This window comes from Peromyscus maniculatus, chromosome 1, assembly GCF_049852395.1.
Source record: "Peromyscus maniculatus bairdii isolate BWxNUB_F1_BW_parent chromosome 1, HU_Pman_BW_mat_3.1, whole genome shotgun sequence".
In the NCBI taxonomy this organism is placed as follows: Eukaryota; Metazoa; Chordata; class Mammalia; order Rodentia; family Cricetidae; genus Peromyscus; species Peromyscus maniculatus.
In genome coordinates, this window is record NC_134852.1 from 104,082,867 (window position 1) to 104,154,955 (window position 72,089).

General features: G+C 38.5%; 1 long non-coding RNA gene across 1 annotated transcript; it reads left to right on the top strand.

Annotated features, from left to right (window-relative positions):
• Positions 1–21,670: 21,670 nt before the first annotated feature.
• LOC143272091 (uncharacterized) lies at positions 21,671–43,143 on the top strand. The gene is made up of 2 exons (XR_013049540.1): positions 21,671–21,737; positions 42,905–43,143. It is a non-coding gene; the product is annotated as an uncharacterized LOC143272091 (long non-coding RNA).
• Positions 43,144–72,089: the final 28,946 nt, after the last annotated feature.

A 72,089-nucleotide genomic window follows, 5' to 3' on the forward strand; every position in this document is an offset into this window, starting at 1 on the left:
AAAAAAGAATGAAGTCCCTTGGCATTGCCCTTGGCATTGCCCCTCCTGGACAGGGCAGCTAAACATGCACACACTAAACTATTTTCTTCCTCTATAGGAAAATTCACATGTTGAGAGACCTTTCTTGGCAGTGAGCTATTCTGTCTTAGAGGAGCGGTCATGTAGATACAGTGAAATATTTTTTCTTGCCAATTTCCACTCATCTGTTCTCAAACTGTATTATCTAATGGTGTGTCATCTGGAGCCTTACATCCCTGCAAAGGAATTCTTATATGTTGATAATTGTTTATATTGATTTTTAAAATGGAAGGATTGTGATAGAAAGCTATTATGTTGCTGATATCACTCCCCAGAGTCTAAATGCATTTCAAAAGATACCCTTAGAGAGATCTGGGAAATAGGGAAAGCCACCAGTCAACCTTACTCACCAACTCTGTAGCTTCTAAATGCCACGGTTTCCTGTGTACCCACAGGCATTGCTGTTCTGCCATCTGATTTGCTCTCTCCGCCCAGCTTCATTAAACCTCCAGACCTTCATGGTTAACTAGTTTTGGAATTTAAGGCATGTGCCACCACACCTGGCTCTGTTTCCAGTGTGGCCTTGAACTCACAGAGATCCAGACAGATCCCTGTCTGTCAAGTGATAGTAGTAAGGGTGTGTGCTACCATTGTCTGACTTCTTTGTTTACTTAAAATGGCTTGCTTTTTTCTCTGATCGCTAGGCAAGCTTTATTTATTAAAGCACAAATAAAATATCACCACATTTCAGCACAAATAAAATATCACCACATGGTAGCTCAGAATGTGAGTAGATGTTTGAACAGTGGAATTCTGGATGAATGAAAGCAAAGAGTTGGAAATACAAACCCATGTGGATTATCATTGCATGAACTGTGGGTGATTGGAGAATCATGTGTTTTTGTTAGACACTGCTTGAGGGAAGGAACCAAGATTAACATCTCCATAGACCCAGCTCAATGTATATGTTTAATAATTATTTGTAGAAAGACAGAGCATTAGCTAGTTTTCCTTTATCTCTATGCCACTGTCACCTGTTTTATTGGTATCTTTACTGGAGTTGCCTGAGTGTTGTAGAGTCAGTTGCATTAAGAGCTAAATTTAGGTAGGGGCTTCAGAGACAGCTCAGCTCTTAGGCGCACTTAATGGTTTTGCAGGCAATCCCGGTTCAGGTGGCTCATAAATAACTGTAATCCTAGTTCCAGGGGATCTGATGCCCTTTTCTGGCTTCCTTGGGTTCCTGCATGCATGCACTGCACATAAACTCATTCAGAAAAAAATACATACAAATAAGTAAATTTAATAAATAAATAAATAAATAAATAAATAAATAAATAAATAAATAAATACATCTTTAAAAAGAAGTCAGTTTCATCAGTAGACATTGCTAACACAGAAGGAGGAAATCTCCCAGGGCCTCAACACTACACAAAGAACTACAGGCAACTGACGAATGCTGAGAGCAGGAGAAATTGGTTTCCTTAGGGAGTAGTTCCCAATTAGGCATTCAATATCAAGTGATTAGCACTGAAATCATGCATAGGTATGACAGTATATGGGCTGAACAGCTTGTTTAGGAGTGTGTGTGTGTGTGTGTGTGTGTGTGTGTGTGTGTGTGTGTGCCTGTGTGTGTAACAATCATTAAATAAAAAGAGGCCATGAATTTTAGAGGGAGAAGGAACAAAGAGTGTGTGGTGGTGCATGGAAAGGGTTGGAGGGAAGAAAGGCAAGAGGGAAAATGGTTTAATTATATTTTTATTTCGCAGAATAAAAAATATTAAAAGTCATTTTGATTCAATTCAGTTAATCAGGGTGATTTCACATTCTGTGGAGCTGCACCTTGGAGAATCAGGGAAGCATCCAACAGAAACCATCTTTTCAAATGGGCCTCTTTTCAATATCCACTACTACAATTGGCTCTATAATTAATCATCCAAATTTGTTCTATTTAAAACTTATTTTTAAATCAACTTAACATACAAAGCAATGAATTTTATTATCCTGTTTTCTTTTTAAAATCAGTTTTAAAGTTAACCAAAAAGCAATAGTATCTTCATACAGAAAATGGTATCTTCATAATTCTTTGTTCTGGTTTATTCTGTTCTCCAGCTGCCCTCTCTATCTCCCAGTCTACTTCATGCAGGTTCCCTTCTTTATCCCCCAATAGCCCCATTTCTGCTTTTATGACACATGTATTATATTAACCCACCAAGATCTCTTCTTTTTCTTTCATGGCCCTCTTTTTAGTTACAGCACCCCCCCCCCCAGATACTGCATATTATGTAAAAGATGGAGGTATTTCTGAGGCTAGCTTATTTTACTCAACATAATGACATTCGGTTTTATCTATTTTCCTACAAATGTCATGATTTCATTCTTGTTTATGGTTAAAGAAGACTCATGGCTTATATTTGCTACCTATTCTTTATCCATTCATCTGGTGATGGATATCTAGGCTGGTTCAATTTCTTAGCTTCTGTGAATAGTGCAACTGTAAACATGGATGTAAACCCAAACCTTTCTGTATCTTATAAACATGTGCCATTAGTAAATATATTAGCAAAGAAAATTAAAGATAATTTTTTCCTAATGAACCCAGTTGCAAAAGTCCTTAAATAAATATTCACAGACTGAATTTATGAAAACATTAAGAAGATCATACAGCATGATAAAGTAGGTTTCATCTAGAGATGCAAAGTTGGGTTAGTATGCAAATGCATGAATATAATACACTATGTATAGAAATTTAAGGGCAGAAATCACACACATGGTCATGTAGATGAAGAAAAGGCATTTGACAAAGCTCAGCATGCTTCTATGATAAATGTTCTTGAGAAGTTAGGAATAAATAGGAATACAGCAAAGTGATAATGGTCATATACATGAAATCTATAGCTAACACTAAACTATGGGGAAAACTGAGAGCATTTCTTCTAAAACTGAGAATGAGACAAAGATGTCCACTCTTATTAAATAAAATATTTGAAGTCCTAGCTAAAATAATAAAAAAGAGAAAGAACTAAAAGGGATAAGAATAAGAGATGAAGAGGTCAAATTACCCTTATTTCTAGATGGCATGATTCCGTCTTTAAAGTAATATGTGGAATTTACCAGGAAACTCTTAGATACAATGAACATTTCAGTAAAGTTGGAAGGTACAAAACCAACATACTACAATCAGGAGCTTTCATATATGCTAATAATAAACTCACAGAGAAAGAAAACAGAAAAAATCCCATTCACCATAAATAACAAATAAAACATAAATGCAATCAACCAGACAACAATCCCCCAAACAAAAACAGGCCCCAGAGACCCTAGAAATAGACCTAACAAAGGAAGTGAAAGATTTCACAGTGAAAACTTTGTGACATAAAAGAGAAACAAATGTGATTGGTAGAATTTATATCATTAAAATGGCTCTATTACCAAAATAAATATGTAGAGTCAATACAATTCCCAGAAAAATTCTAATGATGTTATTCAAAGAACTAGAAATACAATCCAAGAATTCACACACACACACACACACACACACACACACACACACACACACACACACACACGTCATTAATAGACAAATCCATTTTAAGGGGAAAGAACACAGGTGGAGGAGGCATCACAATAACTGACCCCAAATCACACTATGGAACTATAGGAACAAAGGCAGTTTCATATGGCTTTAGCAAAGACAGGTAGACCGATAGAACAAAGGAGAGCTCTCTGAAGTAAACTCATAATGCCATGGCCACCTTGTATCGTCAAATGTGTACAAAGCATACAGTAGACCGTCTGCTTCACAAATGGCACTGGCAAAACTGGGTATCTCCCTAAAGAAGAACAAAATTGGAGTTATTTCTTTCATCCTGCACAAAAGCCAACTAAAAGTGGACCAAATACCTTAATTTAAAAAGTGAAATGAGGTGCTACAGAGTCTGGCCAGTGGTTAGAAAGCTGCTCTTTCGGAGATTCCTAGCAACTACATTCGGCAGCTTACAACCACCTGTAACTCCAGCTCCAGGGCATTTTCATCTGGCCTCCCTTGCATGCACACAAAACACACACACACACACACACACACACACACACACACACACACACACACACACCACAAGATGGGGGGCAGGGGCAAAAGGACACGTGATGTGAAAGGAAGAGACACTGTGGGAGAAGGAGGCAGGACTCAGGGAGGTAAAGGAGAAAGGTTGTGGGGGAACTGAAGGCAGAGGAAAACAAACTGTACTTGAAAATGACATAATGTATCTAATACTTTGTATGCTAACTAAACATTAAAACGTGAAAAATAACCACACTGTTATAACTAGCACAAACTGGCACCAATCTCTGGAAAAAGAATCAATTTGACGTTCTGATGAGGATGATGAAAACAGTGAAAGACTGTGTGATCTTGGAACCAGAGCGAAGCTGGCTCTGACTGGAAGACCTGGGGGGAATCCTCAAGAGAGGTCCAGCGTTTGAGCTGGCTCTGAATGATGTTTGAATTTAGATCGAGAGAGAGCAGGCATTGCTGCCCAAAGGGTAGTGTATTATTCAGTTTTGGAGGCAAAATGCTGTTCACCTGGGGGGGGGACACAATTATTTAGTATTTCTGGAATTATGAGATAGGGAAACTGGACCCAGACTTGAAGTTCTCCTGGCTAAGGAGGCTATAAAAATCATATATACTTCTGGAATAATGCACAGAAAACTTGGAAAGGCTTCGGTTGTATAGTTCATTACTTAAACAGCCCAATCTTATCTGTAGCCCACCGTAATTCCTGTCCTCAGTCTGGTGCATGGTGTCAAATATTCTTTTGTTTCTCGTTAGGTTCATTTCAGTCTTCCATGGTTCCCCAGAAATCTCTTCCTTATAGCTCATCTTTTTACATTTTTAAAGGATGTGTTTGAGGTTACTAAAATGCTCTACCTCTTGGTTTTACTCCCTCACCCCAGAGGCAAGCTAAGCTTTTTCTTGGTGATATCACTATCTCATGACTAGTTTTGTATTATTATGGCAAAAGGCCTTTTTTCTTAACAAAAATTTAACAAAATAAGATGATGGGAAATAAGAACATCAAATTATTTTATTAATTTGCTCATTTGCTCATTAAATAAATATTTGTTTTGTATGTGTATGTGTATCTATAGTGTTAAATAAAACATTTTATTCATGTCCTTTGGTGGCTCATATTTGCATTTGGGAGCTAGTCATTATATAGCTAATAATATAGCAATTAATATTTAAACGTAATGGTGGCAATTGCAGTAATAAAAATATCCTAGAGTATTCTAAACCTAGCCTGGAGTGGATCAAAAAAGACTTTTTGTTGATACTTCTAGAGGTGTTTTGCTAATATTTCTTTTTATCACTAGTTTATGATATTTCATTGAATTTTGTTAAAAAAATTTATAGATAAAATTGTGTGTTCAATGTATACAACAGGATGTTCTGAAATATGTATACATATAGAATGATTATATCTAGACAATTAATGTGTGTATTACCTTAAATAGTTACTATTTTTGTGGTAAGAATATTTTGCATCCACTCTCTTAGCATTTTTGAAGAATACAATATAATTACTAACTACTAGCCATAGCTCACATTGTACAACAGCTGTGTAGAACTTATTCCTCCTAATGTAAATTTTATCTTTTGATTAACATCTTTAGAAACCCCCTCACCAGCTACCTGATGGTAGTACCATCATTCTGCTGTAACCATCATTCTGCTGTCTGCTTCCATGAAATCAAGAGTCTGCATATGAGAGTGACCACAAGGCATTTTTATTTTCCTACCAAGCTTATTTTACTCCACACAAACTCTTCCAAGTTTATCTATTATAGCACAAGTGGCAGGGTTTCCCTTTTATGGCTGATTATTATTCAGTTGTGTAATTATACCACATTTCTTTATCCATTCATCTATCAGTGGACACTTATATTGTTTCTAGACCTTGCCTGCCATGAATAAAGCTTCAGTGAACATGGGGGAGTTGTTGTCTCTTTTACAGATTCAATTTCATTTCCTCTGTATTTATATCCAGTAGTGGAATGGATAGATCATTATGATAGCATGATAGCTTATTTTTAGTTTTTTGAACCATAATGGGTGCACAGATTTACCTTGCCACCAGCACTATACAATGTTCTCATTTCTTCATGATCTCACTAGCACGTATGTACTGTACTTTTCTTTTTTTGAGACAGGGTTTCTCTGGGTGTATCATTGGCTGCTCTGGAACCCACTCTGTAGAGCAGACTGGCCTCAGACTCATAGAGATCTGCCCACCTCTGCCTCCTGAGTGCTGGAATTAAAGGTGTGTGCCACCACCACCTGGTCTTGTACTGCACTTTTGATAGTAGCCCATGTAGTAGATATGAGGCATTATGTTGTTTCTCTCTTGATTTGCATTTCCTTCACCAAACAGTATGTGTTTGTAGTTGTGATGAATAAACAGACCTCCATGGTGATTAGGAATCAGCAAAAGAAATGAGGAAGAAAAGAACACAGCAGCTTGTAAAAATACCTGTGGATTATACTAGTGTGAATGGAGAGAAGTACTTTCTATCAATATGGATGGCTAAATCAAAAGACTCTGTGATTGGCAGGATGTGGATTGGCAGGATGAGAGTTGGAGGTACAGAGAATGAGTCACAGATTTCTGATTTCATCCTTTGGGTACATGACAATGACATAGATTGAGATGTTGACCCTGAAAACATGCTAGGTTTGGGTGGAAACCATTTGTAATGGCTAAATTTAAGTGAGAATTTGACTGGATTAAGGATCAAAACCCAAACGTACTTTGGCTATGTCTTTGAGGGTGTTCACACACCAGGCAGCATTTGCTTTTGAGTGACTACATGGGGAAGAGTTACCTCTAATGTGAGTGGGTGCCACCCAATTGCTGGTGACTCAGCGAGAACAAATCTTCCCTCTGGAAACTGGGGAACACCAATCTCCTGTCTTCAGTTTAGAACTTTAGGCTTTTCAGCCCCTGAGCTCCAGGACTTGGGTCTCTGAGGCTTCCTCCATGATGAAATAGCTTCTGTACTTGAACTGGAAGTTGAAGCGCATGCCTTTGGTCTTGTCATGAACCATACTGTCAACATCCCAGGATCTCCTGCCTGAAGATAACTTCTGAGGTTATAGCATGAGACTTTAGGTCTTTTTATATATTTCTTTTCTGGCACACACACACACACACACACACACACACACACACACACACACACACACACACCCCTTTAGCCCTTCAGTCTTTTTTTATTATTACTATGCCAACTTTTCTTCAGAGATAAAGAACAAAAATAACCTTCCTTTCTTGTCAAACTGGTTATTGTTTTGTGTATAGTTAGTAAAGGTTTTAGTTTTTACTTGTTTAAATTTTAAATATTTATAATTTTATCTTTCAATCACATCAAACTGAGTAAATATCCTTCCTGGCATATTAAAATACATCAGGTGTTTCTATCAGTTTTTGTCTTAAAGACGTTCACTTCAGATTCTCATCTTATGAAGTCCATGCTTGCTATGAGCAGCCATCTGGGATTTCTTCCTCTACCACCCTGGAGATCTTCTTGGTCTCTAGGTATGGGAGTCATATATGTAATCATGCATTGATTTCTCTTCTTGTTATTGTATTCTTCAAAACTCATATGTTCTCTAAAGGCTGCATAAAGAAAAATGTATCAGAAGGAAATAATTTGAAGCATTGGATGCCAAATAAGTTTTTTTCTAACTTCACACATAATAGATGAACGTAGATTAGTATTAATTACAGCCTGTGCTAGAGGGCACTTGGTAAGTGTTAAATTTCCAAGGCTGCATAAAGAGATAGAAAGCAGGAAGAGACCAGTCTGACCTCAAGGGAAGAGACTGTTTATTTCAAACAGTGAGGGGCAGACACTCCTACTGGAAAAGCAAAACTTACCAAGAGGTGTAGCTAGAGTTTTCCTGCTTTGCCCACAGTCAGGACAAATCTTTGTCACCCGCCAGTCCCACAGCCGCTCAGACCCAACCAAGTAAACACAGAGACTTATATTGCTTACAAACTGTATGGCCGTGGCAGGCTTCTTGCTAACTGTTCTTTTATCTTAAATTAACCATTTCCATAAATCTATACCTTGCCACGTGGCTGGTGGCTTACCGGCGTCTTCACATGCTGCTGGTCATGGCGGCGGCTGCAGTGTCTCTCCGCGTCAGCCTTTCACTTCCCAGAATTCTCCTCTCTCTTTGTCCCACCTACTTCCTGCCTGGCCACTGGCCAACCAGTGTTTTATTTATTGACCAATCAGAGCAATTTGACATACAGACCGTCCCACAGCAAAGAGGGGATACTTGGAGTTTGTATATGGGCTTTGGAGAATGGGGAAGTTAAATGCAGGTGCATCTTGGAATTGTTTGTTCAGACAGGCTGTTTCATCTTTAGAAACTGCCTTGCCTTGGGTATCAGGATTCAGATGATAATGGGTGACTTGAGTCAGGCAATGGCAGTGAAAGGGATGGGCCTAGAGTTTCAACCCAGGAAGGAGCTTAGGGTTCAGCAAGCCTCAGGGAAACCAACAATTCCTTCTTCAGCATGGTGGTTTGAAATTAAATGGCCCCAAAGGAAGTGATGTTATTAGGAGGTGTGGCCTTGTTGGAGTTGGTGAAGCCTTGTTGGAGGAAGTGTGTCACTGTGGGGGTGGGCTTTGAGGTGTCCTTTGCTCAAGCTATACTCAGTGTAATCCACAGTTGCTTCTGCTGCCTGCAGATCAAGATGTAGAACTCTCAGCTCCTTCTCCAGCACCGTGTCTGCCTGCATGCAGGCATGCTACCCACCATAATAAAGGATTAAATCTCTAAACTGTAAACTAGCCTCAATGAAATGCTTTTCCTTTATAAGAGTTGCCATGGTCATAGTGTCTCTTCACAGCAATAAAATCCTAACTAAGACAGCCAGGGTCTGACAGAGCTTGTTCAAGGTTTATTTTAATGGTAGGTAGGGTGTAGAATACTCCATGGGAAATAACTCTCCCAATAGACTCAAGCTGATGCTTTGTTATAGCTTCCCTGAGAGGTCTTTTTATCTTAGGATTGTTGTAGCTTTGATGAAACACCACGAGTAAGGCAACCTGGGGAAGAAAGTGTTTAATTAGTTTATGCTTCCACATCATAGTTCATTATCAAAGAAAGTCAGGACAGCAATTCAAGCAGGGCAGGACCCTGGAGACAGGAGCTGTTTCTGTGGCTATGGTGGAGTGCTGCTTATTGGCTTGTTCCCCATGGTTTTCTCAGCCTGCTTTCTTATAGAACCAAGGACTATTAGTCCAGGAATAGCACCACCCACAATGGGCTGGACCTCCCCCATCAATCACTAGTTAAGACAATACTTCATAGGCTTGCCTACTGCCTAATCTTATGTAGGCATTTTTTTTAATTGAGGGTCCTGCCTCTCAGATGACTTTAGCTTGTGTCAAGTTGACATAAAACTATCTAGCACACTGTTTTTCCTTGAAAGAAACATGTACATGCCCTTTGGGGTATTTACATATGAAACTTGGGAAGGACCTTTAGTGCTTCTTTATTCTCAGAGCTCTGAGATTTCTTGTTGATTTTTTGGGTATTGGTCTATTTTTAACCATTTTAGTGACACCTTAAAAATATAAAAAACTATGTTTTTGAAATGTTCTATAGTTCTAGAATGTCCTTCATGTGTATTGTTCTCCCATTCCAGAACTCCTAATATTTGTGTTTATGCTAAACCAGAAAGGCTTTTGATTATTCTCTTTCTCTCTTGCCTTTTGACCCTCAACTTTGTGTTCTAATCCTGAACTGAGATGTTAAAATTACTGTCACCGTCTTTCAAAATTTCTAATTGTTATAATGTTTAATCACTCCATTTCATTTTATTTAAAAGCATTTTATTATTTAGTGTGTATGGGTGTTTTCCCTGCATGTATATCTGTGCACCATGTTACATGCAGTGCCTGCAGAAGCCAGAAAAAGGTGTGGTCCCTTGGGCTGGAGTTACAGACAGTTGTGAGCTGCCATGTGGGTGCTGGTGATGGAACCTAGGTCTTCTAAAAAAGAAATCAGTACTTTTACCTGCTGGGCCATTGCTCCAGCCTTCCCTTTACTTTCATTTTTATTATACATGTATATTTTTAGCAAACTTATTTGCCATTTTCATCATCATCATTGTCTTCTTCATTTTTTTATTTTTTATTTTTTGGAGACAGGATTTTTCTATGTAGTCGCAGATGTCCTGGAACTCACAAAGCTCTTCCTTCCTCTGCCTCCCAAGTGTTGGGATTAAAGGCATGCACCACATGTCCACCTCCTTTACTTTTAATATCCATTTTTAATGGATGCAGTGCCTTCTTTTATCTTTTCACATATACTGATTTTTTTATTCTGGTTTTATCTTCAGGTATGGATCATTTCCATATTAAGCTGTTGATTTTTATAGGCCTTAGTGTCTGTCTTTTATTTTTCTGTTTCATATGTTTGATGATTGTTGTTGATCATTAGCATGTAAGAGTGAGCAATTAAAAACAACCCCTAATTACAAACTCTGTGCATTTGGGTAGGGCTTCCTGTGAGCTTTATTAGAAAGATGTCTACTTAAACTTTCATCAAGGGGCCCTTGCCATCACTATCTTTAGGCTTCTCCTTTTGTTGGTGAGATTCTCATTAGAGAATCTTCCCATCTGCTGTACCAGATGCCAGCAGGCTAGGCCATTAAAGACTGCCCTGTGGGTCATTTAGGGAAGGGAACAGAAAGAAATGAGATAACAGAGAGAACTTTGACTATGAAGCACAGTTAATAAAGGTCTCTTCACGCCCCATGGGAGGTCTAAAGTTGAGATGGCCTCCTAAATTGTCAGCCTTGGGATGAAGGATGCTGGGCTTTTATCTTCATGCTAATCAGACATTGTACACACAGTTGGATGTACATGGTCTCTTTATCTAAGTTGTGGGTTTACTGAACTGCAGATTAAAAATATTTTAAAAACTATATCCATACTGACTTTTTATTGTCATCATTCCTTAAATAATACAACTGCTTACATACCATTGTGTTGTGTTAGGTATGATTTGTAATCTAGAGACCATTTAAAGTAGGAGAATACATATAGTAAATTATTTTACATAAGGGACCTGTGCAACCACAGCTAAAACTTAGTGGCTTCACAGGAGGTCATTGAATAAATCTGTCTCCTGTAGGGTGACTGCAGTTGTTTGGACAAGGGTTGTAAAGTGGGGGATTCATCAGTTGAGGCATCTCTTGATAGTTGAAGGCTGCCAACAGACCTCTGACATTTGGGGGCAAGTTCTTTATTCTTGAAGATGGAAGTGCTAGCATGAGACATTGTTTAATGGTGTGTTAAAAGCTGCCCTTCTAGCATTCTGCAGACCCAAAGGGGAAACAGACTGGGTAGTTGCCACACCAACTCCAGTGTCGTCCGTGTGACATGAACAATTATGTCAATAATAGCGGACAGGAGATACGTGTCCCACGGAACTAAGCTCCCTGGAGGTCCCTGGCAGAGTGCCTGTCTTATTCCTCTTTCTCGAAGGAGACGTGCTTCACAGATCGTGAGCTCTCTGGGCTATGGGTTCTGTATAACTGCTTTTCTGATAATGTTCTAATTAATCTATAAAACACAGCCAAAATTAATGAATGCTTGGGTTGTGAACTGTGGAGGAAAGGGGAAGCTGGACATGGACCTTATTTAGATATAGCAGAATGAACTATTCCTTAAAGACCTCAAGCCTCAAGCCGCTAGATGATAGAAAGTATAATAGTTCAGGCACTTCTAGGGAATGAACACTCACCCACTAGGAATCCTTTAGGAATCCCAACTAAAGTGATTTATGGCAGAAAACATTATCTCATAGGAGGCAGATAGTGGGCCTCTCTGTTGAGGAAGTTCAGCATGGAAAACTTAAGGACTACAGCAGAACCCTTTCCCCTTACAGGTGTAAAAGTACAAGTGTCCATATTCCAGCAGGTAAAAAGAGTTTATATTAGAAGAGATATATGGTAAAGAACTGAAGAAAGACTTAGGGAGGATCTGCAGCATCCAAATTGGCTAAATGGGTCATGAGAACCAGAAAAGTAAAAATGAATAATAAACTAGCGAGCGGCTGAGATAAAGATGAAGGACACAGCTGCAAGAAGCCTACACAAGTCTAGGAACTGTACTAAGTTTAAAAAACACAGACTGCTCTTTGGGTCATAAAGTTCTTGTGAGTGAAAGGATATGTCTAGCACCGATTAATAACTGTGTGCTTGATGTTTTTTAAAGATGATGTAATTGAATTATTGCCAAGCTCTTGTTGTTCCCTGTATGACTTGATAGTTTTCTTTTCTGTATATAAACTACTGATTTGCAGAAGTAAAATTGCAGCAGATTCAAACCACTTTTGAGTGTGTTGTCTGTCTGTCAGTGGCTGAATCCTTGCCTTCCTGACTACCCAAGCCCTGATTCTCCTACTGTCGTGGTACTCCCGGTGGGCCAGTCCGTGGCAGGTAGTCACAATATTTTCCATGTGTAGAGAGTTTCAAGATAAAGAAAAAAAAAACTGTTTTGAGGGACCAGTTAGATGGCTCAATGGGTGCAGATATGCATTGCCAGGCTCTACCACCTGAGTTTGATTGCTGAGACTCACATAGTGGAGGACACTGACTCCCTATATGTTGATGTCTAACCTCCACATGTGTATATGCTCATGGACACCAAATACATTTTTAAAATTTTGAAAGAATATTTTGAGAAGCTGGAGGGATGGCTCAATAGTTAAGAGTAGTAGCTGCTCTTGGAGAGGGCTATAGCAAGTCTTTCTCTGTCCTGCCAGTCAGCCTCCAAATCACAACACAGAGACTTATTATTAATTATGAAAGCTCAGCCATCAGCTTAGGCTTGTTTCTAACTAGTTCTTATAACCTAAATTAACCAATTTCTATTAATTTACTTTCTGCCTCATGGCTTTATTGGCTCATCTCTATAGTGCTCATATAGCTTGCTCTGTGTCACATGGCACCTCTGCCCTTCTTCTTCCCAGAGTCCTCCCTGTCCTGAAAATCCTGCCTAGCTATTGGCTGATCAGCTTTTTATTATACCAGAGTGATGCATCTTCACAGTGTACAAAAAGATTAGTCTACATTTTCCTCTTTTTCTCTAAATAAAAAGGAAAGACTTTAACTCTAACAGTAAAACTATATATGATAAGAAAAATTTTCAGGTAAAAATTGCATTTACAATGTCCAGTCCATTTGTATTTGGCATATTTGGAGAAAATACTACACTATTTATTCTATTTTGATGAGTCCAAAGCTCTGTACTGAATTTACCTTCTATCATAACTAAGGAAAACTGCAAACTGCAACTATACCTACCTAGTCTTCAACTCCATCAAAGACCCCAGAAGGATATAATATTACCTGAGTAAACAGGAAGTACAGTACAAGCAACTTCCAAAACTATAGAAATGACAGAAGCATCTGGCTTCCTGGACAGTCACTCAAGGTTCTTCTGCAACATTGGGGCATCCAATCTTCAGTCTACAGGTATATAATATCTGGCAGACTCTTATGTGAAGCAGGAATTTTGAGGGACTATCCCACCTTATCTTGGCAAAGTTTAACAGTCTTTTTCCTTTGTGTCCTGCTTGTCCAGTTTGGACAGCATACTGTCAGCAGTCAAGACAAGAGCAGTTTTTTTTTTTTTTTTGCACAAATGGATAACTTTTGCCATAAAGAAGGTAAATTCCAATTAGAGGTTCTTCAATGCCCATCATCCTTTTTTAAAGTAAATTGGTGCAGCCAGGAGCAGACATGTCTCATTGTCATTCAAAGACCTATGTTATTAAAACATTTTAAATGCCACATTCTGTAAGTCTTTGAAGTGTTTGAAGATCATCTTTCTATCTAAAATATATCTTTGTATGGCCTTGAAAATATATCCAATATGGCTATAAGTTTGATTGTTATAGATGACTACTAATCTGCATTTTTAAATTATATATTACATTTTAAAATGAGATGCATAAACACAATACCCCAAACAAATGTAGAAACATACATTGAGTATAACAAAAATAACTTTAAATTTGTATCAATATACCAAAATCCATACTAATGTAAAATACTTGAAGTTAATAGTTGTCTTTTTATCCTATATTCCTATATGCCCTCTAAACAATGACAAACATCCACAAACCATAGAATAAGCAAAAACCACTCAGCCTGTCTCTTGGAAATGTGGGCATTGTGTTTTCTAGACTGCTTCCTGTTGTTTGGCATTTCTGGAATCTTTGGAGTACACTGAGAAAATTAGGATAATGGTCAAGGTCTGGCTAGAATAGTCTGTGAGGTCTCCCATCTCAGCCAGCAGCCTTGAAGCTTTTCTGGATGCAGAACTCTGAAGAAACTGAAACAGAGGCACTCTGAGAAGCTGGATCACCCAGGCCACCTGTTTTCATTAGTGTCTGGTACCCTTGCTCTGAAAACACATAAACTTCCAAAGGTACCTTGTATATTTACATTATCACAAGTATGAACTGTGTACTTGTGCACAAGTCAGCCAAAGATGATTTTTCTGTTTTCTGTTTGAGCAGGTAAAACATACATCACCTGTCTTGTAGTTTTTCTAGGCTTATTTCTTTATGTCTGTAGCCAGGATTTTCAGGGGGTCCCCCTCAGTCAAACCTGATCCTTTTTAAACTTAAATGAATCCACAGCTTTTTTTGTGTGTGTGGAAAAAAAAAAGCATAACCTCTTTTCCAAAGCAATAGATTTTTGTACTTCAATTTTGAAGTTAAGACATTTTAAAAATATATAGGTTGGTTTAATTGAGTAGTTTCCATTATCCAATGTCTCTAAGCAGCTATTGTTTGCTCATCAACAATCAAAAAATTTAAAATAGTATAATACCATACAGGATCCAGACTCCCTGTGTATTTTCCATCGCTACGTGGCTTATCCTTTTTATATTATTTTATTTTCTCTTTAAAGACTTTATCTTATTATTTATCAACTATTTTTTCTATGACTATCTATACCCATTTTCTCATTTTTTCCCTTAAGCCTATGTATGCTGTTAAACACACTGTAACCTGTTTAGAGGTTTTGTTTTTTTTCCATCTGAACCTGCTTTACTGTGTATCTGTAACCTTTTCTGCCTGCGCCAGCACAACCTAAAACCATCTTGCAGCTTAGCTCATGGCATGCTGCCTGAAGGCAGTGGCCGGGAGATGCATTTCTGTATCACAGATTGCATGAGAGACTGCATGACTAGGAAGCCGAGTCTGCCTCTATTTTTGTGTGTTGGGAACATTTTTTTTAAGCTTTCTCATGTCTTATGTGGAAATACATTGGATGCTATTTGTAGGCAGATTTTTCTGACCCACCAACCAACTCCTAAATCAGAGGTTTATTATTAATCTCTATAGCTTAGGCTCGTTTCTAACTTACTTTTATAACTTAAATTAACCCATTTCTATTAACGTACTTTCTGCCTCCTGGCTTTATTGCCTCATCTCCATAGTGTCTGTAGTCTTTGCATCTCATGGCATCTCTGCCCTTCTTCCCAGAATCCTCTCTGCCCTGAAAATTCTGCCTAGCTATTGGCTGATCAGCTTTTTTTTTTTTTTTTGGTTTTTCGAGACAGGGTTTCTCTGTGTAGCTTTGCGCCTTTCCTGGAACTCACTTGGTAGCCCAGGCTGGCCTCGAACTCACAGAGATCCACCTGCCTCTGCCTCCCGAGTGCTGGGATTAAAGGCGTGCGCCACCACCGCCCGGCATGGCTGATCAGCTTTTTATTAAACCAACCAGAGTAATACATCTTCACAGTTTACAAAAAGATTACTCTACAACAGCGGACTCAAGTTCTATTCCCAGCATTCACCTGGTAGCTCAAAGTCATTTATAATTCTAACTTCAGGGGATCTCATTCCTATTTTGGCCACCCTTGGGTATCAGATATGCAAGGGCACAGAGACATACATATAGGCAAAATACTCATACACATAAAATTAAAAAATTAGTCACAAAAACTTTTTTGAATGGAAATGAATGTCACTTCCAGTGGTGAACTAATATTCATATCAATGCCCAAGAAGCAGGACACTGAGTTTATATGCTCCCTCTCCACATCAATTTTCATGGCTTTAATGGGTAGCTGTATCAGGTGCCTTCTAGAACCTTCTTCATACAGAGGTATGAAACATTAGTTGAGGGAATAACACAAGTGGCAGAGTGTAGCCAAGTGTGTTAGTTGTTATAGTAAGTAACTTCAGTGGCCTTTAAAATATTCACCATGAGTGTACTAGTCATGGTTCTTTGTACAAGAGACCGATAGGCATAGATAGATAAGCTTATTGTGGAAAATGACTCAATGATTATAGAGCTTAAGCTCCATGATATTTTGTCTGCAAACTAGAGAACCAGGGGAGTAAATAGTGTAATTCAGCCTGAAGGAAGGCTTGAGAATCAGAGGGGCCAGTGGTATAATTTCTGGAGTCTGAGGCCTGAGAATGGATGGGTGGGGGTAGAGGGTAGGGGGTGGGGTGGGATTAATAGGTTAATCTTTGAAGTTTGATACTAGAGAACCAGAGAAGCAGAGGGGCTGGTGGTGTAATCTCTGGAGTCCTTCAGAGCTCTGATGACTGAGAAGGAAGATAGATGCATTGCCGTAGGAACTCTTTGCCTTTATTTTCTGTTCTATTTGGCCTCTCAATGAATTAGATGATGCTCTCCCACATTCTTTTTTTTATTATTATTTTATTTCACAATATAATTTAATTCTACCTATCAAGCACAGATTCCCTTGTTCTCCCCCTCCCACCCCCTACCCCTTCCTCCCAGTCCACCCCCCATTCCCATCTCCTCCAGGGCAAAGATTCCCCGAGGATTGAGATCAACCTGGTAGACTCAGTCCAGGCAGGTCCAGTCCCCTCCTCCCAGGCCGAGCCAAGCGTCCCTGCATAAGCCCCAGGTTTCAAACAACCAACTCATGCACTGAGCACAGGACCCGGTCCCACTGCCTGGAAGCCTCCCAAACAGATCAAGCCAGTCAGTCAACTGTCTCACCTATTCAGAGGGCCTGATCCAGTTGGGGGCCCCTCAGCCACTGTGGCCATTTATTCTTTGTTCTATTTGGCCTTTCAATGGATTAGATGATGCTATCCCACATTCTTTACTTGAACTAGTGAACAAATCAAAGTCTTTCCCCAAAATGCCTGCCCCCCATAGACACAGCCAACCATAATATTTCACCAGTTATGTTCTCACTCAGATTGAAATATAAATTAACACATGAAATGGGAAGGTTGTTGTGCTGTATAATTTGTATTTTTGTCTTCTTTACTCATTAAAATAACCTAACACACATGTATTAATTGTCTATATCTTTTCAATGAAGCACCAAGTTTCAGAAATTTAATGAGGGTCTTTAATACCACATAACCATTGCTTAGGTAGAATTTCATGCCATGGCTATTTTGATATAAAAATCAAGTGCATTCCATAGCATTTTTCTTCATCTGTTTGAACTTGACTGAATATTACTATGTACATTCAAGAAATACTACTATACATGCATGTACAAAGGCTTTGACCTATCATATCTAAAACAGTATGCTATAATTATTCACTGTTCACTTCCCTGTGCTGGAAGAGAGGCCAAAAGGATTTTGACTATTTAAAACATTATTTCAAAAGTAAAGAAGAAAGAGGAGATGAAGAAGGAGAAGTAGAAATGTATGATGAAGAAAAACATTAATTTAAGACAGATCTTTGGGAGGAAAACAGTGTCGATTATTTAAACCCACATTTATTTGATTGAGAAAGTACCAGAGAATGCACTGGATGCATGTTAACTGCTTGGTACTTAAGTGCTGAATGCAAATTAATTGCTAAAACCATCTGTTAATCATTTGAATCTGGCAATAAAAGTGATGAGTGAGACATTTATCATCAATTTGAAAGCACATTTTTCTAATGGATCTTTTATTCAAGCCTTACGTTTCTGTTGCGATTTTATTTTTCTAGTCACACAGAGCTTCTGAACTCTACTTGTAATTAGGATGATCCAAATGACAGAGTGGTGGCACTAGAAGTAATGTTGCAATTGGCCTTCATTGATCAACAGAACAGTCACCTTTTAACCTCTTTAAATAATGCAAGCCTTGATTAAATTAGGAGAAAAATGAATTAATATATTTTGATTTAAGAGTTGTTTACAGAATTTGGAATTTTCATAGTCGCATGTGTATATGTGTAGTGTGTGTGTGTGTGTGTGTGTGTGTGTGTGTGTGCTGGGTCACATGGTTTAGTTTTCAATTGTACATCGCTGCAGAGATGCTTCCATGTCTTGACAATGGTGTCATCCCCAGGAAGAACATCAAAAGTAGTAACACCTTTAATGGCCAACTATTACCTCAGGAAGAGAATCACCCTTAAACTAGGCAAAGGAGGTCCCTATGCAGGAGCCTGTACTTTGTAGATCCCACAAGTAACAAACACATCAAAATAAAACTCAATATGGGGTACCTGGATATCCTTCCCACATAGCATACAGTGCTCATCTCTGACACATTACATCTTAAGGACTGAATCTCGTAATCACAACATTCCAGTCCCAGGAAAATGCCTCTGCCCACTCCTTGTCTTATGTTCTTGTGTTTGAAATTCAGGTTTTGTGCTTGTCTCAATTTGTGTCAGAGACAAGTCTCTTGAATATAGGAAAGGTTAGTGCAGTAGAAGGTTTAGGAAAGAGAAAAGGCAAAATAACTATCTTGTCAAGTCTTCCCTCAGAGGTAGCATGGATGCAGCTGTGTTTCACCCCCAAAAGCTGTTGTTTCATAGCATTACCCCTTTCTAAGTCATTCTTCATGCATCACTCAGGGCAGAATGTGTTTTCAGCTAATATGCAATTACCTCTGTCACCTACCTACAATCTAAACTCTTAAAGAGTTCCTCAATAAATAGTTTGTAGAAATTTTGGCAGTAAGAACATTTATCATTTTTCCTAATTGAAAGTAATCTATATTTTTAATTATTAATCCTTTGTGATGACTAAACAGACTTACAAATGCACAAAACTTTATATTTATAGTAGAACAATTGATTAGACATCTATTTAAAAATTATAAAAGTCTAGGAGGCTTATATTTCAATTATGATGTCATACCTCTCTGAACCTCACAGTTTTCATCTCTATAAAATAGAAACAATATACTAAATAGTACTAAAGGACTGGGAGTGAAGCACAGTTGTTAGAGTACTTGTCTGGTATGTTCAGTATCCAGCACTTCACACACACACACACACACACACACACACACACACACACACACACACCACACCCTCTCACTTACTTTGAAGTAAGTGCCCTTACTTTGGAGTAAAATAGACTCTTATCTCTCTAATAATTAGAGTCTAATTGCTTATGGATGTGTTAGCTTCATTTCTGAATAGACTAGGGAGTCCCTGAAATTAGGGGCTCATGTTATTTATGTCTGATACCAGAACCCAACACATTCACTAATCTTTTATTTTGGATTAAAAAGGCTGTCAAACTGAGGAAAACTAAAGCAAAACAGCCTCATTAAAATAATCATCAAAAGCCCTTTATTAGGACAAAACTCACAAAAGTTATTTTCAACAATGTTCTCAATTCACATTTTTTTCCCCTACAAGTATTCTTTCTGTCTTGGCCAATTACATCTCTGGATCTTGGCCAATTACCTTCTTATATCTGGTTCCACTCTGATCTTTTGGAACTCACCTAAGTAACTGCAGCTTGAAGGGTTGTTCAGCCTACTGGCAGGATCTCGTTTTCAGAATGACCTTCTTGAAGAATAATTTCCGACAGTTAAGTTGTCTGGATCGTGCTGCATTGACCAAACAATTACACTGACAGGCACAGACTTTTTGCAGCTTCAAGGTAGGTATTTATTTTAGATGTATTGATTTGTTTTTCTCTTCCCCCACTGCCCGCTGTCAGCATTTGTTTTTGAGCGTGTATATTAATATCCCCTGGTATTTCTCCTAAAGCTAACTTATACTCAGAAAGAAAATAGATTTGATCATGTAAACAAAGCTGTCCAAATTGTTTCAGTATGAATTTGTGTCCTGGCTATCTGCAAGTAGATTTTGCTCTTGATAGTTGACTTACCTCCTCTGCAGATGATATGCATTCACATGTCCTCATACAGGGTCAACAAAGATGAAGACAGCAACTCTAATCTGTCTGCCAACAAAGGGAAGGCTTACTGCTGTAAATAGCAAGATGATAGGTTCAAAGGGTAGCCTTTAAATGTAGATGGCTCATATTGGCCTGAGAAAACCATCAGCATCTCACACTCCTTGTTTTCTTCTTGTTTCAGGTATACAATCATTGGTGGTCCAGAATCAGTCCTTAATAGTGCATCCAAGAAAGGGTGTCTTCAGTGAGTACTTTTCTTTAACATTTACAGGGCAAGACTAAACAAATGGAGGTCCACATACCATGTATCTAAATATTTAAAAGCTATAAATGAAACAATGCCTGCCTCTTGGCTCAGGTTTCTACTCAGGACCCTACCACAGCATGAGCCTGGGTATTTATTATTCATAAGACCTGTAGGTTAAAATTGCTGCATTTTCTTTCAGATGAGCCTTGTCTCTACAATCTGTAGATCTTCTGGTGAAAGCAAGATAAATATGGGCCTGAATTAAGTACCAAAGGCTGGAAGTGGCTGGATCACCTGAAAACCAGGGTGAGGATAGAGCTATTTAGACTGCAGGGATTGAGGTACATATTTCTCCTCAACACTTACTTATCCTGCTCGAGAATCAAGTTCTTAGTACTTTGGAAAGCTACTCTCTATGAGCAGAAGGGCTGGGAAGAACAGTTAGCAAGAGGAGCTGGCTTCCCCTGATGTCCACTTTGGGTGAATGGGTATTGTTCCATGTGAACAGCAGCTCTTTCTTTATTTCCAAGGTAAGAGGCATGGTCATTCTTTGTTCTGCTTGTAATTTGCATTTCTTAGCCCTTAGAAGAGGAAGAGAGTTGGCTTGTATGATCCTCACTATAAATTCTTCTAAAAATATTTATTTACTTTCTTAGTTTTTAATGTGTCTCTCTATGCCTTAATGTGTACAGGAATCCACAGAGGTCAGAAGAGTCAACAAATCCCATGGAATTGGAGTTATAGATGTTGTGAGCACATAGTGAATCATGCCTGGGTTCTTAAGAGTCTTAAATGTCAAACCATTTCTTAAGCCTTCTTCTTAAGTTATTTATTGCTCAATAGGTTACTAAAATGTCTAGAAAATATTTCTAATGAGAATAAAAAGAACAAGGATTTTTTTTTATTATTTTTATAGTTCTTGTACATGGAGCCATCTCATATCCAGGGCATTTGATCAAAAGGTAGTTATGTCCATGCACCTCTGAGTTCTGACCTTGTCCCATCTGTAGTTGTGATTTAGGATTTCTGAATAACTGGGAGTCTGCATCTACAGTTCTTTATTCACTGGTTTGTCTGAGCAAGTGACTCAAAGGCCCCTTTAATTATAAGCAGTCATAAGGGGAATAGTGACATCAGCTGTTACTAGACTCTAGACAGCTTGGAAAAGAACTGGTTGTTGCTACTGGCAACATTGTTGGCATCCCCAGTTGGGAGTTAAGATAATCAACTTGGCAGCAACAGTTCTCTCATTTTCATTGATCTTGATGAGGTATCTATTTAAATATAGTAATGGAGTAATTTTTCTCATTCTTCTTGGACCCTCTCTTTTGATCACATTTATAAGATTTATTGAGAATTTATGATGCAGCAAGGACTGTATAACAAATATATGCATTTAAAATTTATAGCTGACACATGAAGTAGGTGCTCATGGGAATGGATTGATGAAGGCACAGGGGTTGTTGAGATGGCTCAGTCAGTTGTACAAACCTGAAGACCTGAGTTAATCTCTCCACCATCCATGTAAGAAATTGGGCATGGTGAAGTGCACCTGTAATCCTCATTATGGGGAGGTAGAGACAAGTAGATCCTTAGGGCGTAGTGTTCAGCCAGTATAGGTATTTGGTGAGCTCCAGGTTCAGTGAGAGATCCTGTCCCAAAAGTAAGATGGGAAACTAATTGAGAAGGGTACCTAATGTCAATCTCTGGCCTTCACATACATGAACACACACACACACACACACACACACACACACACACACACACACACACACACTGGATAAGTAAAAAACAAAATGACAACAACAAAACAAAAGAAGTGAAAGTAAAAGAAGTTAACTTATAGAAGACACCTAGTTCATAAGTGGAATAATTGTGATTTGTATACTGGATTTTCTCACTCCCAGGTCCTTATTCCTCTGAAAAAGATTTTTTTTTTAGTTTCTTGAGAATTTTAGTACAGTGTGTTTTTATCACAATCACTCATCCTAATTCTTTCCAGATCTACTACATCTTCTCTATTCCTCCAACATTGTGTGCTTTAAAAAATTCTTAAAATCAGTTTGTGCTGCTCAAATATTCTCAAATGTGTGGTCTTCTATTGGACAGTGGTTTCCAGACAGTTATTCTTTTTCCCCTTTTATTGAAAATAGATTATTTACTCATATAATATATCCTGATTATAGTTTCCCCTCGCTCCACTCCTCCCAGTTTCTCACAACCTTCCCTTCCTCTGGATCTGCTCCTTTTCCATCTCTCATTAGAAAAAAACAGACTTCCAAGAGACAACAACCAAACATGACAAAATAAAATATAAGATGAAACAAAGATTATATTAAAGATCATATCAAACAAAGATCATAGCTAAGTTGGACAAGGCAACCCAACAGAAGAAAAAGAGTCCCAAGAGCAGGCACAAGAATCAGAGACCCACTTTGCACAGTCAAGAGTCCCATAAAAATACTGAGTTAATAGCTCTAAGATATTTACAGAGTCTCTGGTGCGGACCTGTGTAGGCCCTGTGCTTGCTGCTTCTGTCTTTGTGAGCTCATATACACCTTGTTTAGTTGATTCAGAGGGCCTTGTTCTCCTGGTGTCCTCACCACCTCTGGCTCTTACAATCTTTCTACTTCCCCTTCCAAGGGATTCCCTGAGCTCTGAAAGGAAGAATTTGATAGGAACCTCTCATTTGGACTCTTTCCACAAAATGTCTGGCTGTGGGTCTCTGTATCTGTTCCCATCTACTACCTCTCTGGTGATGACTGGATAAGGTGCTGATCTGTGAGTATAGCAAAAACACCACTAAGAGTCATTTTACTGATACTTCTTTTTCCAGTCATGTTGGATTTTACCCTAGGTCTTTGGACTACAAGTCTCAGGTTCTTGGATATACAAGCAGTTTCTGAGATGGGTTCCTTCTCCTGGAGTAGGTCTTTAGTCAATCAGACTGGTTCTCTACTCCCAAAAGTTCTGTGCCACCATTGCCTTAACTTATTTTGTAGGCCAGGCACATTGTAGGTCAAAGGTTTTGTGGCTGGATTGGTTTTAATGTTTCCCTTTCTGTAGTCTGCATAGTACCTTTCCACACCAAAGAGCCTAGAATGTAGGGGTGAAGGCTCCATGTAGGTATCAGCTCAACTTCTTGATGTTCAATGAGTTGTGTCAGTATACTTGGCAATGGGGCACCATTCTTTGTCTTAGCAACAGCCTAAGTTATTTGGTTTTTTTTCATGGGGCACCCTTAGTCAACAATTCAATTGAACACAACTCATTCTAGCCACTGGAAGTCTCACCTGGTGATAAGAGATGACCTGTTGAAACTCCATATCCCCAATTACTACGAGTCCTCATTAGGCTCACCTTCAGAGATTCCAGGAAGTTTCCACTGTACTAGGTTTCCACACCTCCCCCCAAAGATTCCCTAATTCCAGCTGTCTCTCCCTCCATCCCTCCCCATCTGATCCCTCCAGCTCCTGTTTCCACCCCACCCCTAGTCCACCTGCAGAATCTATTCTATTTCCCCTTCCCAGAGAGATCCATGTTTTCCCCATAGAGCTGTCCTCTTTACCCAACCTCTTTGGGTCTGTGGATTGTAGCTTGATTATCATTTACTTAACAGCTGATGTCCATTTATGAATGAGTACATACCTTATGTGTCTTTCTAAGTCTGAGTTACCTCACTCAGGATGATTTTTTTTCTAGTTGCACCCATTTGCCTGCAAATTTCATGATGTCATCTTTTTTTGTTAAACAGCTGAGTAATATTCCATTGTGTAAATGTGCCACATTTTCTTTATCCACTCTTCAGTTGAGGGACATCTATTGTTTCCAATTCCTGACTATTATGAATAAAGCCAAAATGAATGTAGTTGAGCAAGTGTCCTTGTTGTAGAATGGAGTGTCCTTTGGATATATGCTTAAGAGCGGCATAGCTGGACCTTGAGGTAGAATGATTCCCAAAATTTTGAGGAACTGTCATATTGATTTCCATAGTGCCTGTACAAGTTTGCACTCCCACTACAAATGGAGGAATGTTCCCCATGCTCAACATTCTCTCCAGTATGAGCTGTCACTTATGTTGTTAATCTAAGCAGTTCTGACAGGTATAAGGTGGAATCTCAAAGTCATTCTGATTTGCATTTCCCTGATGGCTAAGGATGTTGAATGTTTTTTTAAGTATGTCTCAGACATTTGAAATTCCTGTACTGAGAATTCTCTGTTTAGATCTGTACCTCATTTTTAATTGCATTATTTGGTTTGTTGATGTCTAGTTTCTTGAGTTCTTTATATATTTTGGATACTAGCCCTCTGTTAGATGTGGGTGGAGTTGGTAAAACTCTTTTTTTTTTGGTTTTTTTTCGAGACAGGGTTTCTCTGTGTAGCTTTGCGCCTTTCCTGGAGCTCACTTGGTAGCCCAGGCTGGCCTTGAACTCACAGAGATCCGCCTGGCTCTGCCTCCCGAGTGCTGGGATTAAAGGCGTGCGCCACCACGCCCGGTGGTAAAACTCTTTTCCCAATCTGGAGACAGCCATGTTGTCTGAATGGCAGTATCCTTTGTCAAAAAAATACTATATAATAAGTTTTATGACTGGTCTCTTTGTCTGATTGACAGTGTCATTTGCCTTATAAAACCTTTTAATTTTCATGGATTCCCATTTATTAATTGTTGGCCTTAGTGCCTGTGTTATTGGTGTTCTGTTCAGGAAATTGTCTCATGTTAATGCTTTCAAGGCTATTGATCACTTTCTTTTATATCAGGTTCAGTGTGTCTGGTTTATGTTGAGGTCTTTTATCTACCTGGACTTGAGTTTTGTGCAGGATGACAAATATTTGCAATCTTCTACATATAGATATCCAGTTTGACCAGCATCATTTGTTGAAGATGCTGTCTTTTTTTCCCACTGTGTATTTCTGGCTTCTTTATAAAAAATCAGGTGTCCATAGGCATGTGCATTTATGTCTGTGTCTTAAATTAAATTCCATTGATCAATGTGTTTTTGTGTCAATACCATATTATTAAAGCTCTGTAGCACAACTTGAAATTAGGGATGATGATATCTTCAGCAGTTCTTTTTTTGTTCAGGATTGTTTAGCTTTCCTGTGTTTTTTTTTTTTTTGTTTTCCCATATGAAATTGATTGTTCTTTCAAGGTCTATAAAGACTTGTGTTGGAATTTTGATGGGGATTGTACTGAATTTGTAGACTGTTTTTGGTAGGATGGCCATTTTTACTGTGTTAATCCTACTGATCCATGAACATGGGAGATCTTTACATCTTCTGATATTCTCTTCAATTTCTTTTTTCAAATACTTGAAGTTTTTATCATACAAGTATTTCACTTGTTTGGTTAGAGTTATTCCATGATATTTTACATTATTTAAGGTGCTTGTGAAGAGTGTTGTTTCCCTGGTTTCTTCCTCAGTTAATTTGTCATTTGTATATAGGAAGTCTACTGATTTTTTAAAGTTAATCTTGTATCCAGACTCTTTGCTGATTATCAGCTATAGGAGTTCCCTAGTAGAATATTTTGGGTCACTTATATATACTATCATATCATCTGCAAATAACAATACCTTGAGTTCTTTATTACCATTTTGTATCCCCTGGATTTCATTCAGTTGTCTTACTGCTCTGGCTAAAATTTCAAGCACTATATTGAATAGATATGGAGAAAGTAGACAACCTTGCCTTGTTCCTGATTTTAGTAGAATTGCTGTGAGTTTCTCTCCTTTGGATTTATTGTTGTCAATAGACTTGCTGTAAATTGCCTTTATTATGCTTAGGTATGTCCCCTTTATCCCTAATCTCTCCAAGACTTTTTTCCATGAAGGGATATTGAATTTTGTCAAAGGCTTTCCCAGCATCTAATGAGATGATCATGTTTTTTTTCTTTCAGTTTATATGGCAGATGTTTATACTACATTTACTGATTTTTGTATGTTGAACCATCCTTGCACCTCTGGGATGAAGTCTGCTTTATCATGGTAGATGATATTTTTAAAAATTTTTCCCCCATTTTTCTTTATTAAGAAATTTCCTACTTGTTCTACCCACAGAACCTCCCTCCTCCCTCCTCCCATCTCCCAGCCCTCCCTCCCAAGCCACCCCACATCCCCACATCCCCCAAATCAAGGTCTCCCATGGGGAGTCAGCAGAGCCCGGCACACTAAGCCTAGGTAGGTCCAAGCCCCTTCCCACTGTACCAAGGCTATGCAAGGCACCACACCACAGGCACTGGATTCCCAAAAGCCTGCCGATGCACCAGGGATGGATCCCGATTCCCCTGCCTGGGTACTCCCCAAACAGTTTGAGCCAAACAACCATCTTCCATATCCAGAGGGCCTCTAGTGCCTGTGAAGCCCCCACGGTGGATGATATTTTTGATGTGTTCTTGAATTCCGTTTGTAAGTATTTTATTTAGTATTTTTGCATGTACTTTTATGAGGTAAATTGGTCTACAATTCTCTTTCTTGAATCTTTATGTGGTTTGTGTATCAGGATAACTGTGGTTTCTTAAAAAACTTGGAAAAGTTCCTTCTGTTTCTATTTTGTGGAATGAAATGAGGTGTATTGGCTTTAACTCCTCTTTGAAAGTCTGGTAGAATTCTTGGTTAAAACTGTCTGGCCCAGAACATTATTTATTTATTTATTTATTTATTTATTTATTTATTTATTTATTTATTTATTTATTTATTTATTTATTTTATTTCTTGGTTCTGAGACTTAATTACTATTTCTGTTTCTTTAGGGGTTATGGTTCTATTTAAATTGATTATCTCATCTTTCTTAAACTTTGGTAAGTAGTAATTATCGAGAAAATTATCCATTCCTTTTAGATTTTCCAATTTGGTGGAGTACAGGTTTTTAAAATATGTCCTTATGATTCTCTAGATTTCCTCTGTGTCTGTTACATCCCTTTTTTCATTTCTGATTTTGCTAATTTGGATATTCTTTCTCTGTCTTTTAGTATCCTGTTTATTTTTTCTCAAAGAATGAACTCTTTGTTTCATTAATTCTTTATATTCTTTTCTTTGTTTCTATTTTAATTATTTCAACCCTCAGTTTGATTGTTTCCTGCCATCTACTCCTCTTGGGTGAGCTTTTTTTTTTTTTTTTTTTGTTCTAGAGCTTTTAGTTGTGCTGTTAAGTTGCTAGTATGAAAGCTTTCCAATATTTTTATGTAGGCACTTAGTGCTAAGAACTTTCCCCTTAGCATCACTTTCATTGTGTCCCATGAATATGTTTAGGTATGTTGTGCATTCTTTTTCATTGAATTCGAGGAAGTCTTTAATTTCTTTCTTTATCTGCCTTGACCCTGTGGTGATTCAGTCAGGAGTTGTTCAGTTTTCCTGAGTTTGCAGGCTCTCTGTTGTTGAAATTCAGCTCTAATATGTGATCATCTGATAGGATGCAGAGAGGCTTATTTCAGTTTTACTGTATCTGTTGAGACTAGCTTTATGACCGAGTATGTCATCAGTTTTGGATAGTGTTCCATGAGGTGCTGAGAAGAACAGGTGTATTCTTTTGTGGTTGGGTGAAATGTCCTGTAGACAACTGTTAGGTCCATTTGGTTAATAACCTCTGTTAGCTCCACTATTTCCATGTTTAGTTTCTGTCTGGGTATCCTGTCAATTGGTGAGAGTGGGGTACCAAAATGTGTGAGGGTTGATGTGTGATTTAAGCTTTAGTAGTGTTTCCTTTACAAATGTGGGTGCCCTTGCATTTGGGGCATAGATGTCAAGATTTTAAAGATCATCTTGGTGGATTTCCTTTGATGAGTATGTAGTGTCCTTTCTCATCTTTTTTGATTGGTTTTGGTTTGAAGTCTATTTTGTTAGATATTAAAATTGTTATACCAGCTTGCTTTTTTAGGTCCATTTGCTTGGAATATCTTTTCCCAACCCTTTACCCTGAGGTAATGTCTATCCTTGTTGTTGAGATATGTTTCTTGTACTTGGCAGAAGGATGGATCCTATTTTCACATCCATTTGGTTAGTCTGTCATTTTTTCATTGAGGAATGGAGACTGTTGATATTGAGATATATCGGTGACCAATGATTTTTGATTTCTGTTCTTTTATTATTATTTCTGTTGTTGTTGTTATTGGTGGTGGTGGTGTGTGAGTGTTTGTGTGTTTCCCTTCTTTGGTTTTGCTGGTGTGAGATCACTTATTTCTTGTGTTTTCATGGGTATAGTTAACCTCTTTAGATTGGAGTTTTCCTTCTAGTACCTTCCGTAAGGCTGGGTTTGTAGATAGATAGCGTGTAAATTTGACTTCATCATGGAATAGCTTATTTTCTTCATCTATGATGACTGAAAGTTTTACAGTATATAGTAGTCTCTGCTGGGCTCTGTGGTCTCTTAGAGGTTGTGGCACATCTGTCTGGGCTTTTCTAGTTTTTTTAGAGTCTCCATTGAGAAGGCAGAAGTAATTCTAATAGTTCTTTCTCTATATGTTACTTGTTCTTTTTCCCTTGCAGCTTTTAATATTATTTCCATGTTCTGTATGTTTAGAGTTTTGATTATTACATGTTGAGGGGACTTTCTTTTCTGGTCTGGTCTATTAGGTGTTCTATATGCTTCTTGTACCTTGATAGACATTTTCTTCTTTAGATTAGAAAAATAAATTTTCTTCTAAAAATTTATTGAAAATATTTTCTGGGCCTTTGAGCTGGGTTTCTTCCTCTTCTATTCCTCCTTCTCCTCCCCTTCTCCTTCTCCTCCTCCTCCTCCTTCTTCTGTTTTTTTGAGACAGGGTTTCTCTTTGTAGTTTTGGTGCCTGTCCTGGATCTCACTCTGTAGACCAGGTTGGCCTCTAACTCACAGAGATCTGCTTGGCTCTGCCTCCCAAGTACAGGGATTAAAGGCGTGAGCCACTGCTGCCTGGCATATTCCTATTATTCTTAAGTTTGGTCTTTTTACAGTGTCCCTGATTTACTGGATATTTTGTGTCAGGATTTTTTTAGATTTAACATTTTCTTTGACTGATATATACATTTCTTCTATTGTATCTTCATTGCTTGAGATTCTCTCTTCTATCTCTTGTTTTCTGTTGGTGAAGCTTTTCTCTGTAGTTCCTGTTCAAATTCCTAAATTTTTATTTCCAGGATTCTCTCAGTTTGCACTTGCTTTATTGATTCTATTTCCAATTTTAGGTCTTGAACAGTTTTGTTCTTTAACTGTTTGTGTGTTGTTCAATTTCATTAAGGAATTAATTATTTCCTCTTTGAGGTCTCTGTCATCTATATAGTTGGTTTTAAGGTCTTTCTCTTGTGCTTCAGCTTTGCTGGGATATTCAGGGCCTGCTGTAGTAGGGTAGCTGGGTTCTAGTGGTAATATATTGCCCTAGCTCTTATTGATTATGTTTTTACACTGGCATGTAGGCACCTGAGTTTGGGATAATTAGAGGTCTTGGTGCTGATTTCTGAATTTGTATTTGTTGGGTGAGTGTTTTGTTCTTTGGTTTCTGTTTCCTCTCTGGATTTTTGGAGAACATGGTGATTGTGTGTTGCCTGTTTCCCTGTTCTGCTCACCTGGTGTGTTCATAGGGAATGCCTGCTGGTGTTGGATGCTGGGATACTGGGATGAGTTGGGGGAGGCAATGTTGGAGGAGAAGATCTTTATGATATCTTGGGGATGGGGTTGGAGAAGAAAGGGAGCCCACAGCAGGTGCTCTGCTACAGAGCTGGGATGGGACTGGGGAACTAGATCTGGGGAGGAAGGTGTGGGTTCCCTGTCAGTGGACTTGTTTCCTGACTGGAGGGAGTGGCCCCTTGGATTAGCAATGGGGTCTGTTGGGACTGGAGGCTGGGAGGATGGGTAGAAAGGGAAAGAAGGTGTGTGGGATCTATAGGGGATAGGAGCAGGGGGCTGGGAAGGCTGCCAAGGGTGTTTTGCTGCAGAGCTGAGATGAGACTGGGAGTTGGATCTGGGGGAACAGAGAGAGAAGAGAAGGTCTGTGTGCTGTGAATATCACTCTATATAAATAAAACACTGATGGCCAGTGACCAGGCAGGAAGTATAGGCGGGACAAGGAGAGAGGAGAATTGGGGAAACAGGAAGAAGGAGGAGAGACACTGCAGCCACAGTGAGGACAAGCAGCATGTAAAGACACTGGTAAGCCACCAGCCACGTGGCAAGGTATAGATTTATAGAAATGGGTTAATTTAAGATATAAGAACAGTTATCAAGAAGCCTGCCACGGCCATACAGTTTATAAGTATTATAAGCGTCTGAGTGATTATTTTATACGTGGATTGTGGGACTGTGGGGCTTGGTGGAATTGGAGAGAAGCCCTCCAGCAACAAATGGCACCCAACGGCTTGAGTTTCCACCTTAAACCTGATAATATTTAATAACCAATTCAAAACAGAGCCAAAACCAGGTTCCTGCTTCATGTCTCATACAGACAGCTAGACGCTGCAGAACACAGGTTTGAACTACTGGCGGGTTCCTGGCGTTTGCGTTTGACCGGCAGTATGGTGGTAATGAGGTATCTTTACTAGTATTAAAAAAAAAAGTTTCTGGGCTACACGCTGCTTTGATAAAAGCTTAGACCCACTATTTCTGAGACTTGATGACTCACAGAACTAGTGGAAAACGCCATGATGGTAAGCTGAAATGGGCGGAGCCAGCAGCCACAGCGCCATTTCAGTCTTAGAATACTACAGTTTAAAGCAATAGATTCACAATACGTAGGCTTAAAAGAGACAAAAAAGATAAATTAATATAAAAAAGCCACGTAAAGATGAATATTACACAGACAATCTGGATTATGTTGTCTTTGGGATTTTTTTTATTTTTTTTTATTTTACAACACCATTCAGTTCAACATAATAGTCACAGATTCCCCTGTTCTCCCCCTCTCGTCCCCCTCCCCCTCCCCCCAGCCCCCCTCCCCCCAATTCCCACCTCCTCCAGATCAAGGTCTCCACCGAGGACCGGGATTGACCTGGTAGACTCAGTCCAGGCAGGTCCATTCCCCCACTCCCAGACCGAGCCAAGTGTCCCTGCATAAGTCCCAGGATTCAAACAGCCAACTCATGCAACGAGCCCAGGACCCAGCACCAACGCACATGCACAGCTGCCTCCCAAACAGATCAAGCCAAATGACTGTCTCACCCATTCAGGGGGCCTGATCCAGTTGGGGGCCCCTCAGCCTTTGGTTCATAGATCCTGTGCTTCCATTCATTTGGTTATTTGTCCCTGTGCTTTATCCAACCTTGGCTTCAACAATTCTCGCTCATATAAACCCTCTTCTTTCTCACTAATTAGACTCCCAGTGCTCCACCAGGGGCCCAGCCGTGGATGTCTGCATCCAGATTCCTCAGTCCTTGGATGGGGTTTATGGCACAACTATCAGGGTGTCTGGCCATCCCATCACCAGAGTAGGTCAGTTCCTGCCGTCTCTCGACCATTGCCAGCAGTCTTTTGCGGGGGTATCTTTGTGGATCTCCGTGGGCCTCCCTAGCTCTCTGCTTCCTCCCCTTCTCATGTGGTCTTCATTTACCATGGTCTCCTACTCCTTGTTCTCCCTCTCTTTTCTTGATCCAGCTAGGATCTCCCACTCTCTTTCCCTCGACCGTCGCCCTTCATTGTTCCCACTCATGACCAGGCTGTTCATGTAGATCTCGTCCATTTCTCCGTGTCTTTTTTTGGGGTCCCATTTTCCAGGTAGCCTCACTGGTGATGTGAGTAGCAGTGCAGTCATCCTTGTTCCACATCTAGCATCTTCCTATGAGTGAATACATACCATATTTGTCTTTCTGAGTCTGGGTTACCTCACTCAGGATGATTTTTTTCTAGATCCATCCATTTGCCTGCAAAACGTATGATGTCATTGTTTTTCTCTGCTGAGTAGTATTCCATTGTGTATATGTGCCACAATTTATTTATCCATTCTTCAGTTGAAGGGCATCTAGGTTGTTTCCAGGTTTTGGCTATTACAAACAATGCTGATATGAACATAGCTGAGCAAGTGCTCTTGTGGTATGATTGAGCATTTCTTGGGTATATGCCCAGGAGTGGTATAGCTGGATCTTGGGGGAGATTGATTCCCAATTTTCTAAGAAAGCACCATATTGATTTCCAAAGTGGTTGTACAAGCTTGCATTCCCACCAGCAGTGGAGGAGAGTTCCCCTAGTTCCACATCCTCTCCAGCATAAAGTGTCTTCAGTGTTTTTGATCTTAGCCACTCTGACAGGCGTAAGGTGGTATCTCAGAGTTGTTTTGATTTGCATTTCCCTGATGATTAGGGATGTTGAGCAATTCCTTAAATGTCTTTCAGCCATTTGGGTTTCCTCTGTTGAGAATTCTCTGTTTAATTCTAAAGCCCATTTCTCAATTGGACTGTTGGTCGTTTTGATGTCTAATTTGTTGAGTTCATATATTCTGGATATCAGTCCTCTGTCACATGTGGGGTTGGTGAAGATCTTTTCCTATTCTGTAGGCTGTCGCTTTGCCTTGTTGACCATATCCTTTGCTCTACAAAAGCTTCTCAGTTTCAAGAGGTCCCATTGATTGATTGTTTGTCTCAGTGTCTGCGCTACTGGTGTTATATTTAGGAAGTGATCTCCTATGCCAATGCGTTCAAGACTATTTCCTACTTTCTCTTCTAGCAGGTTCAGAGTAGCTGGATTTATGTTGAGGTCTTTGATCCACTTGGACTTAAGTTTTGTGCACGGTGACAGATATGGATCTATTTGCAGCCTTCTACACGTTGATATCCAGTTATGCCAGCACCATTTGTTGAAGATGCTTTCTTTTTTCCATTGTACACTTTTGGCTTCTTTGTCAAAAATTATATGTCCATAGGTATGTGGGTTAATGTCAGGGTCTTCAATTTGATTCCATTGGTCCACATGTCGGTTTTTATGCCACTACCAAGCTGTTTTTATTACTGTAGCTCTATAGTAGAGCTTGAAGTCAGGGATTGTGATGCCTCCAGAAGTTGTTTTATTGTACAGGTTTCTTTTAGCTATCCTGGGTTTTTTGTTTTTCCATATGAAGTTGAGTATTATTCTTTCCAGGTCTGTGAAGAATTGTGTTGGTATTTTGATGGGGATTGCATTGAATCTGTAAATTGCTTTTGGTAAGATTGCCATTTTTACTATGTTAACCCTGCCTATCCATGAGCATGGGAGATCTTTCCATTTTCTGACATCTTCTTCAATTTCTTTTTTCAGGGACTTAAAGTTCTTGTCATATAGGTCCTTTACTTGCTTGGTTAGTGTTACCCCAAGGTATTTTATATCATTTTTGGCTATTGTAAAGGGTGATGTCTTTGGGATTTTTAACTGCAAAAAAACATTTGATCAAAAAAGATGTTGAATTAAACCAATATGTATATTTTAAAGGTACCTTGACTTCAAAATTTGGATTTAAGGATATGTTGCTTTGGAAAAGAGGTTCTGCTTTTGTTTCCACAGAAAGCCAGAGGCTGTGGATTTGTTTCAGATTAAGATACATCAGGTTTTGCCAGCCAAGACCCCCTGAAAGGTCTCCGATGACACCATGGCCCAGATGATCTAACATCCAGAGCGGTTTCAAGGCAACTGGTTCACACAATACAGCCTCACGGACTACCCGATAGGCCTAAAATTTTCTTTGCATCCCCATAAGATACAGCGCCCCCCCCCCTCCAGCAGGAAGTAGTAAGAGATGCTACGCCCAAATTCCCAAATATACCAAGCTGGCTTTAGAGGTGGAATTGGCTCACTCCCCCTCTAAACCCAGACATATTGCTTTAAAAAAATGGTTAAGAGATTCTTGTGTCCCAAATCAGAAGAGCCCTCTGGTGTGGGACAGAGAAAAACCAATATTTTTATTTAAAACAGGTTGATTATAAATGTGATCTCTTTCTAAAAAAGAAAAGGGGATATGATATAGATATATAGGAGGATATAGAGATGATAAGATAAAAGGGTAGATTAATGAACCTACTTTTAAAGAACAACTTGTTTAAAATGTTTTGCATTGGTATAGATTTTAGTTTATGTTTAAAATGTTTTACATTGGTATAAATTTTAGTTTATTGATACAAACTTGAAGTTAATTTTGTTTTACTGTACATATATATTTCTATTCTTGTTTGAGGTATTATGTTTATGTAACTCAATAAAAATTGTAATGGATAATTAAAAAATAGATTAATAATTAGTCATCTATGATAATCATATTTGTAGCCATGTTAGTTAAGTCTTCTAGGCATACATAGATATATTTCAGATAGATAGGTAATCTTCAAACACTTCATAGACCTAGAGAATATGGCATTTAAATAACTTAGAATTCTGTTGACTTGAGACACAATTGCTCCTGGCTGTACCAATTTGATCCCGAGAGAATGTTGGGCTTCTAAGACATTTCCATTTGGAAGTTTGTCTTCTTGGCACAAAATGGCCTACTGGGCAAAGAACTGCCCTTGCCTTGATGGCTGACAGTACAAATGCAATGCTGTCCTTCCTGGATAAGCGGGACACAAGGAAAGCGACCACTGTACTCTGCCAAGACAGGGTAAGATGGTCTTTCAGAATTCCTGCCTCTAAAAATGGTCTGTCAGATACTCTAGGCCTGTAACCAGTTTGAATGCACCAACAATGCTGAAAAATATTAGGTGACTGTCCAGGCTGCCAGTTGTCTTGGTCTACTCTTGCAAGATTCCCCAAAGTTGCTTGCATCCATCTACCATTTCTCAGGTACCATTATGTTCCTTCTCAGGTCTTTGATGTGGTTAAAGACTAGATAGTTGTAATTTCCTCAGTTATGATAAAAGATAAGTTAGATATAAAACCTTAAACTCACAATATAAGATAGATAGGACATCTTCTTTAATATTGTAACTGTAATTCTTGCTCGATAATTGTTTTGTTATATGTAATTTTACCATGTTAAAGTAAGTGGCAAGTGGCTTTTTCATGAATTTGTGCCCCGCAAATTGGATGCCAGATGTTCGAATCTTAGATGGTCTTTTAGTAAAAAACCCAGAGCCAGATATCAGGGTGAAAGCTGAAAGATCGGAGAAGCAGAGCAGTCAGCCACTAGTTCTTACCTCTACGAAATTCTCAGTCTAAAGAGAGTGAGTTCCTGTTTCCTCACACCTTATATACCTTTCTCTGACCAGGCATCATTTCCTGGGATTAAAGGCATGTGTGCTCCCCAGTACTGGGATTAAAGTTGTGTGCCACCACTGCCTGGCTCTGTTTCCAGTGTGGCCTTGAACTCACAGACATCCAGACAGATCTCTGTCTCCTGAGTGATAGGATTAAGGGTGTGTGCCACCATTTTCTGACCTCTATGTCTAATCTAGTGGCTGGCTCTGTCCTCTGATCCTCAGGTAAGTTTATTAGGGTACACAATATATCACCACACAGAAAGGTTTTTCTGTATTATCCAGATAGGTCCAATGTAATTTATCACAAGAGTCCTTCTAAGAAGAAAAGGATTGGCAGAAGAGAAGATGAGGTACTAGGAACAAGATAATATCTGCAGGAATTCTTATGTAGGGTAAGCTTGGTAAATCGCTCTGCACCTTTTAGTTCAAATACTTGTTTATCTTATCAGAGTCCTCAAGTGTATTAGTGTTGATTTCATAGTAGGTCTGTAGTTACTCAAACATAGAAACAATAACTTTAACTACTTGTATGTTTAAAAAAGCCCCATTTATCAGAGCTTATTATGTGGCCCCTATACTTGCCTTGATGAGAATATCCTTTGCTTCTCAGAAAGATTTACTCGTTTTTATCTTATGTATATGAATGTGTGGCACATAAGTTTGTGCACCTCATGTGTGCATGGTGCCTGAAGAGATTAGAGGATGGGATGGAACCATCTGGAAATGGAGTTTCAGATAGGTGTGAGCCACCCTGGGAGTGCTAGGATTCAAACCAGTATCCTCCACAAGAACATCAAATATTCTTAACTGCTGAGCCATCTCTGTAGCGCCTACTTAGAAAAACAAAACAAACAAATGGAAAACCAAACCAAAGCAAAACAAAAAAAGGAATCCCAAGAAAGTCGCTTGCAGTAGGAATAAATCAGTACTGACAGGATAAGTTACTTCTGACAAACTTTGGGAGCAGAAGGTGATGGATCATTTTCTGAGTGGAATGTCAGTTATGTTAAGCCTGAAGATAAACAAATATGCCAAACTCAGTATGTTCATATGTCTATACTTATGAATATACAGCACTGTCATGTAGACATTTTCAGAGGTTATCTTGATCTTCTTCTGTATTATTTTTTATTGTTGTTGTGGCTCACAAACAGATGTTATTCCTAGAATCAGAGTAACTTGAAAATAAGTTTTTTTTAAATTAATGTATATTTAAAAACTAAAGTTCAGTTTCTAGATACCTCAACATTTAGATTTCTAGATTTTAAAAAATAACCTAAACTTCATTACTTATAAAAATCTATTTAGACAAGGAAGCTCAGAAGGCTCTGGGAAGTCTTGATAATAAATTTAAATAAATCACAATATTATATAAGTAAGTCTCTTAATGCATGAACTCTAAAGAGATGGCAGCAAAATGGAAATTATATATTTGTTGTTAATAACTGAGGTTGGAAAGACATTTTGATTTACAATGCAGGAGGACTGCAATTTCACTTTCCACTGGGTAGGCAGAAAATGGGCTCTGCTTCATTACATTGTGAGATTAGTGTTTGTGCTGAGTCCCCATCCGAGTGAACGGAGTGAGTCACTGAAGGATGAAGTATTGAATTTCTTTCCAGGAAGCTTTCAGTTCATATGGCGTCTACTGCTGCTTCCTGGTTCTTGCCTCACTGGTTTATTTCTTCTCCTCCTTAGAGGTTGAGTTGTGAGCAGGTATGATGGGCATTTCAGATTTTCTCATCTGACTAAGCCAAACTTCTTCATTCAGAGGCAAAAGAGAATTCTGCTTGTTTGGTTTGTCCATCTCAAGCCAATTTCCATGGCTAGCAAATCTAAAGTTTCTAAAGACTTTACATCTAAAGTTTCTTAAGAAGAAATAGGTATAGATACAACTTATGTACCACTGAAAATTCCCTTCTCATGCATGGTTGTTACTTAGTCAATACTTGCTACATAACAAATTACTTACAGAATTAGCTTTATTTTAAAAAACACCTGGGGGGGCCATAGTGACATCCAAGCCCAGGCTGCTACCTAGGACCTTGTCTGGGTCTATGGTCCTATCATGTGTGTCCAAGGGCCATGCTGCCACCAGGGTCATGTTGATCTGAGTGGGCTGAGCTGTCACCCAGGGCCATGGTGTCATCTGGGTCAGAGCTGCTGCCCAGGGCCATGTCTGGATTCATGGCCCTACAGCAGCCAGGGTCTAATTTGATGTCCACGGCTCCTGTTACCACCAAGGACTCTGCAGATGCCCAGGGTCTGATCAGTCACCTGAGATCATGTTCATGTCTGAGGGCCATGATGCTTCCAGGGCCATATGATCTTGGTGACCTGTGCTGCCACCTGGGCCATGGTGATATCTGGGTCTGAGCTCTGCTGAAGACTATGTCTGGGTCCTTGGTCCTGTTGCAGCCAGGGTGTGTGTGTGGATGTACATGGCCTGTGTGACCACAAGGGGTCATAGGTACCATGCATGTTGAAGGCTGAGGGCCCTGCTGAACCGGACCTGCTCTTCACTGGCCCTGGGTTAGCTGGCCCTGCCCCTTGCTGGATACTGCAGCAGGAGAGCTAGTATCTCCACTCCCCCTACTCGGGAAAGATGGCCAGATGGCCCCACACCTCACCATGGGTGTGCATCTCACCTGGGCAGCACACTAGGACTGACCCTGTTGGAGAGGACAAATATAAGCCAGCCCTGAGGGCATGAGAACAGCAGAGCTGACCCTGCCCCCCCCATCCCCCTACAGCAATCAGGAGAGAGGGCCCTATACCCTATCTGGGCTAAACAATAGAGTGGCCTTGCTGGTGTGAGTGTGGGTGAGCAGAACTAAGAATTTCAGAGAGGGGAGAGCTGGCCCCGCTCCTTGCTGCTGGCTGCATTGAGTGAACTAGCCAAAGCTGGAGAGCTTGCCCAGGAAGTGAGATGAGGGAAAGCTAGCGCAGACCAACCCAGCTACTACTCATGTCCAGAACCAGGGCTGTGAGGTGGCCCATCCCAACATACATACCATCTATGAACTTTTGGAACAGGTGAAGTGGACAAGCCTACAGATCCCAAACTGCAAGATCTTCATGACACATGACAGCAACAGGACATCCAAGAGGAGTCCCAGTGAAATCCCATTATTAATAGTGTAGCAGAAGCCAGAGACCTCCAACCAGACCAATGACTCAAAGCAATGAATACTTACAAGTAACAATGAATGCTCTAAAGATAAAACTGTGTTGCTCACAGGACCACACTATACCTTTCATGATGGGATTCTTCTCCTTTTTTTTGTTTTTGTTTTATTTGTTTGTGAAATCCACAAAGAATCAAACATGTTAAACAACAACAATAACTATGTGTTGAAGCCATGATCATTAGGCCAGCAGTTTGGCCTGGGATTAATCAGATGAGAGCAGGCTTTGTTGCCCTTGGTTCTCTCAGGCAAATGCAGTCAGCAGGTTTGGCTGGAGGCTGGGTCTTCTAAGCTGAAGTTGTTGGGTAAGATTGTCTTAGCTCCACGTGGTCTATTTTCATCAGAGACTCTTATTTTACTATATATGGCAAGGATCTCTCTGGCTGAGAGATATATAATGTTGTAATCATGGTCTACTGTTACCCAAAGCAAACCTTTAGCCCAGAAAGATTAAGGGTGAACAAATATATTCTACCACTTGATGAAAGAATCCACAAATAATTGTAGCAATGTTTATAGTCTATTATAAATGCTTTTTGTAGTTTTATATAATTTAATATTTTTTTTCTCTTTGAAGTCTAGAACACTATTTTGTTCTTTAAGAGGACATTCTACTGAGAAGCTTTTGTAGAGCAAAGGACACGGTCAACAAGAGAAAGTGACAGCCTACAGAGTGGGAAAAGATCTTCACCAACCCCACATCTGACAGAGGGCTGATATCCAGAATATATAAAGAACTCAAGAAATTAGACATCAAAATGCCCAACAGTCCGATTAAGAAATGGGCAATAGAGCTAAATAGAGAATTCTCAACAAAGGAAGCTCAAATGGTTGAAAGACATTTAAGGAATTGCTCAACATCCCTAATCATCAGGGAAATGCAAATCAAAATGACTCTGAGATATCACCTTACACCTGTCAGAATGGATAAGATCAAAAACACTGAAGACAGCTTATGCTGGAGAGGATGTGGAGCAAGGGGAACTCTCCTCCACTGTTGGTGGGAATGCAAGCTTGTACAGCCACATTGGAAATCAATATGGTGCTTTCTTAGAAAACTGGGAATCAATCTCCCCAAGACCCAGCTATACCACTCGGGCATATTCCCAAGGAATGCTCAATTATACCACAAGGACACATGCTCAACTATGTTCATAGCAGCATTATTTGTAATAGCCAGAACCAGGAAACAACCTAGATGCCCTTCAACTAAAGAATGGATAAATAAAATGTGGTACATATACACAATGGAGTACTACTCAGCAGAGAAAAACAATGACATCATGAGGTTTGCAGGCAAATGGATGGATCTAGAAAAAATTATCCTGAGTGAGGTAACCCAGACTCAGAAAGACAAACATGGTATGTACTCACTTATAGTTAGATACTAGATGTAAAACAAAGGATAACTAGACTGCTATTCACAACTCCAGGGAGGCTACCTAGAAAAGAGGACCCTAAGAAGGACACAGGGATCGCCCAATGACAGAGAAATGGATGATATCTAAATGAGCAAACTGAATATAAGGGGGGTTAATTAAGGGCAAGGGTCGAGGGAAAGAGAGCTTAGGGGAGTGGGAGATCCCAGCTGGATCAAGAACAGAGAGGGAGAACAAGGAAAAAGAGACCATGATAAATGAAGACCCTAAGGGAATAGGAAGAAGAAAAGTGCTAGAGAGGTCCACAGAAATCTACAAAGATATCTCCACAATAGACTACTGGCAATGGTCGAGAGAAAGCCCAAACTGACCTACTCTGGTGATTGGATGGCCAAACACTCTAACTGTCATGCTAGAACTCTCATCCAATGACTGATGGAAGCCGATGCAGAGATCCACAGCCAGGCCCCACGTGGAGCTCCGGGAGTCCTATCGGCAAGAAAGAGGAGGGATTGTATGAGCGAGAATTGTTGAGACCATGATTGGAAAAAGCACAGGGACAAATAGCCAAACTAGTGGAAACACATGAACTATGAACCAATAGGTGAGGAGCCCCCAACTGGATAAGGCCCTCTGGATAAGTGAGACAGTTGATTAGCTTGAACTGTTTGGGAGACCCCTACGCAGTGGGACCGGGACCTGTCCTTAGTGCATGAGCTGGCTGTTTGGAACCTGGGGCTTATGCAGGGACACTTTGCTCAGCCTGGGAGGAGGGGACTGGACCTGCCTGGACTGAATCACCAGGCTGAGCTGAATCCCCAAGGGAGCCCTTGCCCTGGAGGAGATGGGAATAGGGGGTGGGAGGAAAGAGGACCGGGAATCTGTGACTGATATGTAAAATTAAATTAAATTATAAAATAAAAAGAGGTCATTTTATGGAATTATTGTGGATGAACCTCTTGTTCATCCCTGGGTCTTGTACACCTAGATGCCTTGGCAACAACTCCCCATCATCTTTCATCCTCTCCCACACTAGGAAGAGAACTTACACCACTCAGACTTCAGGAAAGCCACTATAAACCTATGATGATAAACTAAGTTACAATTGTATCCCCAGACTCAAAGCACTTTGTCCTTGTGTCTTTCAGCCTCACAACAGCTCGGTGATCTGACAGGAAAGACACTATTTTCTTCTTTCTCTTGATATAGTAACTGAAGCTCAGAGTACTCAGGTGGTGCTGGGAGTCTCCTAATTACCTAAGATGTAGACCCACACGGGATTTAACTCAGGCAATCTGACTGTAAATCCACCTCCTAATCTACTGTGCACACTGTGTCTCGCTGGCAGGCTTTTTTAAGGCTGACACTGCACCTGATTGTGTGTCTCATGTTAGAATTTTGGCTTCAGGTCCTAAGAGATGGTAGTAGTCTTGCCACAGAATATTAAGCAAGAGTCAGTAAAATGTGCGGATATCCAAAGGCTGGCCCAGTTCTCAGCTGTCACCTTCATCCTTCCCTAACTTTAAGTTTCTGTTGTCCTCACAGACTATGAAAAATTTGAATGGGTGAATAGGGTGAGTTGGGATGCTGTTGATATCTTCTATTGAGGGCTCGGGAACAGTCTCACTGACGGAAGTCCAGAGATGACATTTGGTTACGTGTTGGACTCATTCTGTTATGTTTAGAGTTCTGAGTGACACTGGTGAGATGAGCTCTTGGGTCAGATAGGTCTTGGACTTCTGATTTTCCTTTTATTATTCAGTATATTTATTTGTACTATGGGGTTGGTTGTCTCAATTTAACGTTAAATAAAATAAGATAATACATTTGAAGTGCTTCATACAGAATAAAAGCTAAATGATTTTGGATGCCCCTCAACTGAGGGATGCTTTCATATGTGATAAAAACTTCTTTATTATTTCCCAATTCTAGCCTCAACTGTATTAAAACAATGAAAATATACATTCCTCCCTTTTCACTTAAAAGACTTTCTGTTTTAATAAATTCAGCTTGATTCAGTATATTAAATTAATGCAACTGCTATATTAGACATTGTGTTAGGCATTAGGGACTTGGAAAAAATATAAAAAACATCACTGAAATTAATCTTCCCCCAAAGGTTGTAACATGCAAGTAATGAGGATGCAGTAAATGGGTTATACTATACGATAGCTGTAACATAAATTATACTAGTAAATTATCATGTGCTGTTTAGAGTGGACTTTGGGACCAAGATGGACCCCCCCCCCCATCTCATACTTAAGTATAGCTAGCTAAAATGTCCTCTGAGATGACTTGTCCTGGGACAGGCTGTCCCCCTGGTCAGGTGACAAAGAGAAGAACAAATGGTCTACTGCTGGGAGAGGAGAATTAGCCTCTCCCAGGGATGTGCTGCCTTATTTGTTCAATGCAAAGTGGTCAGCCTTGAAATCATACACACAACCAACAGAAATAGACTCAGCAGGTTGTCTTTACACACACACACACACACACACACACACACACACACACACACACACACTTCTGAATGTAACAATAATCAAAGAAAAAGGAACTATCAACTTGAGAGTGCGGGTCACAGAAGGGGTTCCAGGGAGGTTGGCAATGGTTGGAGGGGGAAAAAGGAGGGATGGAAGTGATGTAATTCCATTTCAATTAAACACACACACACACACACACACACACACACACACACACACACACACACACAGTGTGTACATCTATTTCTGACAGAGGTCACTCTTGTTTATTCCACAGGTTTAAAATGCCTGTGATAGAAATGGGAAGCTGGAAGCCTCATCTATGGGGAAGATGCCAGGCCTGGACCTGTCAATTGGGAACCCCAGCCTGACTGCTTCAGTGGGGCTTCCCAGGTCACTTCTGCTGGATTGTTTAATTACCTGATTTTATGTTCTGCTGTATATCTGCTGATTGCTATTTGTTCTTTTACTTCTGCTTGTAACACAAATAATAAAGTCTCTCTTTCAAAACTGAAAGTATGACTATTGTGGACCATTTTTCTGAACAGAACAATAAATCACGGTCCAAGTGAAAATGGAGGGCTGGATGAGGTAGTTGGCTTAAATAAACTGTGGTGCTCAGAATGAAGGCCAAAATTGAAGGACTGAAAACTAGGAATTTGTGTAAGACTTCTTAAGAAGCCTTAGAGGGTTCTAATTTTAGAGAACCTCTCCATTATCACATCTATGTTGAGTTGACAAATTTGTATCTCCAGACCTATGTCTTTCCCTTTTTCTATTCTAAAATGGCATATCAAAGTGTTTTCTCAAACACATTTTAAATTCAGCTTGTACAAAATTTAATTTATCTTCTCCCTCCTTATACTTTTTATATAGTTCCTCATTCAAGGTGATGATGTCTCTCTTTAAGACAGACATCTTCCACATCCTTCAAGTACCAAGGTGTGTGCTCTTCCAAATACCTTCAAATCACCTTTGACTCATCTCTTTCTCACATTCCATGTTCAATACAACAGGAAATCCTGTTGATTCTACCTTCAAAGTTAATCCAGAGTCCAATCATTACCAGCTTTGTACTCCACCAGCAACTTGCACTGGACTCACTCCAACAGTCTCCTAACTAGATCTCTGCTTCTATCTTTGTCTCATTCTCCTTCAATCTGTTGTCAGGACAGTAGCCAGATAAACTGGTTTGTGTTTACTTTTCTGTTCAATCATGGGACATGTGTTCCTTTTACCCGGAGTAAAACTTAAAATCCTTAAAACAACCTCACAAATTCCACGTGATCTTACACCACCTCTCCGGTTGCATCTCTGCTCCTCTGCCCTCTTCTCTGTTTGGACGCATTGGCTTCTTTACCCCTTCACAAGCCTGCAAAGAACACCCCTGCCTGGGATCAACTGCACCGACTATTCTTTCTGTATAGGATGACTTAGAATAATCTCACTCTGTGTATGGGATAGGTATGTGCCTGGACAGCTCTACTCCCATTCCCAGAGAGGTATGCTCTGAATACCTGCTGTGAGGTCATAGTCCCAGTCCATTTTCTTCCCATTATTATATTCTGCTTTGCTACCTAATTTAACTTTTAATTTTAAAGATTTTGCTCTCTCTCTCTCTCTCTCTCTCTCTCTCTCTCTCTCTCTCTCTCTCTCTCTCTCTCTGTGCATGTGTGCTCGTGCACGTGATGAACATGTCACACATCTGGAACAGTATGTGGCATAGGATAGGCCATCAAAATACTTATTGAACAAAAAAATGAATTATAAAAATGTTTTGTCCCTCACTCTCCTGTCCAAGTTTTTTTTCTCTGCTTGTTGTAAATTAAATACCCCACTTTGGTTAGCAATTCAGTGCATTTTTTTAGGTGATGTTAGTGTAGAAGAACATGATTGCTCATACTATAAGTACAATACATAAAATTAAAGCTAAATCATTTGGGAAAAGGCACATAGTTCTATAAATATTAGTACTCCCCCCCCTCCCGCTGCCAGAATTCTGCATGGGGAAAATAGAAATGTTTGGGGAAAATGGTTATCATTGGCACATACTCTGCAGGAGTCACCATTCCACTCTGTTAGAATAGACTTTGTTGGCCGCATCACTGTGAGATGAAAACCTCTGCCTTTTGCTTTTTAAGTCACTTTCTGCAAAGTCTTAACCTGACCCGCCGAGTCCACTTACTTTAATGAAACATGAAGCTGCCTAAAATGAAATCTCTCATCTCCATATTCTGTTCCTCTGATTAATTTAGTGTTGGCATTTAAGCATGATTGCATTCCCTTGGGAATCAGTGATGTTTTAGGCAATTTCATTTGTTTAATTCACATTTTGTTGGAAGACTTAAGAAGGCAACTGCTTTTTAAACCAAAATCCTCAAATGTCCATGTGTCCTGATTAGAGCTGATCTTTCTATTTTCATTATGCTTTCATGAGTTGAACTTATTAAAATATGAAAATAGAGGAGAGAAACTCCACATGTCAAATACAATGCACCACTGCTTTCCACTCTCCACACAGAGCTATTTTTCCCATCATGCTTCCATGCTTTTTAAATTAAATGTCAAATTTTGCACATGTACATCAAGAGACTTCATCATGGAGTGCAAAATTTTGCTTTATTTGATCTGGATTGAATTTATCTTAGTGCCTACTACTGATAAGACCATTATATGGTTAATATTGGATTTTAATACTGAATAGATCAAGGTGTTTTAAACTAATAGCCCATTATTAGTTCACCCCATCCATAATGAAAACAATAAGGATTTAAATAGTATTCTATATCTCACAGATTTTTAAAATCTTTTCTTTTGTTGTTATAAACCACAATAGACAGAGAACCCAAATAACTTATTTCTAGAGCTGGGGAAATATTAGAGATTCTAATTATTTATATTTTCCCCTTTCTATTCCATTCTGTGAAGTTGGTTATAAGAGGCCATAAAATGAAGAGTAAGAAGAGTCTTCCAGAAGCAGGGCTCTGAATATGTATCTTCCCAATTTTCATTAAGTTAACTAATCCAACAATCTTTTAATGAGGGCTTTGACCTATTCCAGGACTGAAAGTTGGACCAACACCAAAGAGTCAGACACAGGTTTATGTTTTAGAAATTAAATAAACCTCCAAGACTTATAGGTTGAGTGAATGGTTCCCAGCTGCTGATTGGCTCATGAGAACTCTGATGCCATGAGTGGATTAGTCTGTTGGTACACACATGATTTAATAACTGTACTCATTTGCAGTACAAACTTGCAGAGGCTGGTTTAGTTTGGGAAAGTTGGTCACAGGGGTATGTCACTGGGGCTATATCTTGCCTTGGGCCACTCTTTGTCTCTCTCTGCTTCCCAGATGCATCTCTGTTTCATTAAGACCCTTCTTCCTCTGATACATTGCCTCAATGGAGGGCCAGAAACACAGAACCAGGGACCACAGACTGAAATCTTTGAGACTGCGAGTCAAACAATTTCTTTTTTCCCCTTCAAGTTGTTCAGATATTTTGTTACAGGGAATTAAAACTCACTAACACAGTTAATTCCTGGCTTTTAGAAATTGTTTATAATTTTCCTGTCTAAGAAATCTATCTACTCTTTTCTAAAAGTTCAGACTTAAAGAGGATATTCTTCTGTATAGTGCCATCCTTCCATTTACATAATACTTTGAGCATTCTAAATATCAATAACTAAACAATTATCATTTTTATTTTCTGTTATAAGTCTAATGTTGCATCTCACTAACATTTCTGTGAGTAGGTCCACTCCAGATATTTGCTCAAGCAGCAATACAAATGACTTCAATAAATTTCCAGTCATAAGTGTTACCTACCACAGGTCATCTTTCCATTTAGGGCACAGAGTACTTTTCCCTGTTGGTATGTAATATAACATCCCTCTTTTAAAGGAAATATATATGAGGAGTCAAATATCGAATGACATTGGTCCAAGAACCTGGATTCATCTTAGATTAAGTGGTATGGGTATGTTTCACTGTGGAAGAGTTTACAGTAAGTTTTACAGTCATAGAAAATGATTATAAATTCATGTATTTATCAGCAACAGTAGAGGAAGCATCAGTTAAATAGGATATAAGAAAATGGGGTAATCTTCTCCATGCATTTTTGATACTATAGTACTCTTAGTTTGGTGGTAAGCAGGGGTTCTCACTGGAACTTGTCCCTGCTGATTAGATTAGGTTAGGCTTGCCTGCCATTGAGTCACGAGGATCAGCCATCCATCTTGGACAGTCATCCTCATTGGGGTTCTTTGCCTTAGTCTTTTTTCCTACCTTGATGCTTTCATGAGTTAAACTTGTTAAAACATGGAAATAAAAAACAAATCAACATGTTATCTTAATGCTCTGGTTTATTATCTTCATATGGATTCTGCAATGACCTCAGACCTCTTCAAATTTTGTTTTATTGTTCCTATGCTTGAAGCTCCAAAGTCTTTTAAGTTTTGCCTCATTTCATTCTCTACTATTCAAGTGGAGATTCTACTGTCACTCCAAAGAATTCAACCATTTTTTTTTCTTTTCAACCAAGAAATTTGCCATTTTGTGGTGAATGCAGAGATTCTTGGCTATCCAAGGTGCTGAGAATAAGAACTAGGGAATAAGCCGGGCGTTGGTGGCGCACGCCTTTAATCCCAGCACTCGGGAGGCAGAGCCAGGTGGATCTCTGTGAGTTCGAGGCCAGCCTGGGCTACCAAGTGAGCTCCAGGAAAGGCGCAAAGCTACACAGAGAAACCCTGTCTTGAAAAACCAAAAAAAAAAAAAAAAAAAAAAAAAAAAAAAAAAAAAAAAAGAACTAGGGAATATTATGGAGGAGGAAATGAAAGAGTGTAAGAGCTGGAAGTTAAGTAGAAGGTCGGTGAGATGCCATCCTCTATGTCCAAAACAGTCACTGCAATTATGAATGCATATTAGCTGCAGTTGTTTGTCCTTGGCTTGTCAACAGCCAGCTCTGGGTGGGAGAGAGGCTTATGGACCCCGTCTTCCTGTTGAGATATTGGACCTAAATAGACTGTGGTGATAAAGTATCTTCAATTATACAACCATTGGTGAGTCCACTAGATTCTATCACTGACACATGGTCACTCAAATGTCTCTAAACTATATGAGTAACAGAACAAAAAGACAACATGAGAAAGGGATTTGTAGAGAGGAGAGGAGAGCTTGCTACAAATGGAAGGGAGATAAAAGATCATGGAGGAATAAGAATAATAAGTGTATTTTTATATATGCATGAAATTATTATTGTTCATATTTTATTTTATTTTATTTTATTTTATTTTATTTTATTTTATTTTATTTTATTTTATTTTATTTTATTTTATTTTGTGTAGTTGGGTGTTTTACCTGCATGTATGTCTGTACACCAAGTACATGCCTGGAGCCTGCAGCAGCAAGAAGAGGGTGTTGAATTCCAGGGAGCTGGAGTTACAGGAAGGCAACGTGTGGGTGCTGGGAATCAAATCCATGTCCTCTGAAAAAGCAGCCAATGCTCTTAACAGCTGAGTGATCTCTCCGGTTATCATGCAGAAAATTATTAAGGAACAAATTTAATTGATTAAATAAAAGATTTACCATTCTGGCACAATACTGAAAGTTTCTCATTAAAATGCTACAATCTTTTTTGCTTGGCAAGGGCTGGGAGTGTGTTATGGAATCTTCTTTGAGTGAATTCTGAATAAGTTAATATACAAAATAGAAAAGTAAGCAAGCAAGACCCCAGAAGGTTGTTAGTCATACAGTTTTGTATTGGTGTGAGTACCTGACAGAGTAACTTTAAGACAAGAAGGATTTATTTTTGGCTCATGGGTTCAGACGTTTCAGTTCATCATGATGGGAGGAACATCTGGTATGATGGCACATAGGAAGCAGAGAAACAGAAAGGGGTTGCTGATCAGGCACAACTTCGCAAGATACTTCCCCAGCAGCCCACTTTCCCCAACTAGGTTCCACCTCCTAAGGTTTTTCAGAACTTTCCAAAATACTGCCAAAGCTGAGTACCAAGCACCCATCATTAAGCCCGTGGGAGACAGTTCATACTGAAACTGTCACCCTGAGTATTGGCAAATGTAGCCTTTTTTTTTTTTTGCAGAAAAATGTATTTTCTATTATCAAGCTCTTGAATTCAGTAGAAGCAGGCAGCTCTGAGGGTAGAGGTAGAATGTTCTCTGTAGGCAGACCTACTCCAAACAGGGAAACAAACAAACAAACAAACAAACAAACAAACAAACAAACAAGTAGCTGCGGATGCTTGCATTCTTATGCCCCAATTTTCCAAGAGGAAGCATGAACAAGCAGCAGAGACTCAGAGACCAGGAGTGTTACCTAACTGAGCTTACACTACATGGAAGGGAATATCAGAAATGGTATGGTTGATTATTACAGGAAGCACTCTCCCATTTGCTCATGCCTTCTATATCTGTAACCTTTATTTGTGTCCTGTCACACAGTTTTTCTGTGGCTTCTTGGCTTGGACAGTGGAGAAGTAGTAAATATCCAGGCAGTGACTTGAAAAGTGTCTTCACTTTGGACTTCCTTCCCTCCCTGCCCAAGGCAATTTGTGCTTCCAAGAAAAATGAGCAAGTAGCATGGAGGAGGGTGAATCTTACTTGAAGAGTGGGCCAAGTCATTCCCTCTGCTTTGGATGAGACCCATATTTGACCAGAGATCACAACAGGAAATCTAGACAAACAACCCCACTGCTGAGTCTAGCCCATTTTACAAACTTGTAGACTTGTAATAGAAATGCCCTTGGTTTTAAGATACTTAGCCATGATTGTGTGTTAGGCAGCAGTGGATAACTGATAAGTGGGAAAGATACCTTCACACACAATAGGAAGTGTTTGGCTTATGTAGGAGTAATGGGAATATGTTGGAAATTCCTTAACAAGTAGACTGACTAAACCTTGTATGTTACAGCCACAGCATCTTCCAATGAACAAAAAAAGGTGAGACAGAAAAAACATCAACTGTGGTTTTGACTGCTATAATAGATGACAGTGAAGTTTCTGGTAGTATATCATCTGTTAAATGTACACAGTTCAAGATCCTATCTTCCACAAGAATTCTTTTCCATACCGTCTATGTTGTGACTTTCTGTCATGTTCTGTGCTGGTGAATTGAGAACTTCATTTTCTTGGGCAGTTACAATCTCTGATAGTTATTTACACTGGGACAGATGTGTTTCTACCTTTGGATTTATAGTTGTCAGTTCCAGAATCTTCATTTTGGATGAATTCTTTTCCTCAATTTGATTTCTGACAATAGAAGAAACAGCACCCAAAATGTAAATTCTATAAAAGGAAACCACCAAGTATGATTATAGAGAAACTGCTCTCCCTGTGGGAGAATTATGTAGCCATTACTGAAACATGGCATAATATGGCTGCCTGAAATAGAAATACATACATACATACATATATATATGTATATGTATATATACATCAATATCAACCCAGATTTCTAATAAACACATATATCACAAACAATTCTGTGCTAAAGACCTTGATAAGGTATGCTTTGTGTTTTTGGGGGGAGGAATATTCAGAGATCTAATTTAGTTAATTCAACAAACCATTATTAGGTATCTATTCTATGTCAAGTACTGTAGATTTAGCTGTTGTGGACTTGATTATTGCCTTTAGGAAAGCTGCTATCTGGAGCAGGAAAAGGATGCCATCAGCATAATGGAGAATATATATTCTTGGGACTACAGAGAACAAAAATTGTCAGTGCAGATTGAAAGTTGATCTCAGCAAAAATTTGCCAAAGATCATCTGGAAACCAAAGCACATGATCCATAAGTGGAAGAAGGAATTAGCCAATTGAGGTTGAGTAGGAAGACTGATTTGGATAGAGGAGATGAATTGTGTAAGAAGCAATTGGAGTTGGTGGAGTCAAGCATTTACCTGCTGAGCTACTGAACAAACACGATTAAACACAGGTTTTAAGAGTACAGCAGGATGAATATTGAGCAATGAACCTGGTGAATGAATGTGGTCCAGATGATAAATGAAACTTACGAGGCATCTCGAACAGTTTAGAGTTAGCATGGCATTATGGGAAGTCATCTAGTCATTAAGCATTTCTAACAGGACCATGAATTTATCAGCTGATGAGATTTGATTTTTTTAGGATGTCATTAGAATATAGAAATGGATTAAACACTGGTCAGAAGGCCATTGCTGGAATCCAGAAAGTGAGAGAACTTCAAAACTGAAGTCACTGAGGATAAAGGGAAGACATTAAAAAAGATGGGGAATAAATGAGCTTAGCTTACATAATAAATATAAGAAATGAAAGACACATTAAAGCTAATTTTGAGGTGAATTTTAATAAAAATAACTGAGAGCTACAAAGGAGACAGACAGTCTCTGTGTTTATGGAAAAAGACCAGTTTTTGTTAAACCTGGAGAAATGCTACAGGGAAAGGCTGACAGGGTTTATGACAAAGTCTCAGGGACAAGGTCCTGTGGAGATGAGGCCATGTGCACGACTGCCCTCTGTTTGATGGCTCCTGAAACTACCTGTGTGCCCTCCATTTGGAGCCTGCTTTGGGGACATAAAGCAAGGTAGAGGGAAGAAAGTCTGGAATGGAATCCAGCACAGGGACCTTTGGGATTCAGGGGGTCAGCAGCATGCCAGATGACTCCTGGGAGACTTGTACAGGACACAGGGTAGAGAGCGGTCTCATTTGTTGATGTAGAGAAGCTCAGATCAAACCAGCCTGTCATATCATGGAGAAGAAAAGCTTGTAGAAAGCGAGTTTAGTTTTGGAGATGTGTTTGAGATGTTGAGGGTTGGTTATTCATTCATTTAGTAAACTTATCATGGGCCATCTCCACAGAGATGGATGTCTGTCTATTTTAAGGGCAAAGCATTTTTGTCTCATTTTTGCATTTTAGATAATACTTGTGATCCGGAAGATCTCTTAAGCCAATGGAAAAATCCAAGCAGTTTATTGTGTTTATATAATGCTAGAGCCAGTCACATGTGTTTCCACAATGATGATTAACGTAAAGTACAGTTTATTGCTTAAAAAACATCCATTTAACATATCAGATTGAGTTGAAATAGCATGATGAAGCAAAACAAAAGCTAAGTTTGGAGCCAGACATAATGTAATTAGAGTATAAAGTCTGTAATTTACTTGCTGTATATCTTTGGGCAAGTAACAGAGAATAGTATTTCTCTGAATCTTAGTTTACTGTTTTTCTCATGAATTTAGTGCTTTATATGTCAAAAGCTTCTGACATAGAACTGAGGATGGAGTACATTTGCAGTTAAGTTAAAGAAACATTAAAAAGAATTTTCCTCCCTGTGGTACTGCCAATTGGACCTTCAAAAAAGTGTTTTTGTTAGAATGGCTTTAGTACTAGAAATCAGTGCTAAAATTATTTACAAAAGAATTTTGGTGGAAGAATCTTTTTTGAGTATCTGATTGTGACATGGTTACATAGATTTTATGTGGCTTTGTTAACAGTTTCCCATTAAAAACAAAAGACAAATAGATTATGATTTTTGTTAGTCAGTTTTTCCATATGAAATAGTTATAGCTTGGCCAAATGTGTTCCCAACATCAAGAGGAATGTGTCCTTTTGTAATGACATTCCTAGTATCACATACACATTTTTTATTGAAAAACTTTTTTATGCAATATATTTTGATCATGTTTTCCCCTCCCCCAATTCCTCCCATGTCCTCTCCACCTTCCTGCTCACCCAACCTTATGCTCTCTTTCTCTCAAAAAAAGAAACTAACCCACAAAAATGAAAAACAAAACCAAAGTGCAATAAGATAAAAAAAAAAAAGTCAAAACAAAGCAGAAATGAAGCAAAAGGTCTATCCCATTGAATTTGTTTTGTATTGGCCCGCTGCTCCTGGCCTGCGGCCTGCACTGAATGCGGTTGATATACCCAGTGAGACCCCCCCATTAGAGAGAACCTGTTTTCCCTTTGCAGATAGTTTTTTGGTTAGGGATGAAACTCTGTCTTAGTGTCACTATTGCTCACATTCACTTTTCTAATGGATTACTTATTGTTTGTATTAGTAAAACTGGGAGGGTATGGGTGAATACCACATCTCCTTCCTATCACTGTATTATCCAAGAACACAAGGCTGAGCCATGAAGGTTGTGGTGATTATGATTCTGGAGTGAGGTTTTGTACCTGGGAGAGGCATAAGGCTCCGAAGTTCTGGGGGCTGCCTCATGGGTGTCGGGAACTGTTTCTACCAATGAGCATTTTAAAATAAGATGTATGAGTTCCATCTAAATAAGATTATTTAGGAGAATTAAAATAAACAAGCAGGGCTAGTGAAAAGGCTCAGCAGGTAAAAATACATGTCAGGTAAGCCTAAAAATCCCAAGTTAAGTTCCTGGAATCCACATGGAAGAAGAGACCTGACTCATGAAAGTAGCTTTTTGTAGTGGTTTGAATGAGAATGGCCCCCATAGAGTCATGATTGATGGCTCAGTCACCAGGGAGTGGAAGTGTTTGAGAAGGATTAGGAGGTGTGGCTTTATTGGAGGAAGTGTTTTGATGGGTGTGGGGTTTAGGGTGTCCAGAGTCCACACCAGGCTCAGTGTCTCTCAGCCTGCCATCTGTGGATCAGGATGAAAAACTCTCAGCTACTCCTCTAGCACCTTGGCTGTCAGCTTCCTACCGTGATGATCATGGACTAACCCTCTTTGGTCTCTTTGGTCATGGTGTCTTTTCACAGCAAGAGAATGGTAACTAACCTTGACATGTGTATCATGCCATACATGTGCCTGCACACACACACACACACACACACACACACACACACACACACACACACAAAAGTTAAAAGTAATATTAAAATAAAAGTCCTAGTTGTTGTGTTTCAAAATAAAAAAAAAGAGAAAAAGTTAAAGGAAAACCTCTACTATAAGGTAAATGGAAGTTTCTTCTAAAAGAGTCTTGGTTGGAATGGGGACTCTGAGTAGGAACCTCTGGGTGACTGGATCTTGCTGAGGTTGTGGGTGAGAAGGTACAAACAAGGCAGAGCTCCCCTTTTCTTTTGTCTGGGGGGATTTGCTCTCACTGTTTAACAATATCAATGCATCCCTGAATCTCCTCTGTTCCTTCTTGTCTACTACAGTGTTTTCTTCCCACCACCCCACCTCAGAGATATGCTCCATCTCTTCACCTGCATTTCACACTAGCTCTTAGCAACAACATGACCAATGCATGCCATCAAATTCCCTTTCAAAACTGACACCAACTTATGTCTGTAATCTTACTTTCATTGTATGAATGGCATAGGACTCTTTCTGAGCTGGATTTTCCATGTTCCACTTCACCAGTCAGCCAATGGTTGGTTGGTGTGGGATAAAAATACCCATGGTCCATGTACTATAGCAAGGAGGGCTGGCACTGGGGCAAGGGAAGATGCTTATGTAGCAGGAATTGTGAGGGATACATGTGATGATAGGTATGTTTTGTGCTAGTAGAGACAAATAGCAAAATATAATCAACTCATAGCAATTCCTAAACTTATCGTGATCCATTCCTCTATTGTTGTTCACTAAGAGGAAATGAAAAGACTAAGGCACACAACTCTTGAGAAATTGCACTGAAGCAATGGCAGTCCCCAATTTTCTCCTAGGTGCACTTCCTCAGAGGTGAAGGAATAGAAGGGTTCATAAACTAAGTGGAAAGGCTTGGACGAGGCAGTTTGTCAAATCAATTTGAAATATGTAGTGAGAAGCAAGGAAAAGAAAATCTGGAATAAATATATAAAGAATATGTCTCACAGAAATTTGAGCAAAATGTTTCATGATGCCTAAAGACAGAAAACACCTGGATCCCAAAACACATAGTCTTTTATAGATACACACAAGCTAGCTCACACAGCATATTATAGCTCATTAATTTATCTGATGGGCAGTTGGAGATTTTATTTATGTTCCTTGAGCAGAGGACATCCTGGGGTATGATGGAGCCATACTGGGTAGCTGAAGTTTGGATAACTTTCTGTCAGCCCAGAGGCAACATAGTTTGTTATTTTTATACTGTTTTCATTTGTTAATGATAATGTTGTTTATTCTGTGATGTGCTTATTTCTGAACATGGTTGATGAGTTGCTTACTAGTGATATTTATCTTCTGGATTCTCTCTTTGTTTTATAAACTGCTTCCCAAATCCTAGAATGTGCTTAAGATTTTTAATGGTTCTCATCAGTTCTCTTTATTATACTTATCTTCTGGAAAGGAACTAAATAGTATCAAATAGTAAATGTATCACAGCCCCTATGGTACATGTACTACATATGTGTCACCCTCATCAGTCCTTAGATGTAGCTGTAACTACCAAGCAGGAAGCAAACACTAAGTGTAGTGATACAATTTGTACAAAAATCATGATGCAATAAGTGCTAATACTGGAATTTACATGAAGTCTTTTCTCTTTCATGTTGACAATACATACAAAGCTGCAAGGGAGTCTGTGTTTAATCTCTCCTCATACATTTATTCTCTTTCCAGAAATATTTTGATCCCTTACCATACTAATAGTTATTATTAAGTTACAAAATATTAAATTATAGTTTATTTCTTGAAGAAAATCTTAGGAATGTCTATTTAAACTTAAAATTTCAGTTTTCACAGACACTAGTATTTTCTAAAACTTTGCCATGACACACATCTAAGATGCTCTGTGATGTGATATCTTACCCTCCAAAAAGATATAATTGCATTATAGTGCAGAGAAAATGCAAAGAAAAATTCTGAAGGCTTTGAAAGAAACTACACCTTGCTTTAGCAAGTGGGACTGTGCAATCAGAGCCACGAGTTTCACAAAAACTACCCTCCTTTCACATAATTTGCGTTGGGGAATGTGGCAGTAGAAAAGTGACATTACTTAGAAAAAGCAAAATTTCAGATACTGAATTAGAAAAATCTGAAAATCAAAACAGTAGCAAATACATTAAAAATAAACGTATTGACTATAGGGAATCTTGACATGTGGCTCTGCCACTAAAATGGCCTTTTATTAAGCTGAGGACATCTGCTTATAGATTTGTCTTCATAGAACACTGCATGTTGCTTAGACAGGGACAGTGGCTCAATTATCTCAGCATCTTCAATGTCTGACCCAGTGTTTCATACTGAAAGTATCTCAATAAATTAAATGATTTCTTTTAAAAATTGCTAGCTGGTTCTACTGCATTATTTTCTTCTTCCTCGATTGGCTCCTCACTTCTCCCTTCCCTCCCTCTGTTCCCCACCCCTTCTGCAAAGTTACCGTTTGTTAGATAATCTTGATACTCTGCCAGGGGTGCCTTTCAATCGCTCATCTCATCCTCCCCTCTTCTCTTGCTCACTCTTATTTAGATGGCGCTATCACCACTGAACAAGTATAGAGGAGAGAATGCTTTCTAAATGTTATTAGGTTCAAAGGTATTATGACCCACCTCTTCAACGAATGAAAGGGAGCTTTTCTTAATAAGGCAGAAATGAGGCAGAACATCTAAGCTGTTAGCTCAGAAATGATGTTAAAGAAAGTTACTCATGTAGCTTGTCAACCTCTTGGTTTTTACTGTTCAGTCCTTCCTAGTCTGCTAGGACATAAAAACGTGTCATTTAAAAGATATTAGGTACATTTTTTCAGTAGAACATGGTTAACGAGTCTTAGATATTGTAAAAAGTTGTGGAGCCTACAACTCTGGTGCTCCCAGTATTGCAAATTATCCTTATGGAGCTGGGAGGTAGCATGGATTATAATGTGTGGGTTAGCAAAGTATAAAATTGCTCTGTTTTATATGTTTTGGATAATAAACTCACAAAATTAATTTGGAAATGAAAATGTTAGCAGGACAGGCATGGTCTCATGCTTTAATATATATTAGTATGCAGCCCAAGAATACATAAGGTAAATGGCATGTCCAAATTCCCACAGTGAACCTGAAGATTTATTCTTACTTCTATGCTATTCATCCATACACCCATTCATTCAACACAGGCAATAAGTATGAACAAGTCCTAACTATCCCTAAAATATCTTATATATCTCAAATGTCACGATCTTCCCATTCCCAAACACTCTGTTACTGTGTGACAATGAAGATTCCACACAAAGGCTCTTGAAGGCTTGGTTGCCTGCTGATGGTGGTGTTGAGAGGTAACTGGTTAATAAGGATGCTAATTTCACCAATGGGTAAGTTCATGAGTGGGTTTGTAACTGAAGGGACCATTAAGAGGTAAGGTCTAGTTGGAGGCAGGAGGTAATATGTGATGTGCATTTGAAGGATGCCTCTTGTCCTGGTCCTCTTCTGGTTGTTCTACATTCTGGCCTCTCTGAGTTGAGCTGCTCTGTAGTACTCAGGCTTCCACTGTTGTGTTGTCTTGCTTTGCCTTGGCTTAAAAGCAACGTATAGTGAAACCTTGGAAACCTTGAGCAAATCAGCCATTCCTTTGTGAAGTTATTTTTCTTCAGATATTTGCTAGAGTAATAGAAAACAATTGCACTCTGTGCCTCTGTGTAGGCCAACTCCTTTCATATTCTCCCACCTTTCTCTGCTACCTCTCTCCTTGCTTCCCTCTGTGGTGATATTTTATTTGTGCTTTAATAATAAAGTTTGCTTGGAGATCAGAGGAAATAGCAAGCCATTTTAAGTAAACAAAGAAGTCAGGCAGCGGTAACAAATGCCCTTAATCCTATCACTTATCAGGCAGGATCTTTGTGTGTTCAAGGCCACACTGGAAACAGAGCCAGGTATGGTGGCACATGCCTTAATTCCAACACTAGTTAACCATGGAGGTCTGGAGGTCTATGCAGACAGAAAGAAAATGACAGAGCTGTGTAGGAAGAGGAAGTGATGTAGCTGGACAGAGAGCGAATCAGATGGCAGAACAGCAAGGCATATAGATGTGGGTTGACAGGAAGTAACTCACATTTGGAAGCTGCAGAGTTGGTGAGGTAAGGTTGGCTGGTGGCTTTCCCTATTTCCCTGACCTCTCTAAAACTTTCACCCCTATATTTGGCTCTGTGTTTTTTATTTAATAAGACCATTTAGAAATTCATTTACACCCCTCTTCTTGGTGCCTTGGAGCATTTATTAAGAAACTTCCTGGCACAAGGCTAGACATTGCAGACTAAAATTTCTACTCAAGAGAGTCATTGTACAAATGCAGATCGACATGTCAAGCTCTAAATTACAGTGTCCAATAAAAGACCTGTCTTACATTTGTGTTCAGCTTTTACATGTAGCCCACGATAACATCTCACTGAATTTTTAGAGAAAAAAAATAAAATTAGAGCTAGTTTTAAACAATCTTTCATTTTTAGAGTCCCTTGTGAATAATGTAAGTGTAATACATGTTTCCAGGATTAAAATCGAGTGGATCACAATTCCATACAAATCTTGTGAGATCCAGATTTTGCCTTGCTATTTTTGGTTTCTTTCTGACTTTTCTTTATGAGTTTTGTTTTTTAGCTTGCCTACTTATTATGTGAAAAATACATTGTGTTGAACAAAGTGCATATTATCCATTTTTTTTTACATATGAGCTAGCTGACGCATAGAGAAATCATGAGTATAAAACTAAAGAAGGGTGGATTTGGTGTTATGGTGCATGCTCTTATTTATGGTTCTTCACCTTAGTTATAGTGTGGGAGATATAAAATTATAGGTTGAGTGTAAAGTAACCTGGACTACTTTCTATGAATTTGAGCAAATTAAGCCCATTGAGTTTTAGCTTTTTGGAAAACTGAAATAGTAATACTTACTTAAATTATTGCCTTGAGGATTAAATAAATATAAATATCCATCATACACCTAAAGAAATTCTGCTCTCTTTCTATGCTATCTCTTTAGAGTCCAAGTGTGAGACCTATTAAGTTCCTATAAAAAAGATCTTATATTTTGTTCCATAGTGTGAGTTCTTGTTTGTTACTCTTCACAGTTGTATATTCTGTGATATATGTGTGTGTGTCTGTGTATATATATATATATATATATATATATATATATATATATATATGTGTGTGTGTGTGTGTGTGTGTATACAAACATAGACACACAGACACACACATGTGAATGTCACCATGGAACCTATTGCATTCAATATCTACTACACTGTGCTAAGAGAGAGAGAAAGGGACAGAGAGAGACAGAGAGACAGAGACAGAGACAGAGAGGTAAATGTCATCATGAAACCCACTGCATTCAGTATCTACCACAGAATAACAAACAAGAACTCACACTTTGGAGATATATGTATACACACACACACACACACACACACACACACACACACACATGCTCTTTGATTTCATTCATCCTATTATACAGTTATTCCTACCCTCTTCCTCTTCTATCCTTTTCCACATTGCTAATGAACTCATTTTCCTTTATGTCTGTATTAGTTTGAATTCCTATTGCTGTGATGAAACACTATGACCAAAAAGCAATTTGGGGAGGAAAGGGTTTATTTGGCTTACACTTCCATATTGCTGTTTATCATTGAAGGAAGCCAGGACAAGAACACAAACAGGGCAGGAACCCAGAGGCAAGAGCCACAGAGGCCACAGAAAGGTTCGACTTACTGGCTTGCTCAGCTTGCTTTCTCATAGAACCTAGGACCACCAGCCCAGGGACGGCCCCACCTACAATGAGCAGGGACCTCCTCCATAATCACTAATTAAGAAAACATCCTACAGCCAGATCTTACGGAGTCATTTTCTCAACTGAGTTTTCTTCCTTTCAGATAACTCCAGATTTTGTCAAATTGACATAAAACTATCCAGCACGATGTCCTTTTCTCTTTCTTTTCAACTCTACCTATAGAGAGAAAACATAGGATTCTTGTCTTTCTGAGTCTGACTTGTTTTCCTTAACATGGTGACGTCCAGTTCCATGTATGCTCTGCAAATAATACCATTTGTCCTCCTTTATGGCTGCTTAAACTCACTATATGTGTTTAACACATTCCTTTATCCATTAATCTGTGGGTGAGATGTAGATTCATCTGATAACCTGTCTATTGTGACTAGTTCAGACATAGAATAATCAGAAGACCTAGAGAATCTAGTCCTATTTTTCTTCTATGTCACAGTTACGTTCAAGTGGTTCATTCTACTATTGTTTTCTCTCACATTAGGATTTCAATTATGACCACATGTGTATCAATGTATGAGTAGATAGAAATGCTCTTTCATCCTGTGGATCACCTGATCTCTGTTGATACAGAAGCAGTAGCCAGGAAGGGATATCCCCCCAATCCAGTGTTTAGGATGGTGTGTTGTGCTGCTGCTGAAATTGTGTGAGTTGGAGTGGGCCATATGTCTGGGTATCTAATATTCTGCAGATGGAGAAAATGGCTGTTTTCCTCAGTAGCATAGACAAAAGTGTATACTTCCAATTTGCCATTGAAGTTATTTTAGTAATTTGTACTTCTCTGAGCATGGTGTCCTGAACAAAAGAGATAATGATCTTCATTTTGTCAGATATACAGAGTCATTTCTGTAGCAAAATGCTCAAACCCCATAGAATGGGATATCACTTATGGTTTGCAGGATTTGACTTCTGCATATCTTATGTCTTTTATTTCCAGTCACTCACTAGTATGCAGTCTGAAACTGAGCCCCATAAAACAATCATATTCTTCTCAGCCCATTTCATTCTCTCCTCCCAAACCTATTGTCATTCTGGATTGGGATTCATTTATTTGGCTGTTTTGTGGCCAATCAAACTTTTCTGAAATCTCATCTTACTCAATCAAACTTCGTTAGAAATCTTTCCTTTGAATTTCCAGGAAGAGTTGAAGACATTTCTCCCCATGTTCTCACACAGTTCAGTTTGCTTATCAAATGGAGAATTTCTCCATTCATTCAGCATGTGTTTATTGAGAGTTTTTAAGGACTAATGAGCAAGACAGCTATTCTTTGCCCTCCTAGAGCATGCACATCCAACAGATGTTTAATATCATTTTGTCTTCCTCTTTACCACTCTCTTAGCACCAACTTGGACAGGGAATATAACTTTCTTTTCTGTTTCTCCTCAAGCCCCTCACTAAAATGTGCTCTTGGTGATATATCAAGTTTTCTATAGATCTTTTCTATTCTTTCTGGTTTCTATCCCAGGGAGTTTGTGGCCTATAGAAACACTGAACTGTTACTTCATTATATTTTAAAAGCCTTACATGTTTAAAGATATATTGATTTGTTGACTCACTTTCTTTGCTAGTGATGGCTAATATTTCTGAGTCTCTTTGAATGTGAGTGTTCATTTATTTGAGTTTCAAGGATCTCAATGTGCTTACCTTGATCTTTATGCTTTTATTACTGTCATTGCTATTATTAGTCAGCATATTTCAGGTATATTTATTTTTAGATCATTGTTCTAAAAAATCCATGTGATATTTCACATTCAGCTTTGTTCAATTAATGTTTGATTTGCATTTTGAATAGTGTTCAAAACCAAAAATTTTAATGATTACACTAAATTGAGATCACAGTTTACTTCATCAGCTCCAAAAGACTGATTAATTAAATTGCTTATTTGCATTTTTGTCATCAGTACAAGCAATTCTATGATTAACATCTTGGGTTTGACTTTTTCCATATTTTGAATTCCTACAGATATGCTTAGTAACTGTCAATAAAATTCTTCATAGACTCATGATTTCCAACATTTCCTAAAGGTAAGAAACAATACATATTGTTATCAATTACAGTAAGTTCTGTTATACGGAACATGAAGAATCATAGATACATAAAACTAAAGATATATAGATCATGTCATATGCTGCCTTACCACTGATATAAATAAATTGCCATATTGCTATAAAAAATCTTATTAAAATTTTATATATTTGGCTGTTAGGTGGTTTTCCTCTTCTGTAACTTGCTTCCTTCATATTCCATGTTTTTTTTTTTTTATGTTCAAAACAGGGTTTCTTTGTGTAACAGCCCTGACTGTGCTAGAACTCGCTTTGTAGACCAGGCTGGCTTTGAACTGATAGAGATCTGCTTGCCTCTGCCTCTGGAGTGCTGGAATTAAAGACATGCACTATCATGCCCAACCCATTCCATGTTTTATTTTTTAAATCATTGTGGTCTTAGTGTATTCTTTATAAGGCCTTCAGTAGAACAGTATTATTTTATGAATAATATTTCTTACTTTCTGCTTCTTATTTCTATTTCTCCTTTTTTCTGGCATTGGGAATTGAACCTAGAGCCCATACATGCTAGACAAGTGGTATATGGCTGAGGTTTGTCCACAACCCAGGAGTTAATAATTTTATTTCTGAAAATGGCTTGTCTATTTTTCCTTATGATTTAAGATGCTCACTTTAAGGATCCCCAATATTTCATTCAAATTTCATAGAAAATAAAGAAAAATTAAACAAAAATTACAGTAAGCTGTAATGACAAGCAGTGCAACTGAAACCATAAAAAATGGTATATGATATGACAAAAGCTTGCATTCACCTTATGTGAACAAAGCATGGTTTAAATATTTAATAAGTGTCATTATGCCCCTAGACACACATAGAAAGCTGCTCAGATTACTCTCTGAGCTAAAGTCAACTCTCTTTCAGTTTCTCATTATTAGAATCCTTCCCTACAAAAGCATCTCTGTATTTCTGGCTTAATTCATGTTACCATGCATCTTCCTCAAATGGTAATATTACTTTACAATGTGGAATTTGTTGAATACAGTCTAGCAAAGCATCATATTCCTACATGGTGCCACATCAATAATGCTATTATATTCCTGTATCAGATCTGTGTATTTATTTTTCCGTATTAAATGTAAGGTATACAAGTTTAAGGACATACTATTTATTAATCTCCTGAATGTTTGTTTTAGGCCAGAAAAACTAGCAAGCTTCAGTCATGAGTCCATTGTGGGAATAATGAAGATGCTTCATTTCACATTAAAAAAAATACTGTAATATTAAAAAAGATAAAAAATTCAGTGCATAATTCAAGAGAAATTTATACAAAGATAATATTAACAGCATCTATCTTTCATAAACCTGGTAACTATTACTTTTTAAGGGTAGGGGTTTTAGGGCTTAAAGGTTACAGCCTGTCATTGAAAGAAGCCAGGGCATGAACACAAGGCAGGAACTAGGAGACAGGAATTGAAGCAGAGACCATGGAGGAATATCGTTTGCTGGTTTGCTCTTTCTGGCTTGTTCACCTAACCTTCTTGTACAACCCAGGACAGGGGTGGTACTACCCACTGTCGACTAGGACCTCCTGCATCAATACTATATCATAAGATGTTTGTTTTTCTGGACCTTGCTTAGAATGATTATTTCAGGATCCATCTGTTTATGTATGAATTGCGTAATTTCATTTTTCTTTAGAGTTAAATAAGAGTTAAATGTTCTTTTGTGTATATATACATGATTATTTACTTTATAGCTTCTCTTCATAACAGTTAAGGAAGCACAGTTATGTTGTTTACCAGATTACAAAGACTGCAAGCTTCTGGTGTATGTATTTGTGTGCTTTAATGATCAGGAAATTCTGCTTTATTCTCTTTGCTAACAGTAACATGAAGTTGATCATGATTAAAGCGCATTGAGAGACAGATGTGCTTTTATCCTTTTGTAGGTGCTGATCACAGAAGCAGATTAATTGCCTGTTTGGAAATTTCCATTCAGAACTACATTATATAATGCAGAAGTAGTCACTTTTCTGTCGCTGTGATAAAACACCATGACGAAGGACCACTTGTGGAAGAAAGAGTTTGTTTTGAGATTACAGTTCCAGAGGGATGGAAAATAGTCAGTAGGATGGGGAGGCATGGCAGCTGGTGGCATGTGTGGTGTCAGGAGCAGGAAGTAGAGAGGTCACACCTCTACTGTAGACACAAAACAGACGGTGCACATTGAGAGAAGGCTGTGAACTCTTAAATCTGCCCCCAGTGATACACTTCCACTAGCAAGGCTGGGCCACCTCCTCAAACAGCATCACCAGCTGGGAACCAAGTGTCCAAATATCTGAGCCTACAGCGAGCACTTCTCTCTGAAGTCACCCCTGCCCAGTCACCATCTCCTTTCCCTCCTCCTCCCTGTCTTCTCTCTTCATCCTTCTGTTTCTCCTCCTTTTTTTTTCTTCTTTGTAAAGGAACTTACAAAAAGTACTTTGAGGAGAAACCAGTTGTAGGTAAGTATGACTGAAAAATATTTCAACATAATAGTTAGATAATCTTGATGCTGAGAGAATGAACCCATGAAATAATAGTTTGAAAATACCCAGAGATACAGAAAAAGTCTTACAGAAAAAGATCCATGTGCTATTTATTTATTTATTTATTTATTTATTTGATCCACGTGCTTTTAAAATTTATCACTTCATTGGTGCTTGGGAAGCTGACTTGCTATGGCTTTCACTCCTGGACAGGTAAAGATAGTATTTAATATATTTTCTAACCAACACTCTACATTCCAATAAACTAAAAATATGAGGCTATAACCTCTCATTTTCTTTGAAGCTTCAATTAGTTATTAACAAAAACTTCAATGGACATATCAGCTCAAACTTCTTTCTGGTATTCTACATGCTTATGATCTCAGAGTCACTTAAAAAACTTTGGGTCACACTTTGTATAGTCATATAGGGGGAATGTTGTAAGGTCATATAGGGGACATTGTATAGTAATGTAGGGGCACATTGCATAATAATATAGGGGGCACTTACAGTAATATAGTGGACACTGTATAGTAGTATAGGGGGCAACATATAGTAAGTAATATATGGGTAATGTTGTATAGAAGTATGGGGGACACTGTATAGTAATGTAGGGGGACATTGTATAGTAATATAGGGGGACATTGTATAGTAATATAGGGGAACACTGTATAGTAATATGGGGGGAACACTGTATAGTAATATGGGGGACATTGTATAGTAATATAGGGGGACATTGTATAGTAATATAGGGGGACATTGTATAGTAATATAGGGGGACATTGTATAGTAATATAGGGGGACATTGTATAGTAATATGGGGGACATTGTATAGTAATATAGGGGGACATTGTATAGTAATATGGGGGAACACTGTATAGTAATATGGGGGACATTGTATAGTAATATAGGGGGACATTGTATAGTAATATAGGGGGACATGAGAGAATCCACTAGTAGATACAATGAACTTTTATGGGCCAACCAAAATATAGATGTCAGAGGTGAGGACCATAGTTTGATCTTCAGAACCATCATAAAAGTCAGTGTGGCAGCATATGTCTGTAACCCCACCACTCTGATAGTGAGAGGGGAGTTGGAGACAAGATAATCCATAGAACTAGCCTGGAATTATTGGTGAAAAAAAAACCAACCAAAGTCCCTGTCTTAACCAAGGCAAAAGGTGAGGACTGACATCTGAGGTTGTCCCCTGACTTACACTTTTGTGCACCATCATGTGGGTACCCATGCTTACACATAAGAAAACATTCATGGGTAAAGCACAAAGATATAGATGATTTGCTCATTGTTCATGGAGTGCAATATTTTATTTTAGGCACTTGCTACAAGCCTGGATATACGTAATTACCAATAGTGAGTATAGTGATCTGTATTAGAACAAACAATCTATAGAAGAGCCTGCTTTTCTGACTTGGACAAAAGCACATTTCTCAGACCTCTCTGTCCTTTCCTTATGATCTTCTTTTAGCAAGGTGGCAGGGACAAGCTTGAAGAGACCATCACACAGCCCATACACAACCCTTTCCTCCAACCTGAGTGTGACCACCTTCTCAAGAAAACTCTTAACACTCTGCTCATTCTCTCATTGTAACCACACCTTTCAGTTCAATGTTCTTTCAGAATTCAATGTCATTGTGAACCGCACTTCCCTTTACTTTCTCAGTCTACATGTGCTATGGCTGATTTGGGTGCCTGTTAGCTGTGATCTCATAATGCTGTGCCCTTTGTTGTAACATGACATTTACCAGACCAGCTTGTGTGTAAGCCCTCTGAAAAAAGTAGACTTTTATATTTCTATCTCTAACATCTGGTATATGTGAAGCACTCAAAAGATGCTTAGTTAACAAATTAACAATCAAGAAAATCAATATATATTAAAGACATACTTTCTTTTCTGTTAATTGGTATATATACACATATATAAATACATACATACACACACATATACCAATTGTGTGTATATATATATATATATATATACACACACACACACACACTTATATATATATATATTCCAATACCCACTTCTTTTAGCCTTAAGTATTACTTTCCATATTTTACATATTGGGAAATTGAGACTCAAGGGAGTTAAAGAATTTGTACTAAGCCATTCACAGCTCAGAGAAAGGGGGGAGGGGAGATTCAAACTCAGGTTTGCTTGTGCTTTCTCTATTGCCCTAGCCAGCCTGTCAGCAATTACCAACTCCAATATATGTAATATATTTCCATTTCCCAAAGCTCACATCAGTTGAGAAAAACATTCTGAAATACATTCTGAAATAATAGCATTTTACCATAATAACAGATCTGTTTGCATAGCCCCACAAACTCTGCCCTCAGACGGCAAATGCTAGCTGTGTTACGTTAATGCTTGCAGAGTGATTATTACATACTGTGTCTTCCTCTAAGTGCTTAAAACATTTTAACCTTCACATCTCATACGCCATCTGCAAAAGTTACTGTTGTTACCTCATGTTAGAGTTCAGAGAGATCATGCAACTTGTTCAAGGTCACACAGATAGTAATGATGTAGAACTGAGATGTGAACTTAGGAAATATTGAACTTGGGAAATATTGTTTTGACCATCATGCTTTGTTATCTACAAAAGTGCTAATAGAAGTCTTTTTCTTAAAAAAAAAAAAAACAAACCCAAAACCAGAAACATTTCTCTGGTATTCTTGTTCTTGTGTTGAAGTATTTGTGTGCTGAAATGTAAGTCATTCAGTCAGGGACCAGTGCTGCAGGCATCTCTGTGGAATCTTATATGACTGGTATTTTATGTTAATGCAAATCAACGTGTCACTTTGGGACATTAAGCTTGAGTCAGGAAGTAAAAATTGATTGTGTGGCTTCGTTGTGTATCAATCATTCCTTTATTTACAACAAATTGTAGATTTAAGACTATTTAGTACATATTTATAAAATATTGGTAAGGTAAATTAATTAATAAGGTAACTAAATTATCAGCTGGATCTCATTTGCATTTTAGTTAGCATGGAAAGTCAAGAGTAGTTCAAGATTAGGTTCTTTGCAATCTGTTATTTTACCATTCCTATGCAGTTTCAATGTAATCCTGAATAAATATGTCTTTAATCTTGGATTGAGGCTATAGCAATGGCCAAGGGCATCAGCTCTACTAAGTACGTTTTATTATTAAGTGTATGGGTATATCTAGCAGTCTCAATGGAAATTAGAAGGTAGAGTGTTAGAATCTAAAGGAAATGTATTTATACCCAGACAGAATTTAACTGAAATATTAATAATATTACATGGTACTGAAATACACAAATGTCAGAAGTCCCTGTATAACATCAGTTGAACCAAGATTGATACTTTGTCTCTACTACATCCTAGCTTTTCTGTTTCCCTTCTCATTCGGAAAACAGATGTGATTGTTATTGGGAGGATGAGATATTAAAATCTTTCCACTATAGGAATTGCTATGAGCAGATTATTTGCGAATTCTTCAGTTTTTAAATTTTATTTTGTAACATGAAGATATTAGTATTTATATGTTGGATAATTTGGGGATAATGAGAAGATATAGGTGACTGGCCCAATTATTATTAATTCCATAAAGGAGCTTCTCAATACCTAGTTTTCTCTTTTTCTCTCCCAACCATTACTGACATATCTTAAAGGTCACTCATTATCAGTGAAGTTTCATGAAATAATTCAGCTGCTTATATTGGGACCAATGTATTTCAATGAATAAGATTACAGTAATTCAGAGATTGAAATGAGTGGATAGTCCAATTTTGGAATTAATGCCGAATAGTTATGATTATTCCTGATTAATTTAAAGACCTTATGGTTGCCTTGATATCACCTTATCTGGAATCTGATGTTTATGGAAGTCTACTTGAAAATTAAAGATTTTCCTTCAAATCCACTCCTCTTCCTCTATACATGCCAATGTTACCATCATAGAAGAATTGTGTATGTTCACCACAGAGCCTTATGGAGATTCTGTCCCCAAGTACTGCAGCCTCCAACTGCTCCTCATTTCTTCTTCAATTCTCTAGTGACTTTGAAGTCATATGCCTGCATCCTAGTTGCAAGGAGTCCAGAGACACTAATTTCCTACTTCTACATTGGAGGCAGAGATACTAACATAAAAAAATCCAAACTACTGAAAGTGATCTGTAGGCAGAGTTTTTTATTCGGGCTGCCTGCTCCCCAGTAAATGACATGGAGACTTATTAACCCACATTTCTTATCTTTATTCTACCACGTTGCTTGGTACCTTTCTTTAACATGGCATGTTAATCTTCCTTCTCTTGGCACCTCTTTGTGATTCTGCCCTCCTTCTTCCCAGTGTTCTCTCAGTCTGGCTCTCCTGCTTAACCTCTTCCTGCCTAGATATTGGCAAATTAGCTCTTTATTAAACCAATGAGAGTAGCACTTATTCACAGTATACAAAATGATTACTTCACAGCAGTGATCAAAAGCTTTGAGTGTCTAAAATGTCAAATGTTCAGTCCTCTATAATGACAGAAGCTATTCTGTGACTTGGAGTAATGTCTAAATCTTTGCACTTCTAAATAATGCTCTGCTATAGCCATACCACCCTGAACATGCCCAATTTAATCTGAATAGCTTTTATAAATTAGCATTTAAATATTTTGGGGGGGTATATTCATACAAAGGCAACTGTTGAGGTAATTCTTAGCCCTGGTAGAATATTTCTGTAGAGGTTTAGGTAACACTTCTCCAAGTGTAGTTTTAGATATTTTCTTTATTATCCTTGAGCATTATCAGTTCAAATGTTTTCTAAAGTATGCCAATTTCATAATTAACTTGCATTTCCCTGATGACTAGGAATAATGGTGTACTGGTAATTTTAACTTTTTATTTCATGTGAATTATTTTTCCACACTTCACATTAACAGTGTTAATGGAGTTTTAGATTTCTTCATAATAGTTTGTGTGAACTTTTACATGTCAATTTTTTAAAAGTATGTTTTATAATATTTAAGTAAAACATTTTTCTGACTTTACTGTTTATCTCTTGTTTTGGCTTATATTATCTTATGATGATAAAAGTGTAAAATTTGTGTTTTATGTTATTTATTGGCAATTAACATTGTAGTTTCTTCACTTTTATGTGTTAATGGCCTTTGCAAGACAATTAGGATACATTTCCAGCTAATTATTTTAAAGTGTTAATGATTTCTTATATTACATTTGGCTTTGTAATTCACCAAGAATTAAGGCTGTGAATGACAATAGATATACATCCAGCTTAACTATTAATAGAGCTCTACTTGTCAGGGAACTGTGGGATGAATGGCTTTTGATGTCTTGCCTCCTGCCACCTCACTTACAATGTCGATAGTAGGGCTACTTTCAAGTTCTCTTTCTCTGTTGATTACCTTTACTAATCTATACTGAAAACTTTTTCTTGTTTTTGTGACAGGGCTTCTCTGTGTAATCAGGACTTCCCTGACTGTCTTGGAACTCACTCACTCTATAGACCAGATTGGATTGAACCCAGAGTTCTGACTGCCTTTGCTTCCCAAGTGTTGGGATTATAGGTGTGTGCCATCACTGCATGGCCTATACTGAAAAGTTTGAAGCTTCCTCCTAGCTATTGGTTTTTGTTTTTGCTTTTTTCAAGACAGGGTCTCTCTGTTTAGTTTTGTGCCTTCCCTGGAACTCACTTTGTAGACCAGGCTGGCCTCGAACTCACAGATATCTGCCTGCCTCTGCCTCCCAAGTGCTGGGTGTGTGCTACCACTGCCCAGCCAGCTATTGTTTTTTATCAGATAAACTTTATCAAATTAGTGAACTTGCTAATGTATCTTAGCAGGAGTGCCTGCCTTTCCTCACTTATTCTTCTCCTGTTATTTTTAACCAGATAGCTTGGTTGGAGCAGCAAGGCTAAATATAGACCTCTTTTTCCTTCCATTTACTTTGATCCATTGTCTATACATACCTATCACTTTTGATTGATTTCATGCTAGGGGAGTCTTAACCCATCCAAGTCAGTGTCATATCATAGCAGAAAAGGGAACTGTAGGATATATTCCAATATACTTTCAAAGGGTATGCCAATCGTGGAAATGGTCTGAAAGTGTCTGTCTTATAATATCTACCCTCCTTCATTCTACATTTAAAGAAGTAATTCTCCATCTAGGCTAACATCCTCTACTTACTTGCTAGATACCACCATGTTTCCTTATTTGAATTTTAGTAAACTCCATTCTCAACTAAAAATATCTGTATTATAGTTAATGTAAAAAAGTGAGATTTATTGATACTGTATGAAAAATTATATAAAAATCCATTTTAAAAATAACATCTTGCTAGAGAAAGAAAGTACACTTTTTATTACCTTTTGAGTTGGGATTGGAAAATCAGACTTTCATGAGAGGAAGAAAGTATTTGGTTTTGATGAATTTACTATAGTTTCATTCCTTTAGGACAGAGCAGCCTCAGATCTGCACCACTATTGTGTCCGGTTGGTTACATCTTTATCTCAGTCATAACTCTAGTCAGAATTGGCCTAGGGTCTGACCTTATTTCTCTTCTTAACTGATGGGTTGAGTCATCAGATGTAACAGTGGCTGTGCAGCATTGTGTTAGACTCAGAGGAAACTGTATCTCATGTCATGATATTCATAAACAATAAGAACCTATGTGCTGCAAACCCATGATCACCAAACTTCAATCCCAGAAAAAAAAAAAAAAACATGTCCTAGGGTCCTTTCTCGTCTACCTTTGGAGAGACAGGTGGCTGTCACTTTACACTTGGAAATGATCTGTTCTACCTGGTCAATATGTTCATCAAACTTCAACATGAACTATCTGGAGTGGCACAGAAACAGCCAAGTGAAAACTAAGGGAAAGTGAAAGCTACTCAATTGTTTAATTCTATTCCAGTGGTAGAATTATGATCTGTGTACTATAGCTTGAACATCAGAAGAGTATTATTTATGATCATATCTTTACTTACTCTTCACCTATGAGAATCACTCAGCAGAGGGTACAAGTAAAAAATAAATCTGTGATTATTTTGAATGATTTTCAGAGTGGCCTATAATACCTTTGTTTTGAAGTCCTTGAGAATGAACTTCAATGAGACACTAACTGTGTGATGTGTAGTGGTCATGAGTACAATAAAGTCTCTATTGGTTGCTCTCTATATATGTAAAATGTAGTAACTGAAGGAGGGTTTCATGTCCACATGAAAGATGGAATCCAAGCACAGAACTATTAGAGAAGAAATTTATGACAAGTTACAAGACAGTTATCTCTTTCATGTAAGAATGTTGAAGAAAAGTGGCATACTAAATATAACATAGCCTCAATATTTGTTCTTTTTCTTTGTCATGTTTCTGAAATCTATTGACAATAGTCTCTTTTTTCTTATCTTTTCTTTTTTGGTTTTTCAAGACAATGTTTCTCTGTGTAGCCCTGGCTGTCCTGGAACTCACTGTATAGACCAGACTGGCTTCCAACTCAGAGAGATCTGCCTGCCTCTGCTTCCTGAGTGCTGGGTTTAAAGGCCTTTACTTTTTATTAGTGTGTATTGTATGTGTAAAATTTCATTATGACACTTTCACACATGCATACGGTACATTTGATCACACTGAACACCCAGTGTTCCTCCTACCCTCTTTCTCTTCTTCTGCTGGTTACATTCCTTTTCTCAATAGTTCCTCTTGATGCCTTTAAAACATCTAGATTCTTCATATAGAAGAAAACATATTGTATATAGAATTCTTTTAATCTTATGCAGTTCAACAGGATTTTTATTCCTAGGTGTTATGTTAATGTTGTGGGTATGTAGTAAATACTAGATGGTTCTCATGTAATGACTCCTTGAATGTTTAGATGAATTGTTATCAGACTTTCATCTAAAGAATTGGTGATGTAAGGCAAATCCAAGTCAGTATAATTTCAGTAATAACTAAATCTGTAAGACTATTCCAGTAGAGCTGGATAATTCTATATAGAACAAATGGTATATATTCAAAGATCTTTTCAAGATGGTTATAATGCTAAAGATCTTTTATCAACAATCTATGGTGATAATGGCAAGAGTGATAGACAATGATCATATAATATTCTACTTTTGGGTATTTGCATAGTCAAGTTACAAAGATCTTGAGTGTGGATTGTGTAATTAATTTTACCATTGTCGACTTGATCTAAAAACCTTGGCTTAGTGTTCTCTTTATAAAGGTCGTTTGCTTCCAGAAGATTTAAGAACTCTCAGCTCAACTTCTCCAGTTGTGAAGAGTTATCTGCCTT